Here is a 72,089-nt window from a genome sequence, read left to right on the forward strand (position 1 = left end):
TGGCAGCAGGTATATTGCACCCATCAAACGGTATTTTGTGGAAGCAGGTATTTAAAACCCGTTAATCAGTATTTTGTGGAAGCAGGTATATTGCACCCCTTAATCATTTTTTTTGGGGGGGGGGGGCAACAGGTATATCACACCTGTTGCAAAAAGTTGTTCTAGTAACGTTTGTCCCTCTATATACCTGCGGTATCGCATCAGAACCGCACATAACTGCTGCACAATACAAATGCACTATAATATACTTTCTATGTTAGAAAGTATATTATAGGTATATCACATCCCTCAATCAGTTTTTTGGGGGGCAACAGGTATATCACACCAGTTGCAATTAGTTATTCCAATAGCGTTTGTCTCTCTATATAGCTGCGGTATCTCAGCAGAACTGCACACAACTGCTGCACAATACAAATGCACTATAATATACTTTCTATGTTAGAAAGTATATTATAAGTATATTACACCCCTCAGTATATCACACCTATCGATAGCACACTTATTCCAGTACTTAAAAGGACTTTTGTGGCCCTATTAGCTAGCTTTTGGTGTCCCTAACAGTCTGTCCCTGCTCCACAAAGCAACCTCTCCCTGCACTGGCAAAACACAGAATGTAAAATAGCTGCCAGATCGGGTTCTGTTATAGGGTGGGGGTGTGTCCATGTGCTGAAACGTCTCAATTGGCTTTCCTGTCCCACCTGATGGATGTGTCATTGGTCAAAGTTCGGCTCAATGCAAAAGAATATGGCGCATGCGAACATTGCCATAAATTTTTTACTTTGTGCAAAGTACAGTATCCCTACACATAAAAAGCAAACATTTCTTTAAAAAACAACACATTAAACAATTAAAAAACAGCCTTGTGTGTCACAATAGAAACATTATTTTGGTAGCCCAAAAAATAAAAAAGTATGCACAATCGCTAAAAAGTATCTGGCCATTTAGGACAAAAACCCTCCGGTCATTAAGGGTAAAATTGCCTTTGTATATACAGTTTCTTTAATCCATATGGATTTTTACCGCTTTTTGTTCACATTTGTTCAGTTTTATTGTTTTTACAACAATCATTCTTATTTTTGGTGGTGTGCATGGAACCCTTTGAAACATAAAGGCTAAAGAAGAAGGAGATTTGGTGGACATTTAGTGTCATCTTTTTTTTTTTATCCTATGCGTTGGTCCATATTGTTATAAGCTGATTTTCAATAGAACATATACTGAAAGGCACGGCACATTCATTCTTTTATAGCTTTTCAATTTGTACACAATATTATGTTGGATTCAAAGGACTGTGTTCTTTAGATTGTATTCACACTGTAATATGGTGATAAAAGAGCAAGATCTTTATTTTTCTGTTCTATTATGTTGTGTTTGAAGTGGAAATAGATTCATCCTCCTTTATGTGATGCACTTGCAGAAGCAAGATCATTTTCTGTAAACAGTACCTAGCTGAACTGTGGATTACCCTGTGTGACTAGGAATGTACGGCAACCATAAAATTAAGTTAATTGACTTTTCAGTCTGTCCTGTGTATGATAATTGGGTAATCCAGTAAAGCATAGTGTATTTATGGTCTATCAGATCTTAACCATTTCAGGACCTCCGCTAAACATGTACGGTAGAAGTCCGGTCTTTAAAGATGGTTCTCGCTCGTGCCTGATTTAAGCATCAGAGGCCCAGGGCTAATATAGTATCTGTGATCACAGTAATGCAGATTGCGTACATTTAACACCTCAGATGGCGTGGTCAAATGTGACCATGGCATCTGGGAACGTTAAAACTTGGAGCTGCATGCTTCCCCCTTTCTATAGAATAAAAAAAAAAATTATCAACATGGACATCGCCATGTCTAAAAACTCCCATACTATTAAAATATTGAAATATTTATCCCATATGACGAATGGCATAATGGAAAAAAAATCTAAATGGTCAATTAGCCTTTTTTTTGTCACTTCACATCCGAATAAATGGAATAAAAAGAGGTCAAAAAGTTGTTCACATAATCCAAGACAGTATTGTATACAGTATTAAAACTCAAGAAAAACTATATGAATGTGGTATCACCGTAATTGTACTGTCCTGGAGAATGAAGGTAACTGGTCAGTTTTACCACTTTGGGAACATCGAAAAAACAAAACCCATAGAACTGTGGCAAAATGTTTTTTTTTTCCAATTGTAACCCGTTTGGAATTTTTTTTTCAGCTTCCCACTACATTGTATGCAATAGTAAATGGTGCCATTAAAAAGTACAACTTGTCCCGCAAAAAACACGCCCCCATATGGCTACACAAAAATAAAAATAAAAAAAGCTATGGCTCAGGGAAGGCAGGAAGTGAAAAAAGAAAATGTGAAAATGAAAAATCCCAGGGTCCTGAAGGGATAAAGGGTTTTTCTGAGACTTTTATACTGATGGCCTGTCTATAGGCTGATAGGCTATCGGTATCTGATCATTGGGGGTCTGACATCCAGGACCCCTACCAATTGGATTTTTAAGAAGGCAACAGCGCTCACAGTAGCACCGCGGCCTTCTTGCAGCTTAGCCTATGGCAGTGACATCAGGTTCATCGGTCACGCAGCCTAGTCGCAGCTCAACCCCATAGAAGTGGAAGTGGCTGAGCTGCGATACCAACCACAGTCGCTATCAAAGGGATGACGCTGTGCTTGGTGAGCTGAAAGAAGCTCGAGCACTAATGCTTCTCAAAGGTTTCTTAATCAGCGGAGGTCCCAGGTGTCAGACCCACACCAAACAGATACTGATCCAGAGGATAGGTCATCAATATAAAAGTCCTCTTTTTAAACCTTAAGGACCTTGCCATTTTTTACCTTAAGGATCAGGCCGTTTTTTGGAAACTTGACATGTGTCACTTTATGTGGTAATAACTTCAGAATGATTTTACTTAATTAGGAAAAATGAGCAATTTTCAAAATATTAATTTATCTGCTTTTAAGGCAGATACTGATACATCATAAAAGAGTTATTACTTTACATTTCCCATATGTCCTTTCATGTTTGCATCATTTTGTAAATGTAATTTTATTTTTTATGATCTTATAAGGCTTAGAATTAGAGTTGAGCGGACACCTGGATGTTCGGGCTCGACGGGTTCGGCCAAACTTCACAAAAAAGTCGAACTTGACCCAAACTTGACCCCGAACCCCATTGAAGTCAATGGGGACCCGAACTTTTGAGCACTAAAATGGCTGTAAAAAAGTCATGGAAAGGGCTAGAGGGCTGCAAACGGCAGCAAAATGTGTTTAAGAGCATGGCAAGTGCTCTGCAAACAAATGTGGATAGGGAAATTACTTAAAATAACATAAAATACGTAAAAATAAAAAATGATAATCTTGATCTTGAAGGACGAGGTCCATATGGAGTAGGAGTTTGAGGAGGCCGTGGATGTGGTGGTGTAGGTGGAAGCTGCGGAGGAGGATGAGGAGATAGCCTACACTGCTTTTTGGTTTAATTTTATTTTTTTAATATATTTTTTTGGTTTAAATTAGGGCACACCCCCAAAACATTGGGAAGTATAATCTGTTATAACCCCCTCCAGCCGTGCTAAACAAACGTTCAGACAATGCACTGGCTGCAGGGCAGGCCAGCACCTCCAAGGCGTAAAGGGCAAGCTCAGGCCATATGCCCAATTTGTAGACCCAGAAGTTGAAGGGGGCAGACCCATCAGTCAGTACGTGTAGGCGTGTGCGCACATATTGCTCCACCATGTCGCACATCCCTGTGATGTCCACGATCTAATTGGATATTTTCTCTATCAACTTTCGATGTTCTTTTCTGCGCCTACCATGTTGATTACGGTTAGCGGCGAATCAGAGTTCCACGCTGAAGAGGGAGCGTGAGAAAGGAAGACCACATCCAAGAGAGGTCAATGGCTGCAATGTGATCAAGCTGAAATGTGGGACAAATTATTGAAGCCGAAGCTTCCAAGTAAAGGAGGGGGCGCGCGGCAATTACCCACTCCCGAGTCGGGGAGCCAGTGACGATAAATAACAATACAGGACTCTTAAGATGCCCTGTTATTGGAATGATTATTAAAAAATTATAGGGAATGTCACTGGGGTATTTTGGATTTGGAAACGTTAGACAGGAGAGGCCCTGCTGCCACTTTGTTAACTCTAGATAATTTCTGCCTGATCGCACGTCCCCGTTACATCCACGATCCAATTGGATGTCTTCTCTATCAACTTTCGATGTTCTTTTCTGCGCCTACCATGTTGATCACGGCTAGTGGCGATTGCGGCAAATCAGGGCAAAAAAGTAGACATATGAGGTATCGCCGCGTCTGTATCGACCGGCTCTAAAAACATTTCACATGACCTGGGTTATGGGTTATGTTTTTTCAGATGAACACCGTAAAAAATAAAAAATAAAAACTGTGCTAAATAAACAATTTTTTTGTCACCTTACATCACAAAAGGTACAACAGTAAGCGATCAAAAAGGCGTATGCCCACCAAAATATTACCAATCTAACCATCACCTCATCCCGCAAAAATTTAGCCCCTTCCTAAGACAATCGCCCAAAAAATAAAAAAACTATGGTTTAGAATATGGCTTTTAAAAAAGCTGTTATTGTGTAAAACTTAAGTAAATTTAAAAAAAAGTATACATATTAGGTTTTTCCGCGTCCGTATCGACCGGCTCTATAAAAATACTACATGACCTAACCCCTCAGGTGAACACCGTAATTTTTTTAAAATAGAAACGGTGTAAAAAAAGCTATTTTTTGTTACCTTACATCACAAAAAGTGTAATAGCAGGCGATCAAAAAGTCATATGCACCCCAAAATAGTGCCATTCAAACCGTCATCTCATCCTGCAAAAAATGAGATCCTATCTAAGATAATCGCCCAAAAACTGAAAAAAAACTATGGCTCTCAGACTATGGAGACACTAAAACATGATTTTTTTTGTTTCATAAATAAAATCATTGTGTAAAACCTACATAAATAAAAAAAAAGTATACATATTAGGTATCACTGCGTCCGTATCGACCGGCTGTATAAAATATCACATGACCTAACCCCTCAGATGAACACCATAAAAAAAAATTAAAAATAAACTGCGTAAAAAAAGCCATTTTTTTCACCTTACATCACAAAAAGTGTAATAGCAAGCGATCAAAAAGTCATATGCACCCCAAAATAGTGGCAATCAAACCGTCATCTCATCCTGCAAAAAATGAGACTCTACCTAAGATAATCGCCCAAAAACTGAAAAAACTATGGCTCTCAGACAATGGAGACACTAAAACATGATTTTTTTTTTGTTTTAAAAATGATATTATTGTGCAAAACTTACATAAATAAAAAAAGTATACATATTAGGTATCGCCGCGTCCGTGACAACCTGCTCTATAAATATATCACATGATCTAACCTTTCAGATGAATGTTGTAAATAATAAAAAAAACTGTGCCCAAACAGCTATTTCTTGTTACCTTGCCTCACAAAAAGTGTAATATAGAGCAACCAAAAATCATATGTACCCTAAACTAGTACCAACTAAACTTCCAGCCTATCCCGTAGTTTCTAAAACGTGGTCAATTTTTGGAGTTTCTACTCTAGGGGTGCATCAGGGGGGCTTCAAATGAGACATTGTGTCAAAAAAACAGTCCAGCAAAATCTGCCTTCCAAAAACCGTATGGCATTCCTTTCCTTCGGCGCCCTGCCGTGTGCCCGTACAGCAGTTTACGGCCACATATGGGGTGTTTCTGTAAACTACAGAATCAGGGCTAAAAATATTGAATTTTGTTTGGCTGTTAACCCTTGCTTTGTAACTGGAAAAAATTGATTAAAATGGAAAATTTGACAAAAGATTTAAATTCTGAAATTTCATCTCCATTTGCCAATAACTCTTGTGAAGCACCTAAAGAGTTAAGGACGTTTGTAAAATCAGTTTTGAATACCTTGATGGGTGTAGTTTCTTAGATGGGGTCACTTTTATGGAGTTTCTACTCTAGGGGTGCATCAGGGGGGCTTCAAATGGGACATGGTGTAAAAAAAAACTGTCCAGCAAAATCTGCCTTCCAAAAACCGTATGGCATTCCTTTCCTTCTGCTCCCTGCCGTGTGCCCGTAGAGCAGTTTACAACCACATATGGGGTGTTTCTGTAAACTACAGAATCAGGGCCATAAATACTGAGTTTTGTTTGGCTGTTAACCCTTGCTTTGCAACTGGAAAAAAATATTAAAATGGAAAATCTGCCAAAAAAGTGAAATTTTGAAATTGTATCTCTATTTTCCATTATTCTTGCGGAACACCTAAAGGGTTAATGATGTTTGTAAAATCAGTTTTGAATACCTTGAGGGGTGTAGTTTCTAGAATGGGGTCATTTTTGGGTGGTTTCTATTATGTAAGCCTCACAAAGTGACTTCAGACCTGAACTGGTCCTTAAAAAGTTTTTTTTTTTTTATTTCTGAGAAATTTCAAGATTTACTTCTAAACTTCTAAGCCTTGTAACGTCCCCAAAAAATAAAATGTCATTCCCAAAATGATCCTAACATGAAGTAGACATATGGGAAATGTAAAGTAATAACTATTTTTGTAGGTATTAATATGTATTATAGAAGTAGAGAAATTGAAACTTGGAAATTTGCTAATTTTCACAATTTTTGGCAAATTTGGTATTTTTTTTATAAATAAAAATGTTTTTTTTTTTACTCCATTTTACCAGTGTCATGAAGTACAATATGTGACGAAAAAACAATCTCAGAATGGCCTGAATAAGTCAAAGCGTTTTAAAGTTATCACCACTTAAAGTGACACTGGTCAGATTTGCAAAAAATGGCCTGGTCCTTAAGGTGAAATAAGGCTGTGTCCTTAAGGAGTTAATCCATTTTTTTCTTTAACACATCGAGGGTTAAGAGCCAATGTTTTAATGTGACCATGTTCTGAGAGCTATAGTTTTTTTATTTTTTGAGCCATTTTCTTATGTAGGGGCTCATATTTTGCAGGATGAGGTGACGGTTTTATTGGTAACATTTTGTGGGACATACACCTTTTTAATTACTTGGTGTTGAACTTTTTGTATGGTGACAAAAATAAAAAATGTTTACACAGTTTTTATTTTATTTTTTATGGTGTTTATTGGACTGGGTGGAACATGTGATGTATTTATAGAGCCGACTGTCATGAACGCGGCAATACCAAATATGTCTATTTTTTAATTTTTTTTTTTAATTATTTTTTTTTTAATTCCTTACTTAACCACCTCAGCCCCCAGTGCTTAAACACCCTGAAAGACCAGGCCACTTTTTACACTTCTGACCTACACTACTTTCACCGTTTATTGCTCGGTCATGCAACTTACCACCCAAATGAATTTTACCTCCTTTTCTTCTCACTAATAGAGCTTTCATTTGGTGGTATTTCATTGCTGCTGACATTTTTACTTTTTTTGTTATTAATCGAAATTTAACGATTTTTTTGCAAAAAAATGACATTTTTCACTTTCAGTTGTAAAATTTTGCAAAAAAAACGACATCCATATAGAAATTTTGCTCTAAATTTATAGTTCTACATGTCTTTGATAAAAAAAAAATGTTTGGGTAAAAAAAAAATGGTTTGGGTAAAAGTTATAGCGTTTACAAACTATGGTACAAAAATGTGAATTTCCGCTTTTTGAAGCAGCTCTGACTTTCTGAGCACCTGTCATGTTTCCTGAGGTTCTACAATGCCCAGACAGTACAAACACCCCACAAATGACCCCATTTCTGAAAGTACACACCCTAAGGTATTCGCTGATGGGCATAGTGAGTTCATAGAACTTTTTATTTTTTGTCACAAGTTAGCGGAAAATGATGATTTTTTTTTTTTTTTTTTTTTTTTCCTTACAAAGTCTCATATTCCACTAACTTGTGACAAAAAATAAAAACTTCTATGAACTCACTATGCCCATCAGCGAATACCTTGGGGTCTCTTCTTTCCAAAATGGGGTCACTTGTGGGGTAGTTATACTGCCCTGGCATTCTAGGGGCCCAAATGTGTGGTAAGGAGTTTGAAATCAAATTCTGTAAAAAATGACCTGTGAAATCCGAAAGGTGCTCTTTGGAATATGGGCCCCTTTGCCCACCTAGGCTGCAAAAAAGTGTCACACATCTGGTATCTCCGTACTCAGGAGAAGGTGGGGAATGTGTTTTGGGGTGTCATTTTATATATACCCATGCTGGGTGAGAGAAATATCTTGGCAAAAGACAACTTTTCCCATTTTTTTATACAAAGTTGTCATTTGACCAAGATATTTATCTCACCCAGCATGGGTATATGTAAAAAGACACCCCAAAACACATTCCTCAACTTCTCCTGAGTACGGGGATACCAGATGTGTGACACTTTTTTGCAGCCTAGGTGGGCAAAGGGGCCCATATTCCAAAGAGCACCTTTCGGATTTCACTCCTCATTTTTTCCTGAATTTGATTTCAAACTCCTTACCACACATTTGGGCCCCTAGAATACCAGGGCAGTATAACTACCCCACAAGTGACCCCATTTTGGAAAGAAGACACCCCAAGGTATTCCGTGAGGGGCATGGCGAGTTCCTAGAATTTTTTATTTTTTGTCACAAGTTAGTGGAAAATGATGATTTTTTTTTTTTTTTTTTTTTTTCATACAAAGTCTCATATTCCACAAACTTGTGACAAAAAATAAAAACTTCCATGAACTCACTATGCCCATCAGCGAATACCTTGGGGTCTCTTCTTTCCAAAATGGGGTCACTTGTGTGGTAGTTATACTGCCCTGGCATTCTAGGGGCCCAAATGTGTGGTAAGTAGGTAAATGACCTGTGAAATCCGAAAGGTGCTCTTTGGAATGTGGGCCCCTTTGCCCACCTAGGCTGCAAAAAAGTGTCACACATCTGGTATCCCCGTATTCAGGAGAAGTTGAGGAATGTGTTTTGGGGTGTCTTTTTACATATACCCATGCTGGGTGAGATAAATATCTTGGTCAAATGCCAACTTTGTATAAAAAAATGGGAAAAGTTGTCTTTTGCCAAGATATTTCTCTCACCCAGCATGGGTATATGTAAAATGACACCCCAAAACACATTCCCCAACTTCTCCCGATTACGGAGATACCAGATGTGTGACACTTTTTTGCAGCCGAGGTGGGCAAAGGGGCCCATATTCAAAAGAGCACCTTTCGGATTTCACAGGTCATTTTTTACAGAATTTGATTTCAAACTCCTTACCACACATTTGGGCCCCTAGAATGCCAGGGCAGTATAACTACCCCACAAGTGACCCCATTTTGGAAAGAAGAGACCCCAAGGTATTCGCTGATGGGCAAAGTGAGTTCATGGAAGTTTTTATTTTTTGTCACAAGTTAGTGGAATATGAGACTTTGTATGAAAAAAAAAAAAAAAAAAAAAATAAGCATTTTCCACTAACTTGTGACAAAAAATAAAAAATTCTAGGAACTCGCCATGCCCCTCACAGAATACCTTGGGGTGTCTTCTTTCCAAAATGGGGTCACTTGTGGGGTAGTTATACTGCCCTGGCATTTTCCAGGGGCCCTAATGTGTGGTAAGTAGGTAAATGACCTGTGAAATCCTAAAGGTGCTCTTTGGAATATGGGCCCCTTTGCCCACCTAGGCTGCAAAAAAGTGTCACACATCTGGTATCGCCGTATTCAGGAGAAGTTGGGGAATGTGTTTTGGGGTGTCATTTTACATATACCCATGCTGGGTGAGAGAAATATCTTGGCAAAAGACAACTTTTCCCATTTTTTTATACAAAGTTGGCATTTGACCAAGATATTTCTCTCACCCAGCATGGGTATATGTAAAATGACACCCCAAAACACATTCCCCAACTTCTCCTGAGTACGGCGATACCAGATGTGTGACACTTTTTTGCAGCCTAGATGCGCAAAGGTGCCCAAATTCCTTTTAGGAGGGCATTTTTAGACATTTGGATACCAGACTTCTTCTCACGCTTTGGGGCCCCTAGAATGCCAGGGCAGTATAAATACCCCACATGTGACCCCATTTTGGAAAGAAGACACCCCAAGGTATTCAATGAGGGGCATGGCGAGTTCATAGAAATTTTTTTTTTTTGGCACAAGTTAGCGGAAATTGATATTTTTAATTTTTTTCTCACAAAGTCTCCCGTTCCGCTAACTTGGGACAAAAATTTCAATCTTTCATGGACTCAATATGCCCCTCACGGAATACCTGGGGGTGTCTTCTTTCCAAAATGGGGTCACATGTGGGGTATTTATACTGCCCTGGCATTCTAGGGGCCCTAAAGCGTGAGAAGAAGTCTGGAATATAAATGTCTAAAAAATTTTACGCATTTGGATTCCGTGAGGGGTATGGTGAGTTCATGTGAGATTTTATTTTTTGACACAAGTTAGTGGAATATGAGACTTTGTAAGAAAAAAAAAATAAAATTCTGCTAACTTGGGCCAAAAAAATATCTGAATGGAGCCTTACAGAGGGGTGCTAAATGACAGGGGGGTGATAAATGACAGGGGGGTGATCAATGACAGGGGGGTGATCAATGACAGGGGGGTGATCAATGACAGGGGGGTGATCAATGACAGGGGGGTGATCAGGGAGTCTATATGGGGTGATAACCACAGTCATTGATCACGCCCGTGTAAGGCTTCATTCAGACGTCCGGATGCGTTTTGCGGATCCGATCCATCTATCTATCAGTGCATCCGTAAAAATCATGCGGACATCTGAATGGAGCTTTACAGGGGGGTAATCAATGACAGGGGGGTGATCAGGGAGTCTATATGGGGTGATCACCACAGTCATTGATCATGCCCCTGTAAGGCTTCATTCAGACGTCCGGATGCGTTTTGCGGATCGGATCCATCTATCAGTGCATCCGTAAAAATCATGCGGACATCTGAATGGAGCTTTACAGGGGGGTAATCAATGACAGGGGGGTAATCAATGACAGGGGGGTGATCAGGGAGTCTATATGGGGTGATCACCACAGTCATTGATCATGCCCCTGTAAGGCTTCATTCAGACGTCCGGATGCGTTTTGCGGATCCGATCCATCTATCAGTGCATCCGTAAAAATCATGCGGACATCTGAATGGAACTTTACAGGGGGGTAATCAATGACAGGGGGGTGATCACCACAGTCATTGATCATGCCCCTGTAAGGCTTCATTCAGACGACCGGATGCGTTTTGCGGATCCGATCCATGTATCAGTGCATCCGTAAAAATCATGCGGACATCTGAATGGAGCTTTACAGGGGGGTAATCAATGACAGGGGGGTAATCAATGACAGGGGGGTGATCAGGGAGTCTATATGGGGTGATCACCACAGTCATTGATCATGCCCCTGTAAGGCTTCATTCAGACGTCCGGATGCGTTTTGCGGATCCGATCCATCTATCAGTGCATCCGTAAAAATCATGCGGACATCTGAATGGAGCTTTACAGGGGGGTAATCAATGACAGGGGGGTAATCAATGACAGGGGGGTGATCAGGGAGTCTATATGGGGTGATCACCACAGTCATTGATCATGCCCCTGTAAGGCTTCATTCAGACGTCCGGATGCGTTTTGCGGATCCGATCCATCTATCAGTGCATCCGTAAAAATCATGCGGACATCTGAATGGAGCTTTACAGGGGGGTAATCAATGACAGGGGGGTGATCACCACAGTCATTGATCATGCCCCTGTAAGGCTTCATTCAGACGACCGGATGCGTTTTGCGGATCCGATCCATGTATCAGTGCATCCGTAAAAATCATGCGGACATCTGAATGGAGCTTTACAGGGGGGTAATCAATGACAGGGGGGTAATCAATGACAGGGGGGTGATCAGGGAGTCTATATGGGGTGATCACCACAGTCATTGATCATGCCCCTGTAAGGCTTCATTCAGACGTCCGGATGCGTTTTGCGGATCCGATCCATCTATCAGTGGATCCGTAAAAATCATGCGGACGTCTGAATGGAGCTTTACAGGGGGTTGATCAATGACAGGGGGGTAATCAATGACAGGGGGGTGATCAGGGAGTCTATATGGGGTGATCAGGGGTGATTAGGGGTGATCAGGGGCTAATAAGGGGTTAATAAGTGATGGGGGGGGGGTGTAGTGTAGTGTAGTGGTGCTTGGTGCTACTTTACTGAGCTACCTGTGTCCTCTGGTGGTCGATCCAAACAAAGGGGACCACCAGAGGACCAGGTAGCAGGTATATTAGACGCTGTTATCAAAACAGCGTCTAATATACCTGTTAGGGGTTAAAAAAAACACATCTCCAGCCTGCCAGCGAACGATCGCCGCTGGCAGGCTGGAGATCAACTCTCTTACCTTCCGTTCCTGTGAGCGCGCGCGCCTGTGTGCGCGCGTTCACAGGAAATCTCGCGTCTCGCGAGATGACGCGTATATGCGTGACTGTGCGCAGCGCTGCCACCTCCGGAACGCGATCCTGCGTTAGGCGGTCCGGAGGTGGTTAAAACCTTTTTTTATTTTTTTATTTTAACACTTTATTTTTTATTTTTTTATTTTACACTTTGCGTCCCCCCCATAAGGTCATACAAGACGTCTGGGGGACATTTAACTTCACTTTTTTTTTTTTTTCCACTATTCATTTCTCCTGTAACTGGGGCTGACATAGTAGCCCCAGTTACAGGGGAAATACACCCCCCAGAGAGGCTGTACAGCGGTATACTGCGCTGTACAGCCTCAGTGCAGGGCTGATCGAGGTCTGTAGAAGACCCGACAGCTCCTGCACTCTTCCGGCCCCAGCGGTCACATGACCGCCGGGACGGTACAGGAAGCGCATATAGTTTCCTGATATGTATACACAGCACTCATTGAGCGCTGTGTATACAGCCATTTAGAAGGCAGGAACACCAGGAAACTGTCCCTGCCTTCTCTCTGGGTTGCCCTGCTGTCACTGACAGCGGGCAACCCGCTCTGTAGCTGCACGATTAGCATGCAGCTGCGATCTTTGAATGGACGTTCAGAAACGTCCATTCAGAGATAGAGATCCACCTTCCGGACGTTTATAGTCAACGAGCGGACGGGAGGTGGTTAAGGACCACTTCAATTCTAAAATCACTTTGTGGGGCTTACATAGTGGAAACCACCCATAAATGACCCCATTGTAGAAACTACACCACTCAAGTTATTCAAAACTGATTTTAAAAACTTTGTTAACCCTTTAGGTGTTCCACAAGAATTAACCCTTTCAAGACCAAGCCATTTTTCACCTTTGTGACCAGGCAAAATTTTGCAAATCTGACATGTGTCACTTTATGTTCTAATAACTTTGGAATACTTTTATTTATCCAAGCCATTCTGAGATTGTTTTCTCGTGACATCTCATAATTAATGTTAGGGGTAAATTTGGGTCAATAAGTTTTACCTTTATATTATTAAAAATCCAAAATTTACTGAAAATGTAAAAAAAATAAAATAACCAATCAGCGCGATCGCCGGCAAGGGACCTCTCTAATTGGTCCCTTGCCGGCATTACTGGACTCTACACAGTCCATAACATCGGCAGTGCAGGGGCAGAAGCTTTAATCCAAGCGCTTTGCAGCCCGCCTCCCCTTGAATAATCGTTGGCGTCTACTGGGTATACCAGGGTGTCAGCACATTGCTGACACCCTGGTATAAACGGCTGACATCTGTGATGCGATGTCAGCCATTTAACCCTTTCCATACCGCGGTCCGTACGGACCGCGGTATGGTAAAGCACAGGTTAACAGTCGGGAGCTCCCTCCCTCTCCCATCGGGGGGCTGCTGTGCCTTTGCAGCCCCCCGACAGGATGGGGTGACAGAGGGAGGGAGCCCCAGTCCTTACCCTTCCCCGTCTGCGCAGTTGTGGCCACAACTGATCAGACGGGGAAGGTTCCCATGGCAACAGGACGCCTTCTCAGGCATCCTGCTGTCCATGGTGCTGAACAGATCTGTGCTAAAGGCATAGATGTGTTCAGACAAAGTGTAAGTAAAATACAGTACAAAACACTATATAGTGTACTGTACTGTATTATACAGACATCAGACCCACTGGATCTTCAAGAACCAAGTGGGTCTGGGTTAAAAAAAAGTAAAAAAAAAGTGAAAAAGAAGTAAAAATCAAAAAACATATTTATCACTGATTAAAAATGAAAAAAATTAAATTCCCTACACATGTTTGGTATCGCCGCGTCCGTAGCGACCTGATATACAAAACGGTCATGTTACTTTACCCGAATGGTGAACGCCATAAAAATAAAAAATTAAAAACTATGATGAAATAGAAATTTTGCCCACCTTACTTCCCAAAAAAGGTAATAAAAGTGATCAAAAAAGTCGCATGTACGCCAAAATTGTAACAATAAAACCGTCATCTCATCCTGCAAAAATCATACCCTACCCAAGATAATCGCCCAAAAACTGAAAAAACTATGGCTCTTAGACTATGGAAACACTAAAACATGATTTTTTTTGTTTCAAAAATGAAATCATTGTGTAAAACTTATATAAATAAAAAAAATATATACATATTAGGTATCTCCGCATCCGTATCGACCAGCTCTATAAAAATATCACATGAGCTAACCCCTCAGGTGACCACCGTAAAAAAATTAAAATAAAAACGGTGTAAAAAAAGCAATTTTTTGTCATCTTACGTCACAAAAAGTGTAATAGCAAGCGATCAAAAAGTCATATGCACCCCAAAATAGTGCCAATCAAACCGTCATCTCCTCCCGCAAAAAATGAGACCCTACTTAAGATAATCGCCCAAAAACTGAAAAAAATATGGCTCTTAGACTATGGAGACACTAAAACTTTTTTTTGTTTTAAAAATTAAATCATTGTGTAAAACTTACATAAATAAAAAAAATTGTATACATATTAGGTATCGCCACGTCCGTGACAACGTGCTCTATAAAATTACCACATGATCTAACCTGTCAGATGAATGTTGTAAATAACAAAAAAAAAAAAAACGCTGCCAAAAAAGCTATTTCTTGTTACCTTGCCGCACAAAAAGTGTAATATAGAGCAACCAAAAATCATATGTACCCTAAACTAGTACCAGCAAAACTGCCACCCTATCCCGTAGTTTCTAAAATGGGGTCACTTTTTTGGAGTTTCTACTCTAGGGGTGCATCAGGGGGGCTTCAAATGGGACATGGTGTAAAAAAAAACAGTCCAGCAAAATCTGCCTTCCAAAAACCGTATGGCATTCCTTTCCTTCTGTGCCCTGCCGTGTGCCCGTACAGCAGTTTACGACCACATATGGAGTATTTCTGTAAACTACAGAATCAGGGCCATAAATATTGAGTTTTATTTGGCTGTTAACCCTTGCTTTGTAACTGAAAAAAAAATATTAAAATGGAAAATCTGCCAAAAATGTGAAATTTTGAAATTGTATCTCTATTTTCTATTAAATCTTGTGCAACACCTAAAGGGTTAACAAAGTTTGTCAAATCAGTTTTGAATACCTTGAGGGGTGTAGTTTCTTAGATGGGGTCACTTTTATGGAGTTTCTACTCTAGGGGTGCATCAGGGGGGCTTCAAATAGGACATGGTGTAAATAAACCAGTCCAGAAAAAATCTGCCTTCTAAAAACCAAACGGCGCACCTTTCACTCTACGCCTCGCTGTGTGGCCGTACAGTAGTTTACGGCCACATATGGGGTGTTTCTGTAAACGGCAGAGTCAGGGCAATAAAGATACAGTCTTTTTTGGCTGTTAACCCTTGCTTTGTTAGTGGAAAAAATGGGTTAAAATGGAAAATTAGGCAAAAAAATGAAATTCTCAAATTTCAATCCCATATGCCAATAACTCTTGTGCAACACCTAAAGGGTTAACGAAGTTTGTAAAATCAGTTTTGAATATCTTGAGGGGTGTAGTTTCTAGAATGGGGTCATTTTTGGGTGGTTTTTATTATGTAAGCCTTGCAAAGTGACTTCAGAGCTGTAGTGGTCCCTAAAAATTGGGTTTTTGTAAATTTCTGAAAAATTTCAAGATTTGCTTCTAAACTTCTAAGCCTTGTAACATCCCCAAAAAATAAAATATCATTCCCAAAATAATTCAAACATGAAGTAGACATATGGGGAATGTAAAGTCATCACAATTTTTGGGGGTATTACTATGTATTACAGAAGTAGAGAAACTGAAACTTTGAAATTTGCAAATTTTTCTAAATTTTGGTAAATTAGGCATTTTTTTATGCAAAAAATAAATACATTTTTTACTTCATTTTACCAGTGTCATGAAGTACAATATGTGACGAAAAAAACCATCTCAGAATGGCCTGGATAAGTCAAAGCGTTTTAAAGTTATCAGCACTTAAAGTGACACTGGTCAGATTTTCAAAAAATGGCCAAGTCCTTAAGGTGAAATAGGGCTGAGTCCTTAAGGGGTTAAGTGACAATATATCCCAATCTTAAGCCTCATGCACACGACAGTGAATAACTACACTACGGGGGAGATTATTTTAGCGGGGGGCCTACATGGGGGTATTATTAAAGCTGGGGGCACTGTAAAAAATTTATTTACACCTTGGAAGACATTATTTTAGCTGGGGCCAAAATCGGGGGCATTATTAAAGCTGGGGGCAGTAAAAAAAAAATCTTACACTATGGGGAAATAATTTTAGCTGGGGGCTTACATGGGGGAATTATTAAAGCTGCGGGCAGCAACAAAAAAAAAATCACTATGGGGGACATTATTTTAGATGGGAGCCTATCATTTTGTGGGTGTTCTCAGAAGGGTGGGTCTAGAAATAACTGCCAATCGCTCCTGCCAGCGCTCCCATCCTCTTCGCATGCCATACTGCCATACAGCCATATCCGGAAGAAAACATATATTTGGACTTATTTCTTTTAGATACAGTCCTGCTTTTGGAGACTTTATGCCTATATTTCTCCATTGTTAGCATGCGTTCCACCCTGGAACGCATCCCATTTCCGGTTTCCGGATGTGATTTCCGGTGCCCGGGATATTTACTGTAAGTGAGTTTCACTCCATAAGGGCTAGCATATACATAGGTGTGTATACACCATTTTCAAGCTCGTTTTTCTACATGCACCTTCTCCCATTTAGTTATCTGGCAGCTTCGTCAGTTCAACCCCTCATGGGGGCACCCGGTACCTCTTTCTAATCAGTTATTTATTTTATTTTACTTTATTTACTTGTCATGTTTAACCTTACATTTTCAGTGCAGTTTAAGGCCTATATTTCTATATGTCCTTGACTATTCCAGATAGCTATATAAACCTACATACATTGTCTTACTTTTGGATTGTGTATTTTACTCCTCACGTTTGCCTTGTTCAGCTAACCTTATATTTTGCTCCTAAGCTGTTCATTCTGGGCAGATCATGAGCTCTGTGCATTCAGTTATTATTGCTTTTGTATTTTTCACATGTCTAGTTAATATGTTTTTTGACATGAATCCAATGTCTAGAATATGAAGTATTCAGACCTGTTAACCCCTATGATGCAAATTGAGCATTTATTTTCTTTAAACATGTTCACGCTTGATGTCATTCTATTTTGACTACTTTATATTATTTATATTGTCTCTCAGTGTCTGAAAAAGGTCATTTTTGACCGAAACGTCACTTGAATGTGAAGTTGCCTTATGAATAAAGATTGAATTCTACATACAATTGAAGTGCTGTTGTTTATATCTATGCCAATCAAATTCTTCCATTTTACATGTCCGTTTTTAACGGACATGAAAAACTGATACAAAACGGACATTAAAAACGGACACGCGGCCAGAAAATAAATGCACACACTGATGCAAAATGGCCAAAAAGTAAGTACTAGCAGTAAGTATTCCTATACAGCAGAAGTCTCATATTATTTTTAAGTAACTGGCCTTGAAGCTCTATAGTGTAGTGGTTAACATTCTGGGCTGTAATGTAGAAGGTTGTGAGTTTGAATCCCATCTGAAACTTTTCAGAAATAGAGGCTAAATTAAATTTATATATTTTATATTTTTTTGTAATTGTAAAAAATGATAAGATAAAATCATACTTCGGATATATATTAATACATAATATGTGGGAAACTACTACTGATGTGTTAGCCATAATATATTTACATATATTATAATATGTTATATATTCTAAGTATATAATAATATATGTAAATATATTATGGCTAAAAACTTATATATATATATATATATATATATATATTTATTTATTTAAATAAAAATTTGCCTCTTCTGAAGGGATTCAAACTCACAACCTTCTACATTACAGCCCAGAATGGTAACCACTACACTATAGAGCTGCATATCCAGTTGCACCCCGCACCCCACACCCCACCCCAAAAAATAAAAAAATAAAAGAATCTTCCGTTTTTTTTTTTTAAAGTAGTTGGCCATGCAGCTCTATAGTGTAGTGGTTAACATTCTAGGCTGTAATGTAGAAGGTTGTGAGTTCAAATCCCATCAGAAATGTTTTGGAAATAGAGGCTGAATTAAATTTATATTTTTTATATTTTTTTAGTAATTGTAAAAAATGTGTAATTACTAAAAAAATATTATATATATATATATAGATAGATAGATATAGATAGATAGAATCATACTTCTAAATATTGCATAATATGTGGGAAACTACTACTGATGTTTTAGCTATAATAATTTACATATATTATAATATATTATATATTCAAAATATATAATATTATACCGTATGTAAATATATTATGGCTAAAAAATTATATATATATATATATATATATATATATAAACTTATAAATATACAGTACAGACCAAAAGTTTGGACACACCTTCTCATTCAAAGAGTTTTCTTTATTTTCATGACTATAAAGGCATCAAAACTATGAATTAACACATGTGGAATTATATACATAACAAACAAGTGTGAAACAACTGAAAATATGTCATATTCTAGGTTCTTCAAAGTAGCCACCTTTTGCTTTGATTACTGCTTTGCACACTCTTGGCATTCTCTTGATGAGCTTCAAGAGGTAGTCCCCTGAAATGGTCTTCCAACAGTCTTGAAGGAGTCCCCAGAGATGCTTAGCACTTGTTGGCCCTTTTGCCTTCACTCTGCGGTCCAGCTCACCCCAAACCATCTCGATTGGGTTCAGGTCCGGTGACTGTGGAGGCCAGGTCATCTGGCACAGACCCCATCACTCACCTTCATGGTCAAATAGCCCTTACTTTCAAAGTTTTCCCAATTTTTCGGCTGACTGACTGACCTTCATTTCTTAAAGTAATGATGGCCACTCGTTTTTCTTTACTTAGCTGCTTTTTTCTTGCCATAATACAAATTCTAACAGTCTATTCAGTAGGACTATCAGCTGTGTATCCACCTGACTTCTCCTCAACGCAACTGATGGTCCCAACCCCATTTATAAGGCAAGAAATCCCACTTATTAAACCTGACAGGGCACACCTGTGAAGTGAAAACCATTTCAGGGGACTACCTCTTGAAGCTCATCAAGAGAATGCCAAGAGTGTGCAAAGCAGTAATCAAAGCAAAAGGTGGTTACTTTGAAGAACCTAGAATATGACATATTTTCAGTTGTTTCACACTTGTTTGTTATGAATATAATTCCACATGTGTTAATTCATAGTTTTGATGCCTTCAGTGTGAATCTACAATTTTCATAGTCATGAAAATAAAGAAAACTCTTTGAATGAGAAGGTGTGTCCAAACTTTTGGTCTGTACTGTATATATATATAAATTAAATGTAGCCTCTATTTCAGATGGGATTCGAACTCATAACCTTCTATATTACAGCCTAGAATGTTAACCACTACACTATAAAGCTGCATAACCAATTACTTAAAAAAGAAAAAAAACGAACCCCAACATTTCAGTAAAAGTTCGGGTTCGAGTTTGGTGTTCTGCGATTTAATGGCGCGTGTTGAAAAGCTGCAAGGCAGCCAATCAACAAGCGTTTAACTCTTGTGCACATAGAAGCCATCACAGCCATGCCTACTAATGGCTAGAGATGTCGCGAACATAAAATTTTCCGTTCGCGAACGGCAAACGCGAATTTCCTCAAATGTTCGCGAACGGGCGAACCGGGCGAACCGCCATAGACTTCAATAAGCAGGCGAATTTTAAAACCCACAGGGACTCTTTTTAGCCACAGTAGTGATGGAAAAGTTGTTTCAAGGGGACTAACACCTGGACTGTGGCATGCCGGAGAGGGATCCATGGCAAAACTCCCTTTGAAAATTACATAGTTGGGTTTTAATCCATAAAGGGCATAAATCACCTAACAATCCTAATTTTTTTTGAACAACGTGGTTTAAAACATCCAGTGTGTGTATACGATCAGGTATGATGTTGTATCGATCAGGTAGTGTAAGGGTTACGCCCGCTTCACAGACATTGACAGACCAAACTCCCCTTCTAATGCACCGCAAACAACCGCAAACAGTCCATTTGCCCAACCGCAAACTCCCCATTTGCACAAGTTTGGATATCAAGCTAACCATGTCCCGTTGATGTCATTGAAGGTTTCTTCCTCCACCCAGTCACGTACAACACCAAGGGTCCCCGAAAGGTGAATTTAATAGATTTTTCGAACGGGGAGATGGTTAAAAAAATGCTGGCTCCCTCCCCTTTTTTTGAATCCACGGTCACTGCGTCTGCGCCGTGCAATTTACTCTCACACCCGATATGAGTGTTATTTTCTGTAGTTCTCTTCTCATCAGTTTAATCCCTGTTACGTCCCCAATCTGGGGTCCATTTATTGAATTGATTTTTCGAACAGGGAGATGGTTAAAAAAACGCTGGCTCCCTCCCCTTTGTTTGAATCCACGGTCACTGCGTCTGCGTCGTGCAATTTACTCTCACACCCGATATGAGTGGTATTTTCTGTAGTTCTCTTCTCATCAGTTTAATCCCTGTTACGTCCCCAATCTGGGGTCCATTTATTGAATTGATTTTTCGAACGGGGAGATGGTTAAAAAAACGCTGGCTCCCTCCCCTTTGTTTTAATCCACAGTCACTGCGTCTGCGAGGTGCAATTTACTGTCCCACCCGATATGAGTGGTATTTTCTGTAGTACTATTCTCATCAGTTTAATCCCTGTTACATCCCCTATCAGGACGTGTATTGAATGGATTTTAGACAACCGCAAACAGTTGTCAAACTCCTTGCAGAAATGTGATTTATCTGTGTGCGTCCTTCTTGTTACTTCCAATTTGGGGCACTGCGCGTGCGCCGTGCAATGTACTCTGCCACACAGTATGAGTGGTGTGTTAACTATTCTTATCAGTTTAATCCCTGTTACGTCCCCTATCCGGGGACTTGTGTTGAATTGATTTTAGGAACCGGGAGATGGAAAAAGCAGCTTGGTCGGTCCTCTTACTCCCAAGTTGGGGCATTGCGCGTGCACAGAGCAATGTGCTGTGACACCCTATATGAGTGGTGTCTTAACTAGTACTATTCCTATCAGTTTAATCCCTGTTACGTCCGATATCAGGGATTGCCTTTTGTGAAAAAAAATTTAGGCCGAGTACCTTCGACTGCCTTCACAGTGACAGACCAAACTCTGATACACCAAACTGAATTGATTTTAGGAACCGGGAGATGGAAAAAGCAGCTTGGTCGGTCCTCTTACTCCCAAGTTGGGGCACTGCGCGTGCACGGAGCAATGTGCTGTGACACCCTATATGAGTGGTGTCTTAACTAGTACTATTCCTATCAGTTTAATCCCTGTTACGTCTATTGCGACACCCTGTAACAGTATGAGTGGTGGCCTGGCCAGTGGCCACAGTACAGTCTGTGTAGGCCAGACACTCACTGGCTTGCAACTGCGATTATATTTATTACAGAGAAAAAATAAATTTACTTTAGTTTTATCTGCAAGGTATTGTGACACCCTGTAACGGTATGAGTGGTGGCCTGGCCAGTGGCCACAGTACAGTCTGTGTGGGCCAGACACTCACTGGCTTGCAACTGCGATTATATTTATTACAGAGAATTTTTTTTATTGACTTTAGTTTTATCTGCAAGGTATTGTGACACCCTGTAACGGTATGAGTGGTGGCCTGGCCAGTGGCCACAGTACAGTCTGTGGGCCAGACACTCACTGGCTTGCAACTGCGATTATATTTATTACAGAGAAAAAATTAATTGACTTTAGTTTTATCTGCAAGGTATTGTGACACCCTGTATGAATGGTGTGCACACAGCACAGTCTGTGAGCCTGCAGCCTCTCACTGTCTGGCAACTGCGATTATATAAAAAAATATATAATAAATTGTCTTTTTTTATCTGCAAGGTACTGTCTGTGACACCCTATATGAGTGGTGTGCACACAGTACAGTCTGTGGGCCTGCAGCCTCTCACACACGGGCAGGCAACTGCAATATATATATATATATATATATATATATATAAAAGCAGACTGATGTACCAGCCCTAAAAAGGTGGACACAGAACACTGCCCTAGCTAACGCTTTCCCTATTAAATTTGCAGCAGCAGCAGCACTGTCCCTCTTCTCACTAAGAATGCAACTTCCGAATGAATCTAAAATGGATGCTGTCCAGGAGGAGGGAGGGTCTTCTGCTGATTGGCTGGAATGTGTCTGCTGACTGTGAGGTACAGGGTCAAAGTTTGCTCAATGATGATGTATAGGGGGCAGACCGAACATCGCATATGTTCGCCCGATGCGGCGAACGCGAACAAGCCATGTTCCTGTGAGCTGTTCGCCGGCGAATATTTTGGGACATCACTACTAATGGCATTGCTGTGATTGGCCAGTGCAGCATGTGACCCAGCCTCTATATAAGCTGGAGTCACGTAGCGTTGCACGTCACATCAGCTCTTACTAGTGTAGGGAGAGGATTCTGCAGCTGTGAGGGAGAGATTAGGAAACAATTCTGGTGTTCTTGGTGTTAAATCGGCAAACTACAGCAATTATTTTTGTGGGTACTATGCTACATTTTTGTGCCCATGAGCCCAGTGCCACAGAGAAATAAGCTTTAATCAGTCTGTTTGTTAGGTGGGCGTCGGCAACCATTTTTGCAAGTGAAGTGCACTTGCAACTGCATGTGTGCCAGGGACGTTAATTGAATTCTGTTCTGGTAGCTCAGTGGGCGACATCTAGGCATTTTTTAAGGACACCTGCACTGCATATGTGCCAGGGGAAGGGAAAATAATTGAGGTAATCCATCTGTGACTTCAGGGCCCCAGGGGGGACATATTCACATTTTCTTCTGTGAAGTACTGCTGTGCTGAATATCGGATAGGGAAAATCTATTCATTAAATCCATCTGTTAGATTCCAGGGGGACAAATTCCATTTTTTTGGCGGTCAAGTACCACTGCGACATGCAGTGCATACCTGCCAGTGAAAATAATTCAATTACATTAGTCTGTCACATATTTGTGTGACCTAAAGCGATTTTTTCTCTTTTTGACACCGGCACTGCATATCTGACAGTCAAATAAAACCAGTAAATACTGCTGTTACATTGTCGGTTGACAAATTCCCATTTTTTGTGCTAGAAAGTACATTTTTTGGCCTGCGCTGCATTTCTGGCAGTCCAATAAAACCAGTAAATACTGCTGTTATACTGTTGGTTGAAAAAAATCACACTTTTTGTGCTAGATAGTACATTTGCGGCCTGCGCTGCATTTCTGACAGTCCACTAAAACTGTTAAATACTGCTGTTACATTGTTGGTTGAAAAAAGTACACATTTTGTGCTAGATAGTATATTTGCGGCCTGCGCTGGATTTCTGACAGTCCAAGAAAACCGTTAAATACTGCTGTTACATTGTTCGTTGAAAAAAAGCACACTTTTTGTGCTAGATTGTACATTTGCAGCCTGCTCTGCATTTCTGACAGTCCACTAAAGCCGTTAAATACTGCTGTTATATTGTTTTTGGAAAAAAAACACCCTTTTTGTGCTAGATAGTACATTTGCGGCCTGTGCTGCATTTCTGACAGTCCAATAAAACCATTAAATACTGCTGTTACATTGCTAGTTGAATAAAGCAGACTTTTTGTGTTAGATAGTACATTTGCGGCCTGCGCTTAATTTCTGACAGTCCAATAAAACAGTTAAATACTGCTGTTACATTGTTGGTTGAAAAAAAGCACACTTTTTGTGCTAGATTGTACATTTGCGGCCTGCGCTGCATTTCTGACAGTCCACTAAAACCGTTAAATACTGCTGTTATATTGTTGTTTGAAAAAAACACCCTTTTTGTGCTAGATACTACATTTGCGGCCTGCACTGCATTTCTGACAGTCCAATAAAACCGTTAAATACTGCTGTTACATTGTCGGTTGAAAAAAAGCACAATTTTTGTGCTAGATTGAACATTTGCAGCCTGCGCTGCATTTCTGACAGTCCAATAAAACCGTTAAATACTGCTGTTACATTGTTGGTTGAAAAAAGCACACTTTATGTGCTAGATAGTACATTTGCAGCCTGCGCTGCATTTCTGGCAGTCCAATAAAACCGTTAAATACTGCTGTTACATGGTTGGTTGAAAAAACACACTTTTTGTGCTAGATAGTACATTCGTGACCTGCACTGCATTTCTAAAAGTCCACTAAAACTGTTAAATACTGCTGTTATATTGTTTAAAAAAAACACCCTTTTTGTCCTAGATAGTACATTTGCGGCCTGCACTGCATTTCTGACAGTCCAATAAAACCGTTAAATGCTGCTGTTACGTTGTCGGTTGAAAAAAACTAACTTTTTGTGCTAGATAGTACATTTGCGGCCTGCGCTGCATTTCTGACAGTCCAGTAAAACCAGTCAATACTGCTGTTACATTGTTGGTTGAAAAAAGCACACTTTTTGTGCTAGATAGTACATTTGCGGCCTGCGCTGCATTTCTGACAGTCCACTAATACCATTAAATACTGGTGTTATATTGTTGCTTGAAATAAAACACCCTTTTTGTGCTAGAAAGTACATTTGAGGCCTGAACTGCTTTTCTGACAGTCCAATAAAACCGTTAAATACTGCTGTTGCATTGTCGGTTCAAAAAAAGCACACTTTTTGTGCTAGATAGTACATTTGCGGCCTGCGCTGCATTTCTGACAGTCCAATAAAACCAATCAATACTGCTGTTACATTGTTAGTTGACAAATTCACATTTTTTGTGACCACGAAGTAATTGTATTAAATTCGCCTGTCACACTGTTGTGTGACCTCAAGAAATTTTTTCTCTTTATGACACCGGCACAGCCTTACTGATGCCCAACCACTTATGTTTCAGGATGAGTACATGGGGACCACCGCAGCACATCTTGGATGATGACGAAACACAGGTGCCAACTGCTGTGGCTTTCTGCAGTGTGCAGACCGACAAGGAGGGCAGGGGTGAAGACTGGGTGGAAGATGATGTGGAGGACGATGAGATTCTCGACCCCACATGGAATCAAGGTCATGCGAGTGACCTGTGTAGTTTGGAGGAAGAGGCGGTGGTCGCACAGAGCCACCAGAACAGCAAAAGTGGGAGCAGGGTGCTAAAGCGAAGCAGCTGTTCCCTAGACAGTACGCCTGCTACTGCCCACTGCACCAATGGACCGAGCACACCAAAGCCAGCTCCAAGGTATTCCCTGGCATGGCAGTTCTTCAGACAATGTGCTGACTACAAGACACGAGTGGTTTGCACGCTGTGCAATCAGAGCCTGAAGCGAGGCATAAACGTTCTAAACCTGAGCACAACCTGCATGACCAGGCATCTAAGTGCAAAGCACGAGCTGCAGTGGAGTAGACACCTAAAAAACCAAGAAAGGTCTCTGGCTCCTCCTGCTTCCTCTTCTGCTGTAGTCTCGTCCTCTTGATCCCCCTCTGGAGTGACAGTGGCACCTGCCACCCCGCAAACAGAGGATGTGCCAGCAACGCCACCTCGGTCACCAAGCATCTCCACAATGTCCCATGAAAGCATTCAGCTCTCTATCTCCCAAACACTAAAGCGAAAGAGGAAGTATCCCCCTACTCACCTGTGATCCCTGGCCTTGAATGTCAGCATTTCCAAATTCCTAGTCTTTGAAATGCTGTCATTCCGTCTGGTGAACATTGACAGTTTTAAGAATCTGATGGCAGTGGCTGTCCCACAGTACATTGTGCCCAACCACCACTACTTTTCCAGGCGAGCCATCCTTTCCCTGCACAACCAAGTGGGGGACAAAATCACTTGTGTACTGCGCAACGCCATCTGTGGCAAAGTCCACCTAACTACGGATACGTGGACCAGTAAGCACGATCAGGGACGTTATATCTCCCCAACAGCACACTGGGTAAATGATGTGGTGCCTGGGCCTGAGGCAGATAGCAGTTTGGCGCATGTCCTTCCACCACCGAGGATTGCAGGGCATTTCACTTTGCTTCCTGTTGCTTCCTCCTCCTACTCCGTTTCCTCATGCTCTACCGCCTCCAGCATAACACCTTCACCACCAACTTTAGCACAGTCAGGGGTAAACAACAGCAGGCAGTTTTGAAACTATCTGTTTGGGGGACAAACCCCACACCGCGCAGGAGCTGTGGACGGGCATGGAACAACAGACCGATGAGTGGTTGGTGCCAGTGAGCATCAAGCCCGATCTGATGGTATGCGATAATAGGCAAAATCTCGTAGCAGCTCTGGGCCTTGCTGGTTTGACGCACATCCCTTGCCTGGAGCATGTGCTGAATTTAGTTTAATAACTTGACCCACCCTCTCTACCCAATCAGATTTCAGCCATTGACCTCCCTTGGATGTGGTATCCCTTTCTCAGGCTCCCTCTCCAGCATGGAACCCTGATTCCACGTTACCCGTGATCACTATGGTAGGCGCATAAAAGAACATTGAAAGTTGATAGGGAAGATATCCAATTTGATCATGGACATCACGGGAGGTGCGATCAGGTAGAAGTTATCTAGAGTCAACAAAGTGGCAGCAGGGCCTCTCCTGTATAATGTTTCCTAAACCAAAATACCTCAGTGACATTCCCTGTAATTTTATATTACTCATTCCAATAACAGGGCATCTTAGGAGTCCTGTATTGTTATTTATCTTCACTACCTCCCCGATTCGGGACTGGGTAATTGCCACGTGCCTCCTGCCTTCCTTCGATTTTTCTGCTTTAATAACTTGTCCCACATCTCCACCCAATCAGATTTCAGCCTCTGACCTCCCTTGGATGTGGTATCCCTTTCTCAGGCTCCCTCTCCAGCATGGAACCCTGATTCCACATTACCCGTGATCACCATGGTAGGCGCATAAAAGAACATCGAAAGTTGATAGGGAAAATATCCAATTGGATCGTGGATGTCACGGGGACGTGCGACATGGTGGAGCAGTATGTGTGCACACGCCTACACGTACTGACTGATGGGTCTGCCCCCTTCAACTTCTGGGTCTCCAAATTGGGCACATGGCCTGAGATTGCCTTTTACGCCTTGGAGGTGCTGGCCTGTCCTTTAGCCAGTGTATTGTCTGAACGTTTGTTTAGCACAGCTGGAGGGTGTTATTACAGACAAGCGCAGCCGCCTGTCCACAGCCAATGTGGACAAGCTCACGTTCATTAAAATGAACCAGGCAGGGATCCCACAGGACTTGTCTGTACCTTGTGCAGAATAGACATGTATACTGGTCTCACCCAGCCATTGTTGTACTCCAGCGCACTTTCACTTTGTTTTATTTTTTATATTTCTCAATGTTTTGGGGTCTACCCAAATTGAAACAAAAAAAAAAAACAGTGTTGGCGACTGTGGCAATGTGAACATTGAGATGGTGTTTCCCCAGGTTCCAGTCCGGGACTTAGGGCATGCTCATGTCCAGGGATTCTATTTATTCCTGCTACTGGATCTTGGGTGTGGCTCACTCTGGAGAGTGTGTAGACAGAGGCCTGGTGAGGCTCTGTCAGTGTGGTCTTAGCTAGGCAAGGCTGAGGGGACACGAGGCTAGGCAATAGCCTGGACTTTGGGGGACTTGCACACAGAAGGCTGGAGTGGCTCTGTGTGGTCTGAGCCAGGAGGGCTGAGAGACCACTATCCCACAAGAGACACTGGTGTGGGAGCAGCCTGGAGGCTGCTGGAGGTTGGGCTGGGAAAGCCGCATCTCATCACGGGTGTGAACTGTGGTACGCTTTAGGTGAGTCAGGGAAACCTATGTGTTTAGATAGGGCCCAGATGGGCAAGGTATTTTATTTTGGCTTTGTGTGTTTTTCTTTATGCCGTGTGCCACAATAAAGCACAGTTTGGCCCCTAAATCATGGTGTCTGTGAAGAAGTGTGTGATTGCAACCACCGGAAAAAAGCTAATCCCCCACAGCGACCTTCTCCACCGCCGCTTCCACCTACACCGCCACATCTACCGCCTGCTCAACCTCATACTCCATATGGACCTCCTCCTCCTAGATCAAGATTATTATTTATTATTTGTATGTATTTTATGTTATTTCCCTATCCACATTTGTTTGCAGAGCACTTGCCATGCTCTTAACCACATTTTGCTGCCTTTTGCAGCCCTTTAGCCCTTTCCATGACTTTTTTAGAGCCATTTTAGTGCTCCAAAGTTCGGATCCCCATTGACTTCAATGGGGTTCGGGTTTGGGGTCAAGTTCGGGTCCCGAACTTCCAGGTGTCCGCTCAACTCTACTTACTACTGGTAAGTATTCCTATATAGCAGAAGTATCATATATACACTGCTCAAAAAAATTAAGGGAACACAAAAATAACACATCCTAGATCGGAATTCATTAAATATTCTTCTGAAATACTTTGTTCTTTACATAGTTGAATGTGCTGACAACAAAATCCCACAAAAATAAAAAAATGGAAATCAAATTTTTCAACCCATGGAGGTCTGGGTTTGGAGTCACACTCAAAATTTAAGTGGAAAAACACACTACAGGCTGATCCAACTTTGATGTAATGTCCTTAAAACAAGTCAAAATGAGGCTCAGTAGTGTGTGCGCTCTACGTGCCTGTATCACCTCCCTACAACGCCTGTGCATGCTCCTGATGAGGTGGCGGACGGTCTCCTGAGGGATCTCCTCCCAGACCTGGACTAAAACATCTGCCAACTCCTGGACAGTCTGTGGTGCAACATGACGTTGGTGGATAGAGCGAGACATGATGTCCCAGATGTGCTCAATTGGATTCAGGTCTGGGGAACGGGCGGGCCAGACCAGAGCATCAATGCCTTCGTCTTGCAGGAACTGCTGACACACTCCAGCCACATGAGGTCTAGCATTGTCTTGCATTAGGAGGAACCCAGGGCCAACCGCACCAGCATATGGTCTCACAAGGGGTCTGAGGATCTCATCTCGGTACCTAATGGCAGTCAGGCTACCTCTGGCGAGCACATGGAGGGCTGTGCGGCCCTCCAAAGAAATGTTACTCCACACCATTACTGACCCAATGCCAAACCAGTCATGCTGGAGGATGTTGCAGGCAGCAGAACGTTATCCACAGTGTCTCAAGACTCTGTCACAGCTGTCACATGTGCTCAGTGTGAACCTGCTTTCATCTGTGAAGAGCACAGGGCGCCAGTGGCGAATTTGCCAATCTTGGTGTTCTCTGGCAAATGCCAAACGTCCTGCACGGTGTTGGGCTGTAAGCACAACCCCCACCTGTGGACGTCGGGCCCTCATATCACCCTCATGGAGTCTGTTTCTGACTGTTTGAGCAGACACATGCACATTTGTGGCCTGCTGGAGGTCATTTTGCAGGGCTCTGGCAGTGTTCCTCCTGTTCCTCCTTGCACAAAGGCGGAGGTAGCGGTCCTGCTGCTGGGTTGTTGCCCTCCTACGGCCTCCTCCACGTCTCCTGATGTACTGGCCTGTCTCCTGGTAGCGCCCCCATGCTCTGGACACTACGCTGACAGACACAGCAAACCTTCTTGCCACAGCTCGCATTGATATGCCATCCTGGATAAGCTGCACTACCTGAGCCACTTGTGTGGGTTGTAGACTCCGTCTCATGCTACCACTAGAGTGAAAGCACCGCCAGCATTCAAAAGTGACCAAAACATCAGCCAGGAAGCATAGGAACTGAGAAGTGATCTGTGGTCACCACCTGCAGAACCACTCCTTTATTGGGGGTGTCCCATTTGCACAACAGCATGTGAAATTGATTGTCACTCAGTGTTGCTTCCTAAGTGGACAGTTTGATTTCACAGAAGTGTGATTGACTTGGAGTTACATTGTGTTGTTTAAGTGTTCCCTTTATTTTTTTGAGCAGTGTATATATATATATATATATATATATCCATGAAGAAAATCTGGCAGCACTCCCTTCAAAACTGATATGGGGTGCCCGCGGTGGTCCCTCGATTCAGGACAGAAGACAATGAAGAAAATCCGCAGCACTCCTTGCTGTATATAATGTATATATTATTCTTTTTAAAAAAAATTTATTTAAATTTTTTTATTTATATATTTTTTTTCTTTCTTTCTTTCTTTATTTTAATTGGTCATGCAGCTCTATAGTGTAGTGGTTAAGATTCTTGGCTGTCATGTAGAAGGTTGTGAGTTTGAATACCGCCATAAACTTTTCAGAAATAGAGGCTAAATTAGATTTAAATTCACTGGGTGTCCCCAAGCAATGACTCCATATATGGACATAGCTATATATGGAATCAGAGCAAGGACTCCTAATCCGAACTAGAGTCCCGACACCCTCGCCTCTTTAGAGCAGGGGGTGCCTGGTTTAATGCTCGGGTTCTCACATTGACTTCCATTGTGCTCGAGTGCTCTGTAGAGCACCCGAGCATCGGGAAGTGTTGTACTCGAGCACACGAGCACTTTGGTGCTCGACCAACACTATTAGATACCCATTGCAACCTATGAGATTCCACCTTTCCTTTTTCAGATCTTCTTTGAAAAATGAAAGGTGGAATGTTGGTGACAACCAACTATACACTTCATCCCTTGACATCACCCCTGCTTTACTCCGAAACACCAGTGATTGTCTGGCAGATGTCTCTAACATCATGTCCTCTCTGTATTTAAATGTATTCTTAAAAAAATTTAACTTCTTGTCTTTCCCTCATCTACTAACTCACCTAAACTTGATATTTCAATTTCAGTCTGCGGCACCATCATAACTCCTGAGCAGCATGCCCGCTGTCTTGGGGTCATGTTTGACTCAGATCTTTCCTTTGCTCTCCATATCCAATCAATTGCACTCTCTTGTCGTCTGCACCTCAAGAACATCTCCAGAATTCACCCTTTTCTTACGGTGGAAACAGCCAAAACTCTTGTTGTTGCCTTGATTCATTCTCGTCTTGACTATTGTAATTCAATACTAATCACATCTTTTCAGGCAGGCTTATAATGCTTCCTAAACTGACTGTTCCCCAAGTAACCCCTCCCACATCCCCCAACTCTTTAGACCTGAACTCAATCTACTAACAGTCCCACACCCTAAGCAGGTGGGCCTACACCACCGCTTTCAGTACGAAAGTGGCTCAATTACTACATATCACAATCAACTACCTTTTGTGTCACCCCATTTCCTCATAGATTGTAAGCTCTTGCGAGCGGGGCCCTCACTCCTAGTGTTTCAGTTGTATATTAGCCAGTAACTTTGTGATGTCTTTTGTTTTGTATATGAATCCTCTGAATTGTAAAGCGCTGCAGAATATGGTGACGCTATATAAATAAACATTATTATTAATCTGATTGGTTGCTATGGGCAACTAAACCAGTTCTACTTTACACCAGTTTAATAAATCTCCTCCAATGTCCCCTGAAATGCTTCAACATAGTTTTGGCATCTTCAAGGGTATGTGGCAGTGCATAGTTTTTCTCCCACAGTCCAAAAACACACAGGTTAATTGTCTTCCTATTAAATTGTCTCTAAAGTGATTGTTTGCAGATAATAAAAAAAATATTTTATTTAAATGTGATTTTATTGTGAAAAAGTATTAAAATGGATTCTACTTAATGATGTTAGTTCCCCTTTAAGAAATAAAACAGAGATAACACTGAGAGCTGATGTTGTCATAGCAACCAGTCTGTTCTCTTCTATTCTGTATTAGGTTCTAGAACATGGATACCTAGTACATATGTGAATTCCATGCAGGTTTTCCTCACACTTCATACATTGGGGTGAAGTGAACACTTACCTACTGTGTGATTACTGCTAAATTACACAAAAGGAATTTACGAAAACAGATCTCCAGAGCTGAAAAAGTAAAGTATAGTAAGTGTAATATGTCATAATATGTAATCAGATATTGGGGTAAATTTACTAAGACCTATGTGTCGTACGTTTGTATTAATGTGTAATTTAATGCCAAATTTATTAAGAGGTATGTCTCTTTGGAGCATCTCTCTGGCAGTCCATGGGACAGAAATCAAAGCTATGCTGGCTATGAGCTGAAACAGACATGTGCTATATCTTTGGAGGCCATGCCACCTAAGCCCCACCCACAATGTTAATGGATAAGAGCGTAAAAGTAGGAAAATTTGCAGATTTTTAGTGAAATGCCACTTGTTCAGAGCTACCCTGTAAGCCAGTGTCCTGAATGGCAGGTATACATATTTATCCATCTACAATTCAATTTGCATACAGTATCCCCCCCTAGTGGTGACTACGTTTGGGGAGCTTGCTTGCTTTTCCCTATTTTGGATGACTCTTGGACAGTCAAGGACTGCAGGCAAATATGATGAGGTCTTAGACAAAACTATATTATTACGGTGCATTAATATCGGCACACTATGTTGTTGATGTGGTAGTCGCTGTGACTGATGAATTACATGAGTTACATAGCTGCAAACATAATTTGGGACATATAAACTCTGCCACTCCCAGAAAACTCCCACAAACGGTTCACTTTGGGGCAAATTTTGAAAAGCCCTGCCCTCTGTCACTGACCCCACCCCTTTCCTGTGCATTTTCTGGAACTTATAGCAGCTATATTGTTACATGAAAGTAATATTTACTTTCACTAAACCTTTAGTAGTTTCTGGATAGCACCTATATTACATCATTGAAAATTCACTATTTAAAAACCATGGATAAAATCCCCATTTGATTATACAGGAAAGGTAGTGTTACCACGACAACCAGACAGCTCACTATTGTTTTCTATGAGGTTTTAGAACTAGCTGGTTTACACTTCTGTGGTAATGTAGAGTTAAATGCTTCAATATACCTTCTATATCAATTTCTTGCATTCTTAAGATCTATTTTTGCTGTCGTTCAATAGAAGTTCTATTGTTTATTTCTAGTTCTAGTTAGTTCTAGATAAAAATCTGACCCGGTCATGTGATGGACACGCGGCTATATTACATGTGTATGTATCACATAACTAGGACAGGTTTTATTCCCTGGAAGTAAACCATGAGTGACTATTAACACAAAGCAACTGACTTAACACCTACACCTTGAGAGCCAGGCCTCATCAAGAGTTGGGCTGCATTTGTAGCTCTTTTATTGGAGATCCAATAATAGCTGCCTGCTCATTTAGCTAATTTCAGAACTCCCATAGAAGTGAATGGGGAGAGCCTTACACGTACAGTACAGACCAAAAGTTTGGACACACCTTCTCATTCAAAGAGTTTTCTTTGAAAAAAGAAAACGAATTCCAGCTCTTCACAATAAAAGGCTTCTTTATTCCACTTCTTTAAAAACAGACATCAAAAGCAGAGTAGTATGCTGTGACGCGTTTCGGGCTGTTATATCTTAGCCCTTCATCAAGACTTTATTTTCATGACTATGAAAATTGTAGATTCACACTGAAGGCATCAAAACTATGAATTAACACATGTGGAATTATATACATAACAAACAAGTGTGAAACAACTGAAAATATGTCATATTCTAGGTTCTTCAAAGTAGCCACCTTTTGCTTTGATTACTGCTTTGCACACTCTTGGCATTCTCTTGATGAGCTTCAAGAGGTAGTCCCCTGAAATGGTTTTCACTTCACAGGTGTGCCCTGTCAGGTTTAATAAGTGGGATTTCTTGCCTTATAAATGGGGTTGGACCATCAGTTGCGTTGAGGAGAAGTCAGGTGGATACACAGCTAATAGTCCTACTGAATAGACTGTTAGAATTTGTATTATGGCAAGAAAAAAGCAGCTAAGTAAAGAAAAATGAGTGGCCATCATTACTTTAAGAAATGAAGGTCAGTCAGTCAGCCGAAAAATTGGGAAAACTTTTAAAATAAGGACTATTTGACCATGAAGGAGAGTGATGGGCTGCTGCGCCAGATGACCTGGCCTCCACAGTCACCGGACCTGAACCCAATCGAGATGGTTTGGGGTGAGCTGGACCGCAGAGTGAAGGCAAAAGGGCCAACAAGTGCTAAGCATCTCTGGGAACTCCTTCAAGACTGTTGGAAGACCATTTCAGGGGACTACCTCTTGAAGCTCATCAAGAGAATGCCAAGAGTGTGCAAAGCAGTAATCAAAGCAAAAGGTGGCTACTTTGAAAAACCTAGAATATGACATATATTCAGTTGTTTCACACTTGTTTGTTATGTATATAATTCCACATGTGTTAATTCATAGTTTTAATGCCTTCATAGTCATGAAAATAAAGAAAACTCTTTGAATGAGAAGGTGTGTCCAAACTTTTGGTCTGTACTGTATGTCCATGTCTACATTCACTGTGGCTGTGACTGTGGTGAGAGCTGAACAGGCTTGTGAAGGTTATATTTAGAGATGATCGAATCGAATCGCACAAGATGGAATTCGATCCAAATTTCAGGATAAATTCTATTTGCCTAGAAGCTGAATTTCCTCGTGCTTCGTGTCAGCATTTCGATTTAACCTGAAAATGTAAAAAAAAAGAAAATTCTAACTTACAACCTCAATTTGTTCACGATCGGCTGCCAGCCTCCATCTTGCTTAAAGGTCTCGGCCGCACTGGATTTCAGCCAAGATCTTCAAGCAAGATGGCGACGGCCGGCCTGTCGCAAGCAAATGGAGGTGGTAAGTTTGATTTTGTAAGTTTGAATTGTTGTTCTAAGGGGTACATTGACGGGGGCAGCGCTATTGCAGGTCCCTGTCATTGCACCTGCTACTTACAATAAGTAATTCATCACAAAGTGAATTTTTTTTTAAAATTCCGCAAAGCAGCCAAATCGAATTTTCAATCATTTTTTTTGTCTTTGAAGGGAGTGAGCTGCTATATAACAATGGCAGACAATCAACCTATGAAGTCCAGGAAGAGACGCCACTGCTGCATGACTTACCAGCCAAGCGGCGTCTGCTTGACCCTCCACAGTCATCTCAGAGGCGTCTTGTGCTCTACACCCCATCCAGTGAGCTCCTGAGGTGCCTCGGACGCTTTCTACAAAAAAGATGTTATAAGCTGGATCTTTCTGCTACACTGCCTATAGGATGGCTGAGAAACATTGACAATTTTCTCCTTTATAACCGTTACCAACCCGAAAGTTTCCTAAGCTCAGGTAGCGTTGTATTTCTCTATATGCTATGCCGAGACCTCATCTCCCCTGAGGCAGACAGCATACGACAGCTTCAAGTCTCGTTTCTCACATGTTACTATATCTCCCACTGCTACATCGGCAATGAGCTTGGGTACCCAGAAACACCATTCCTGGTGGGCAGCTCAAGGACAGCCTTTTGGGACAGATGCTTATCATATATCTCAATTATGAGTTCCAAGATGATGGAGATCAATGACAACCGCCAGGTTTATAGCGAGACACTTGCTGAGCTAAAAGCTGTAGGAAGATAAAATACAATCTATGACCTGCAAGGAGAGAAAATGCATTGGATAATTAGTGTCCAGAATGTGAAATCTTAAAAGGAACCATATTTTAGGAAGGTATCAACATCTGAGACCTCCATGTTACTATATACAGTATGTCCTACCAGTAATGGTTCCTGGAGATTTAACATCAAGATGTGAAGGGGTTGCATGGCTGATTACATGCAACACTATTTTTGGAATTGCTATCTCTTAGAGATTGTAATGATACTGTATGGCTCTCAGAGCAGACATAGACTTATCAGATTGCTGCACTATAGTGCAATTATATAAGTCGTCAGACTTGACTTTACAAATGAACAAATGATTTTTACTTGGCTCAGGGCATTTCTTTATCAGTGACAGCTGGAGAACTACAGGGACCAAGCTAGTAACTTTGTAATTAACTGAAATTACAAAATTGGCCCCTGTTCCGAGCATTCAGTCGCACACCCCTGGAAGCACTGTTGTGATCCAATAGTGATGATGTTTTGTCCATTGGTCATATGTCTTCCAGGCTCCTAATCCACGCCCTGTTGACAGCACATCACCAATGATGTCCCTTTATGGACTAGTGCTTTGTGCTGTGTGCAAGGCGCATGCACTAACCCAGCATACAATAGCATGCGCAGAGAAAAGAAGAGCACTTGCCCTCTTCTACAATAAAAGATAATAGAGAGCAAAAGAAAGGTTGCGCGTGATACCCAGCACGGAATTCTCCAGCGCATACCAGAAATAAAAATGTTCCTCTACTGACCCGATCTACAACTTCAGTGCCTGGATATCAACAAACATTGCAGGACAAAGAGGTGGATAGCAGTGGAAACATCAATTTCCATAAGTGAAGAACCACTGAAGATCAAGACAAAGTCTACTGAACAGAAGAAGACAGTATCTAGAAGCTTTGATATGATTTAAACTGTGTCCTATAACACTGAATGGACTTAAGCTACTTTGGTAACTTCTGAAGCCTGATGAATTGTCTTTATTAAACTTAAACAGAACTTTACCATTTTATTTTTTTCCATTATTTAGAACTTTAGGGCTTCCAAGTAATAAAAAGCTAAAAAACCCACAAACAAAGAATATGATAACTCATACATATAAAGTGCAATCTATTTAATAAATGATAAAGAAGTGTTCACAACAAGACAACAACCCGTACTCACAGTGCAGCTATTGCCCATTGGTCAGCTGTCTGAGGTGTACAGAGAACAGTGTTAAGCGCACAGTGAATGGTGAGCTTTAGGTAGGAGAAAGTGTAGTAAAAATTGAAAATTTATTAATAAAGTATATTAGAGATAGTTTTATTAGGGCATTAGGGAGAACATATTAAAAGTTTATATAAAGGTTTAGTTATTCTTTAACTCTTGTGGGTCTGATTATATTACCAGGGTTGCTCGGATTGATCACCTTCCCTGAAGGAGGCGATGTAGTATTATTTGATAACAAAGGGAATGGATTGTCATGACATAGTTGGAGTCTGACAGAACAGTTATGAGAAGATCCATGAAAAAAAGTTAATTCTTTAAAGAAGGGGAATTAATTGAAGGCTGTATGAACTGGTGTACAAAAGTTGTTCAAGCAGTATTTTTCAGAAAAACGTAGTGACTGGTGTATGAAATGCCGTCTTAATATATTCATTCCAACTTATTTTGGTGTCCCATGCATATCAGGTAAATTGTGCCCCACACAAACAATTTAAAACTATCTACTTGCTAATAAAGAGATTTAAACACATTTTAGAAGAATATAGCCTTCTTTCCACACCCCCTCACCACTTCCTGAGATATGTAACATAGTAACATTGTAACATAGTACATAAGGCCGAAAAAAGACATTTGTCCATCCAGTTCGGCCTGTTATCCTGCAAGTTGATCCAGAGGAAGGCAAAAGCCAATTTTCCCCACTTTAAGGGAATAAAAAATTCCTTCCCGACTCCAATCAGGCAATCAGAATAACTCCCTGGATCAACGACCCCTCTCTAGTAGCTATAGCCTGTAATATTATTACGCTCCAGAAATACATCCAGGCCCCTCTTGAATTCCTTTATTGTACTCACCATCACCACCTCCTCAGGCAGAGAGTTCCATAGTCTTACTGCTCTTACCGTAAAGAATCCTTTTCTATGTTTGTGTACAAACCTTCTTTCCTCCAGATGCAGAGGATGTCCCCTCGTCACAGTCACAGTCCTGGGGATAAATAGATGATGGGATAGATCTCTGTACTGACCCCTGATATATTTATACATATTAATTAGATCTCCCCTCGGTCATCTTTTTTCTAAAGTGAATAACCCTAATTTTGATAATCTTTCAGGGTACTGTAGTTGCCCCTTTCCAGTTATTACTTTAGTTGCCCTCCTCTGGACCTTCTCCAGTTCTGTTATGTCTGCCTTGTTTACAGGAGCCCAGAACTGTACACAGAACTCCATGTGTGGTCTGACTAGCGATTTGTAAAGTGGTAGGACTATGTTCTTATCACTGGCATCTACTCCCCTTCTGATGCAACCTATTATCTTATTGGCCTTGGCAGCAGCTGCCTGACACTGGTTTTTGCAGCTTAGTTTGCTCTTTATTAAAATTCCTAGATCCTTTTCCATGTCAGTGTTACCGAGTGTTTTATCATTTAGTATGTACGGGTGACTTGCATTATTCCTTCCCATGTGCATAACTTTACATTTGTCAGTGTTAAACCTCATCTGCCACTTATCTGCCCAAGCCTCCAATCTATCCAGATCCCTCTGTAGTAGTATACTGTCCTCTTCAGTGTAAATTACTTTACACAGTTTAGTGTCATCTGCGAAAATTGATACTTTACTATGCAAGCCTTCTACAAGATCATTAATAAATATATTGAAGAGAATAGGGCCCAATACTGACCCCTGAGGTACCCCACTAGTGACAGTGACCCAATCTGAGTGTGTACCGTTAATAACCACCCTTTGTTTTCTATCATTGAGCCAGTTACTTACCCACATACAGACGTTTTCTCCCAGTCCGAGCATTCTCATTTTATATACTAACCTTTTATGTGGTACAGTGTCAAATGCTTTGGAGAAGTCCAGATATACGACATCCATTGATTCGCCGCTGTCAAGTCTAGAACTTACCTCCTCATAGAAACTGATTAAATTAGTTTGGCATGACCGATCCCTCACGAAGCCATGCTGATATGGCGTTATTTGCTTATTTCCATTGAGATGCTCTAAGATAGCATCTCTCAGAAAACCTTCAAACAGTTTACCCACAACAGATGTTAAACTTACCGGCCTATAGTTTCCATGCTCTGTTTTTGGACCCTTTTTGTATATTGGCACCACATTTGCCATGCGCCAATCCTGTGGGACATTCCCTGTCAGTATAGAGTCCGCAAATATCAGAAATAAGGGTCTGGCTATGACATTACTTAATTCTCTTAGGATACGGGGGTGTATGCCATCCGGTCCTGGCGATTTGTCTATTTTAATCATCTGACAGTTTATTTTCCTCAGTGAATACATTGGAGAAAAAAATATTTAACAGCTTTGCTTTCTCCTCGTCGCTCTCTGCGACTCCCCCCTCATTACTCTTTAAAGGGCCGACACCTTCAGATTTATACTTTTTAACATTTATATAATTGAAGAACATTTTAGGGTTAGTTTTAGTCTCTTTGGCAATTAATCTCTCGGTCTCTAGTTTGGCCACTTTTATTTGTTTTTTATATGTTCTATTTTTTTCCTTATAGTTTTTCAGTGCTTCCGTGCTACCCTCCTGTTTTAGTGATTTATATGCTTTCTTTTTGTCATTTATTGCTTTCTTTACAGTTCTATTTATCCACATTGGTTTCTTTCACAATGAGATTTTAGGATGTTTTTAATGATATCCCATTTTGTGGCTGTATTTTTATTTTTGAGGACTTTGTCCCAGTTAGTTAGGCCTATGGCCTCTCTTAGTTGGCTAAATTTAGCTTTTTTGAAGTTTGGTACTTTTGTTCCTCCCTGTAGAAACACTCTTTTGAATGATAATTGGAAGGTTATTACTTTATGGTCACTATTTCCCAGGTGTCCACCAACCTGCACGTCTGTTGTTCTGTCAGGCCTATTGGTTAATACTTAGTCCAGTATGGCCGTCCCTCTAGTCGGGTCCTGAACCAGTTGGGAGAGGTAATTGTCTTTGGTTATTGCCAAGAACCTGTTTCCCTTATGAGATATACAAGTTTCCGTTTCCCAGTCTATATCTGGGTAGTTGAAGTCCCCCATAATAACCACCTCATTATGATTTGCCGCCTGGTCTATCTCGTTTAGTAGTAGATTTTCTGTGGACTCTGGTATATTAGGTGGTTTATAGTAAACTCCTATTAGTAATTTATTGTTGTTTTTAGCTCCATGTATCTCTACCCACAGTGACTCCACATGTTCATGTCCCTCACTTATATATTCCTGGAGTATGGGCTTTAGACAGGACTTTACATTTTACATAAAGGCAAACCCCTCCCCCTCTCCGGTTTTGACGATCCTTTCTAAACAGACTGTAACCTTGTACATTAACTGCCCAGTCATTGCTATCATCCAGCCATGTCTAAGTTATTCCCACTATGTCATAGTCCTCCTCACACATCACTAATTCCAGCTCCCCAGTTTTATTAGTCAGGCTTCTGGCATTAGTATACATACATTTGAGAGGTTTATGTATATTTTTTACCCTACACCTTTCCTTCTGAAATGTTCTAGTCCCTCCTTCCATTCCTCCCACAGTCCCACTACCTTGCCCACGGTCTCTATCTGCACTATCTTCCCCTCCTATAGTGTAATTTCCCTCCCCCCCAGTCCCTAGTTTAAACACTCCTCCAACCTTCTAGCCATCTTTCTCCCCAGCACAGCTGCCTCTTCCCCATTGAGGTGCAGCCCGTCCCTACGATAGAGCTCGTAGCCGATAGAGAAGTCGGCCCAGTTCTCCAAGAACCCAAACCCCTCCTTCCTACACCAGTTCTTGAGACACTTGTTAATCTCCCTAATCTCCCACTGCCTTTCTTGTGTGGCTCGTGGTACAGGCAGTATTTCGGAAAATACTACCTTGAGATCCTTGCCCTAAGCTTTTGACCTAAATCCCTGAAATCATTTTTAAGGACTCTCCACCTACCTCTAACTTTGTCATTGGTTCCGATATGGACCATGACCGCTAGATCTTCTCCAGCCCCTCCCAGTAATCTGTCAACCCGATCCGCGATGTGTCAAACTCTAGCGCCATTAAGACAGCACACTGTTCGGCGATCACGGTCTTTGTGACAGATCTGTTCCCCTAATAATGGAGTCTTGATTTAGGAAGGGGGCGTGGCCTGACCGGCATGGAGTGAAGACGCAGGTCGCTTCAGCTCCGGCTTTATCCTGTCCATATCCTGACCATCCGCTCTGGTGGACCCTGATTTTCTATCTAAAGACCCTCAGTGAGTCTCTGTGACTGTCCCCCCTAAGTTTTGTCCGACCCTGTGACCTGCGGCGGCTGACGGACATTATCCTGGGGCCGGGCCTACATACCAGACGGCATCTCTGCCTGCTGGCCGGATCCATCGGTGGGGGACCTGGTGAAAAGGGATTCCCTGCCACACTTATCTGCTCCGGAGGTTGAGAGGAGCCGGGAGGCTTAATCCGGTGGGTTCCCTGGCTTCTTCCCTGGCTGGACGGTGACCCGGCGTATCCGGCACTTTTGGCGCGGCGGGCGCCATCTTGGCCGCAGCGCTGAAGAGGACGACACCTCTCCTTCTGTAGCCAGCGTTCCAGGTAGAGAATCTTCGCTGCTCCTGTACCACCATAGAGACTTACCTGGGGTGGTGTGACGCCGGTTGGGGTCACTGGGCCCACGCTATCCTCAGCGCAGAGAGGTACAACCTTTATACTAGGCCACAGGCGCTGTTTGCTGGAGTGCTGCTTCCTTCCCCCCCCCTTTTTATAATATCAAGCGAGGGGTGTGTTGAAGATTTTATGGGCCGCAAAACGGGCACCTCAGGGCCTGCTATCCCTCCTAAGTTGATGCTCGACAATATGAGCCAAACAGATAGCCAGGATGCTGGGGCTTCGTCTGAACGTCCGGAGGTGGATCTTGCAAAAGTCATGGCGGCCATTACTAACTGCCAAACGACACTCACGGTCAAAATTGACCATGTACAGGCCGACCGCTCTCTTCAGGCATGATATCGATAAGATCCGTGAGAGAACAACTGAGGTGAAGAGAAGGCTGGGAGAGGTGGAAGATACGGTGCAACGTGAAGATTCGGTGGTCCGTGCCTTGCAGAATCAAGTTAAAACCCTAGCGGCAAAAGTGGAAGACGCTGAAAATCGAAACAGGAGGAATAATATTAGGATTATGGGCTTACCGGAGAGGGCAGAGGGTCCGTCCCCTGAGGAATTTACGGAGCGCCTTATCAAACAAATCCTGAACCCAATCACCTTATCGGGGACTTTTGCAGTGGAACGGGCGCACAGGATGCCTACTCGTCCTTTGCCCCCTGGAGCCCCGTCACGTCCTTTTATCTTTAAAGTGCTAAATTATAGAGATCGGGACGCTATTCTGGCTACGGCCCGTCGTATGAAGGACATTCATTTTGATAACGTTCGGATTTCCTTCTACCCGGACTTCTCTACAGAGGTGCAGAAACAACGCAGGCAATTCACAGCTGTGAGAGTTCGGCTGAGGGAGAAAGGCCTTGTCTACGCCATGATGTATCCAGCACGTCTCAGAGTCCAGGATGGAGAAGTGGTGAAATTTTTTGCCACCCCAGAGGAGGCGTCTGATTGGCTCGACCGCAGGGGCTGAGTATAATGGGACTTAATTACTGAGAGTCTTATCTTATGTTTAGGATGGTCACTTTATAGGTGGGAGCTGAATGTGCTAAATTGTGTTGCCCTACTGCCTAGGTTCAGTTCTTGGGTTTACCTAGAAGGGTGGGTGGCAGCACGGGCCTCCCCGTCCTGATCTACTAAAGAGGAGATTGTTCATGGGATATTCAAGCTTGGATAGGTTGGGGTTATCTGGGCAGGGTGGGGGGTTTTGTCCACTGTTCTGGGCATGTTGGGATGTTTATACTGCATTCTTGATGTATGGGTGTGACTGTGTGTATGTATGGCTTGGGTGGTGCATTTTCCTCGTATGGTATAACTACGACACTCCGCCGTAATGGCTATCTGTCGGTTTGTCTCCTGGAATGTCAGGGGGCTGAATGATAACATTAAAAGATCTCTTGTCTTCAATTTTATAAGGAAACATAACCCGGACATGTTGATATTGCAGGAGACACATCTGCAGGGGCGGAAACTGCTAGCGTTGAAGAGACCTTGGGTGGGAGCAGCCTATCATTCGGTGTATAGTTCCAGAGCGAGAGGTGTGTCAATTCTAGTGGCGAAGTCCCTTCCCTTTCGATCTTATTCTGTTCAGACTGACATGATGGGGCGTTTTGTGATCCTTCACGCTGCAATCAGAGGCATCGATTATCTCGTGATAGGAGTATATGTCCCCCCCCTTTTCAGAGGAATGTGTTGGATGAAATTATGAAACGAGTTGCAACGCTGCCTCCGGTGCCTCTGATTGTGCTTGGGGATTATAATGCGGTGCTGGACCGGTCAATGGATAGGCTTCGCCCTAGGGGGTCACATACTGAAGCATTGAACTCTTGGGCAGAGGTATTTGCTCTAACAGAGGGATGGAGATATATGCACCCTGATATTCGGCAGTACTCTTGTTATTCGGCTTCATATGCAGCTCTCTCCCGTATAGATTTAGTATTTCTCGGTAAGGAACTGCTGCCTTTACTAGTGGCTGCGGAATACTTGCCGAGAGGCATTTCTGATCATGCCCCCCTGTTGGTGGTTCTGAGACAACCGCTTGCACCTGCCGAAAGGCAATGGAGATTAAATAGTAAATGGCTTGAGGTGCTACCGGTGGCTTGGACTGCGCAACAGGGGATGAAAGACTATTGGGAACTTAATGAGGGCTCTACTAATCCTCTGGTGGAGTGGGACGCATTTAAAGTTGTCCTACGTGGTACGTTGATTCAGGCAATTGCATCATACAGGAAGGAACTGAGTACTACCAGAACTAAACTAGAAGATGAGGTAGTAGGGAGGGAACAGGCTTTCATCTCAAATCCCAATGATGTGAACCGTGGTTTATGGGATGAGGCACAGAGGAATCTTACCCTGCATCTCACTGAGTATACCCAAAAGAGGTTACTGTTCCAGAGGCGCCTGGTCTTTGCAGACGGTGACAAAAATTGGAGTGCCTTGGCTTTCCTGGCTAGGACTGAGGCACCGCAGACGGTAGTTCCGCACATTACCTGTGGGGATGGCTTGAAGGTATATCGGCCGGCGGATATTTGTGAACAGTTTGTTCAGTTCTATACTGACCTGTACGGTTCCAAATCCACGTCCTCCTCAGATGGGATCCGTTCATTCCTTCAATCCATCCCACTTACTCCTTTAGCTGCGGCGGATAGTAGATATCTAGGGAGACCTATTGATGATGGGGAGATCAGGGCAGCAATCGAGGACATGGCTCCTGGGAAATCACCTGGTCCGGACGGCTTCCCGGTTGAATGGTACAGGTTAGACGTTGATTTACATTCTGCACGTTTACTCAGGCTTTTTGACTATGCTTGTGAGTCCGGGAAGTTGCCTTCTTCCTTTGGGGAGGCGACCATCGTGGTAATTCACAAAGTCGGGAAGCCTTCGGATCAGTGTGCGTCATACAGGCCGATTTCCCTTCTAAACACGGACGCGAAAATCTTAGCCAAAGTCCTGGCTAGGCGCCTTAACGGGGTGATACTGTCCATTATTGACCCAGATCAATCTGGTTTTATGCCCGGGAAGACGACTGACATAAATCTTAGGAGATTATTTACCAACTTACAGGTCAGGCATGATAATGCGGGTTCAAGAGTCTTAGCGTCCCTGGATAATGAGAAGGCCTTCGACTCGGTGGAGTGGCATTTTATTTGGGAGACAATGTTCCGTCTTGGTTTCCCTTCCTCCTTTATCAAGTGGGTCCAATTGTTGTATCAGACACCTATAGCACGGATTAGAGTGAATGGAGTTATATCCCGTCCCTTCAGGTTGTATAGAGGCACTAGACAAGGGTGTCCTTTATCCCCATTGTTGTTCGCCCTGATAATGGAACCGTTGACACAACTGATCAATAACAGCTCTCTGATAGAGGGGTGGACGGTGGCAGGGATTCAGGAGAAAGTATCACTATACGCGGATGACCTGTTAGTCTATTTGGCTGACCCTGGCCCCTCTCTAGAAACCTTGCTGGATGTCGTGAATGGTTATGGGAAGCACTCGGGATTACGGGTAAACTGGGCGAAGTCTAGTTTATGTCTAATAGATGTAGATGAAGCTGTAGATATTTCCCCGGTATCCCCCCTGAGAGTAGTGGATAGCTTTCTTTACCTAGGGATACATATTCACAGGGACCCTAGACAGTTTTGTCATTTGAACTTGAGGCCTACCATGGAATACGTCACGCGTAAGCTGGAGGCCTGGGAAAATCTTCCGCTGACCCTGGTGGGAAGAATTAACATTGTTAAGATGGTGTTGCTACCCAAACTTCTGTATATTTATAGAGCGGCACCAGTAAGGGTCCCTAAGTCCCACTTTGATATTTTGGATAGAGCCCTGTCCCGTTTCTTGTGGCTCCATCGGTCCCCTAGACTTGCGAGAAAGACGCTGAAGGCCTCCTACACACAGGGGGGTTTGCAGCTTCCAGATATGTATATTTATTATATAGCTACGCGCCTAATGTACGCATCTTGGTGTATTAGGGCAGATGCCAATAACCCTGCAGTGGTATTAGAGGCGGCGCTGGTCGGATCATATGAAGCTTTAACTAATCTGGTATACAGGAGGGGAAGACCCATAGGTCCTGGGATTTATACAGACTCTATGATGACAGTTAGCGAGGCTTGGGTGAGGTTTGTGGAGATACATACGGAAAGTTTAGAGGGGGATACCTGGTCCCCTTATATTCCACTATGGCGTAACAAGCTCCTTCCAGAGCTCTTGCACCTTTCCGATTTTGAATTCTGGCCTAGGAAGGGCCTTAAATATCTAACACAGTTGTTTCATGAAGGGAGCTTCCGCTCCTTTGAGAGCCTACGAGCGGAATTCCAGCTGCCCCAGACGAGCTTTTACCGCTTCCTCCAACTGAGACATGCCTGCGAGAAACAATTTAAAACCCTATCCTTAAATTTACAATGCGGCCCACTAGAGTCAGTAGCCAGGAGGAAAATCCCATATAAGCCTATTTCTTCCTTCTATGCTGAAATTGTTAAAATGCAAGAATCTCCGATTAGGCGTTCTTTTGTTAAATGGGCTGAGGATATCCCCGAGTTGGAAGATTCTCATTTGGAGGAGTGGCGTCTGAGATGGAAAACGTTGGTTATAAGTGCTAGAGATCAGCTTATTCAAGTAAAATGGATGCACAGAGTGTACTTGACCCCACTGCGTCTCTATCAGATGCGGCAGATACCGAATCCAGGTTGTGACAGGTGTGGGGAGGTGAGGGGCTCTTTCTTCCATATGGTGTGGCTCTGCCCGGTGATGAAGACATATTGGAAAGGAATTTGTAACTTTATTAATGTTAAGTTGGGGCTTCCAGGGATCTGTAATCCAGTAATATGCTTACTAGGGTTAGTTTCTGAAGCTACTCCTTCCAAATATAATAGAATACTGTTAAGATTATTGATGTTCTACGGGAGGAAGAATATACTCTTGAACTGGAAACCGCCCAAGTGTCCTACAGTGAGCCAATGGATACTCCTTATAAATAATGACCTGCAAATGTATAAATTGACATACGAGGCAAGGGGTTTGACTGATCGATTTGATAATATCTGGGGCCTTTGGGTCCAAGCGGAGGGTACGACTTGAGTCATTAACGGTGGCGAATGTATCACCCATTGTATGTATATGAGAGTGTGTGTGTATGAGCGAGTTCTAGAAAAATCTTAGTGACAACAGCGACACCTTGTATTAAAGTCATTTATATGTCTTTTATGGTCAAGATATATGTTAATAATGGACTTGCTGATGTGAGTGCATGTTTCATGGAGGATTGTTCTTCCTTGTTCTCCCTCTGGGAGTGTTGTATTAATTGCAAAAAATGGTAAATAAACACTATTAAAAAAAAAAATAATGGAGTCTTGCAATGTATTTACAAAGTGGCTCCATCGTTTAGGTAGATGATATATATGTAAACATCTTTTTTTTCCCTGCCAGCAGGACTCGGTATGGGAGTCTGGTGCTGTATTTGGGAGCTTTTAGGTTATCATCACAGTAGAAGTTGCTGTGACTTTATTGAAAGTTTCCAGGTTGATCTGTTCAGGGCCGGGGAGCTGGAAATCTGTTGTAAAGTCAGGTTACAAAGTCTTTCCGAACATGCTTCAGGCATTTGTCTGCTTTTCCTGTTTACTATAGAGACTGCACATGCATGACAGACACCTCTGTGCTGGAAGAGGGACCCGGAATGTAGTGCTCGGCCCTCCGCTAGGGGCTGCATCCGAGGCCCCCATCCTACGATGCGCTGACCACCACTGCTTTAGACCGAGCTCCCAGTAGGCAGTGGGACAGTTACTATCTTAGTTGCTGGAACGGATCGCACACTCCCTTTACCTCCGTCTTATAGAATAAAGTGATACCCCATTATAATGGAGGTGACAGTGAACAGAGCGCTCACGTCTCTCACAATATTATAATGGGCACCATGTAATTATTCAGTGCCAGCGGCCTCTGTGATTACTGAACCCCTTTATATATTTGGATATTTTAGATATTCTACCAGAGGCACTGGATATGGTGCATTTCAGAGAACCTCTTGTATAACGCACTATTAGGACTTTTTGAGGTAACATTAAGGGAGCCCCCAACTAGAACCACCAGAATGTCTCCCTCTGGGGTACTTGACCCTCCCATGGGATCAGTGGGCACAAGGGAAATGAACATTGAGTTCCTGCATGGTTAGATCTGCTGGCCGGGGACCCCCACAACAAGTGAAGTGAAAAGGCCCCAGTCTACAGTCAGTGGCTAAAGATGAACTGACGGGCTTCCGGTTCCGGCGCCAACGTGATGAGAGGTGCGCGCTAAGAGCTCCGCTCCGACAGGCATCGAAAACCGTAAAAATCCCTAACAAACGACCGATTTAGTGGCACAACTCGGGCGATCGAGTGACTGCTTGTATACAGAGTCGGTTGATGGACCGATACGTGACGCAAATGGAGAGCAAATCGAAGAAAACGGCAGCTAAGCCTGGAAAGGCGCCAACTGATGTTAAAATGGCGCAGCCACCAGAGGAAGGAGCTCCGGATTTGTCACAATCAGAGCAGAGCAATGATGCGGGTGGCCTGACTACTTCTAGCGACGAGAGGCTAGCCATCGACTATAAATTCTTAGCGGTGGAGGTGGCGACGCAAATCTTACCTGACCTGCCTGAAGCCTTGTCATCCACAGTGGTGATTTCTTTTAATGAGCTGAAGGCAGAGGTCACACAGCATGACACGCGACTAGAGACGCTGGAGACAAGAATGGAGGAGATGGAGGGTAAATATGAGGAGGTACGCAGACACCTCAAAAGGGCTCTAACGGAGAACGCCAGATTATGGGATAAAGTGGATGATCTAGAGAATCGCTCTCGTAGGAGCAATTTGAGAATAATAGGCCTCCCTGAAGCAGTAATGGCAAAGGATTTAGAAATAATCTGCGCCAGAGAAATACCAGAGGCACTGGGCCTAGATGTTACCTGCAAAATTGAGAGGGATCACAGAGTCGGCCCGTACAGCGCACAAGTGGGGCAAGAAAGAGGCGCCAAAGATGCAAACTCAACAAAAGCCAGAAGCAGGGCGCGTCAAGTAATTGCCAAATATCTGAACTACGCAGATAAAGCACTCATATTAAGAGCGTTCAAACAAAGCGGCAAGGCCATTGAGATAAGAGGACACCGGGTCCTAATTTTTGGAGACTTTTCAGCTGAGGTGTCCAAGCGAAGGAGGGCCTTTGCTCCATTATGTTCCGCATTGTTCAAAAATCAAATAAGATTTTCTCTATTTTACCCTGCGGCGCTGAGGGTATTTTTCCCCAACAACAAAATGGAGTCGTACACGGATCCAGAGGAGGCAGAAAACGCATTGCAAGGTGTGCTTACAAAAAGACGAGGAATACCAGCGATCGCTTACAAGACCTCAGAGCGCTCATCCCCACAAGGAAACAGGGAGGACTCCTGGTGTGGTACCGGGTCAGTGAGAAGATCGCCTCGGGAGGATACAGTCACAGACTGATTAAAAGTCTATGTACATATCGAAGGGACTGATAAGTATTCCAAAAGTTTTCAGTTTTCAGTTGTGTTCGAATTCCTAACATGTCAGTAGGACTTTGCTGGTCATACCGGTATATGTTGAGATGTTTGCTGCAGGAGTTTTCATCTAGGTAACCTGCCATATCTTTTTCATTAAGCAGGAAAGATGATGTAAATGGAGAAATGAGTAATATGTTATTAGTAATGGTGATATATGCTACCTATGTTCTTCTATTCTTCTGCTGATAGTTATTTAACATGCAAAGATGTCTAGGTCGGAAGAGGTTGAGAAACGTAGTAGTTTTTCTCTAGCGTTGGAAAAAAGTGAAGCCTAAACTTAAACTTAAATGTGTTTTAGAGGTATAATGCAATGGATAGTTAGAGGGTACAGTTTGCCCCGGGTTACTCCATTGTTAAACCATCTTGAGGGTGTAGTTTTGCGTAGGGGAAGGTTGGGGGGTGGGAGGTTTTCAGTTTTTCACTAAAGGTCTGCAGAGACATTTAATAGTTAGGAGAAAGTCTAATGGATAGTCACATTAAAATCGTCTCCTGGAACGTCAAAGGGCTGAGGTCTCCAAGAAAGCGTAGGTTAGTCCTGAAATATCTTAGAAAAATGGGAGCGGATATTGCCCTCTTGCAAGAAACTCATCTCCCAGCGGAGGAATTTAGAAGAATGAAAACGCTATGGGTAGGAGAAGTTTATGGTTCAGGAGCTATAGGAAAGAAAGCAGGAGTGTTAAAGAAAGGGCTACCATACAAAGTGATAGGTCACACACATTACTTGCAAGGTAGAATCTCCAGACTACATCTCACAGAGGGGGGGAAAGCTATCAGTATTCTTAATGTTTATGGACCTAACGATCGTGACAGACCCTTCTTCAATGCACTCACCAGGGACATATCTGCAGAACCAACGGGATTGAAAATAATAGCTGGGGATATGAATGCGGTGTTAGATGAGAAGGAGGATAGAAGACGAGACCCAGGAAAGGGAGGAAAAAAAGGGCCTACTGATACTAGATTAGCACAACTCATAGCTGACACAAACTTGGTGGACTTGTGGAGGACCCGAAACCCGGAAGAACGGGAATTTACACACTATTAGCATGCCCACAAGTCGTGGTCGCGACTGGATTATATTCTGTGTGATAAATCAGACTCAGGCCGTTTCTCAGAACCGCACATAGAGGACATGATAATCTCGGATCACTCTCCGGTATCTGTCATCTTGAGGAGGGAGACTCCCCGGGGTGCTGACTTCTTATGGCGGTTTCCAGCCGCATTATACAAAAATGAGGAATTTGCAAATTTTTTGAGAGGTTGGTGGTTAGAATATGAGCAAGAGAACAAGGGCATAGACAACCACCAATTACTCTGGGATGCGGGGAAGTCAGTACTTCGGGGACGAATCATGGCATATATGTTTGGTAAGCGCAGAGTAATAAAGGAAAAGCTGAGTCAGCTGAGTAGTGATCTTAGAAAGGCGTATACCTTCTTTCAGGCCGTCCCCACAAATGATTCCCGTATAAGTTGGCAAAACGCTAAAAAAAATAGAATATGAGGCCTGGCTTAAGAAATGGGATATTTTTGCTACCACAAGATGGGAAGCACACCTATACCGCTATGGTAACAAGGCAGGCAGATTATTGGCAAGACTGGCGAAAGGACAAAGAGGGATATCTACTATTCATTCCCTTAAAGGGAAAAACGGGAAAGTGACTTCGCACCCAGGGAAAATCAACAAAATATTGGGAGATTTCTACGAAGATTTATATGCAGCAAACCCCTCTCAGAATAAAGATGGTAGTAGATGGTTAGCGGGAGTTCAGATGCCTAAATTATCGGCGGAGGACAGGGAGACATTGAATTCCCCGGTCTCCACGGAAACAGTAATTACATATATTAAAAACCTGACCTTGGACTAATAGCCCATGATATAGCGCCGACTCTTTCTCAGATATATTCAGGATATATGAAGGGTGACCCAATACCGTCATTGACCAATACAGCCCACATTAAAGTTCTACCGAAACCCGGGAGGGATCCCACAGATCCAGCCTCATATCGTCCAATTTCCCTCATTAATGTGGATCTCAAAATAATTTCTAAGATACTAGCTGATAGACTCTCAAACCTGCTACCTAAATTGATTTCATCGGCCCAGGTGGGATTTGTGCAAGGTAGGTCGGCAGTGACGAATATTAGAAAAGTTTTGCTGGCATTAGATGAGGTAAAGCTGAGACCCTCTTCCCATTCATTCCCAGCCATCATATCTATTGATGCGGAAAAAGCGTTTGATAACGTGGACTGGGGATGGATGGGAGAGGTATTAGACAGTATGGGCTTCGTGGGACCATTCAGAAAATTTCTGAATGGAGTTTATTCGGATCCTCAGGCTAGAGTAGCCACGCCAGGATTTTTATCTAGATCTATACACTTAGGCAAAGGGACGAGGCAGGGTTGTCCGCTTTCTCCACTCCTCTTCAATCTGGCACTGGAGCCTTTGTCTAGACAGATTGAGAGGGATACCAAACTAGAAGGGATTAAAATTGGCAAGTCCGGGAAAAAGGTAGTAAAACATGCGCTCTTTGCCGACGATTTGCTAGTATTTTTGGAGAAACCACATAGAGACATAGGGCACTTGATAGAATTATTGGAGACGTTTGGAGCATTTTCGGGATTCAAGGTGAATACAGATAAGTTGGAGCTATTGTTTATAGGACCTCAGGCCAGGAAAGCCCAAAAAAGATTACTAGGATTTCCCTTACAGTTAGCCAATCATTCGATTAAGTACCTAGGTATACATGTGGGAAGTGCGCCTGATTCATTGTATTCATTAAATTACCCACCACTAATCAAAAAAATTCTAGCAGATATAGGGAGGTGGTCGTCCTTGCCAATATCCCTGGGGGGAGGTGTCAACTTTTAAAAATGATGAGTATAGCCCAACTCCTGTACCCCATACAAACAATCCCCATCCTACTTAAACATAAGGACATAGAAACCCTGGAAAAGGCATTTAGGTCACTTCTGTGGAGGGGGAAAAAATGTCGCATCTCACTGGCAAAACTGCAACTGCCAAAAATCTTAGGGGGACTTAATTTCCCGGACATAAGAGCGTACAATTTAGCTGGTCTCCTAAGACATAGCATAGACTGGATATATGGAACACAATTCTACACGGATACCAAGTTAGAGGAACAATTGGTGGCGCCTTGGTCACTGACAGCGTTGCTTCACACTAGATATGGGGCCATGCCTCCTGAGGCCAAGGGTAGTCTTTTGATAAAAGATACAGTGGCAGGCTGGAAGGCGGTACGCAAGATGTTTTCATTGCCTTTCAGTTTGTCTAAGCACATGAGTATCTGGGGTCACCCAGAATTCCCAGCAGGGAGTGAAGCTAAACATTTTCAGAAATGGAAAGATTTGGGGATAGGTAAGGTAAGGGATCTTTGGGATGCACAGACAGGGAGTTACCTTAAGTACGATGAATTCATTGTGAGATTTCCTGTATTACGCAACCAACATCCGCTAGCATTTTCACAAATTAAAGATTTTTTAACTAAACGGGTAATAAACCTAACCAGAGAAATGGGGCTGAAAGATTTTGATTTGCTTACAGGTCAGGGACTCAGGAAGAAGTCACTCTCAGAGTTATACGGGGGTTTGAGGGAGAAGAACCAAAGGCAGATAGCCGAAAGCCTATTCTCAAAATGGAAGAAAGAATTTCCACTTATAGACAGACAACAAATTATACTGAGAGGATGGGAGACAATTAGAAAGGTGACACCAAACGAAGGATGGAGAGAGACATACTTCAGGATGATGCACAGAGCTATTTACGGCTTCCACTTTGCCCCTCGGTTGCTCCAAACGGATAGAATCATTAAGTGTCCAAAATGTCAAGAGATCGGTACGGACTTATATCATGGTATATGGTCCTGTCCAGAAACGGAGAAGTTCTGGAAACAGATCATTTTTCAAATTAAAAATCACTTGAAAGTGGAAATTTCGCTTGCTCCGGAGCTTCTGATATTCCAGGTAGCATCCGAGGGACAAAGAATAACCCCGTTGGTGCATTTACTGCTACTAGCTGCCAAGAGGTGTATACTCAGGGAATGGCTTCAACCTAACACACCCTCAATGGAAGAAGTTTTCTTACTTACTAAGTCGTGTTTCCTGCTTGAAAGAGCAGAGGCAGAACAATTTAAAGGAAAGAGGGTCAATGTTTTCTTTAGCAGATGGGAGCCTTTCATAAGGGTAGGCCTAAGCAATACTGAATTGTTGGAATCTATGCAACCATTCACAGGTTCAGAGTGGTATCTGAAAAGAAAATTAACAAATACCTTAGGGACGTTGCAGGTAGATTCAACACTAGAAAATATCCTAGCTTTTAGCACATGAGTGAAGGTATCGAAACATATAGTAGACCTGTGGTGAAAGGGGGGAGTGAGGAAGGGTCAGTTGGGGTCTGTTGCAATAAAGTTGGGGGTTAAAGTTATATAAAAAATAAAAGTGGATAGTCATGAAACCGAAAAAGAAAAAAGGTTTGGCGTAACGAGGTGAATCATGAAGTCATTTGATAACTGTACTATGAAGGATAAATAGTATGTGTACCACTGCATGAGTATACAGGACTTCAAGATGTATACAGATAGTAATGTAATGACTATGACAAAATATGTATAATGCTGGACTGATGTCACTGTAACTGTTTATGCGATATGATATCACAAAGATGTAATTGAATCTGACTTATCTGCTTCAATAAAAAGGATATTTAAAAAAAAAAAAGATGAACTGACCTTAAAGGGTTAATACAAGGACGGGACATGTCCATCAGACATCAGCCTCACTCTCTGCCGACAGCACCTCCCCCGGCTCCTGCTCCTCCTTCACATTTGTATAGATGTTCAGGAAATAGTCCTTGATCCTGCTCAGGAACTCATCCGAGAACACCGTGCAGGCCGAACTCACCAGCGTCCTCCTCAGACACGACAGGAGCTTTTGTAAACACGTTAGACCACTGTCTTGTCGAAAGCGCCAGGTCATCGGGACGCTGTTGTGGGAATGCCGATACTTCTCAATGATCCATCTCGTCTTCTCAAACACAAGTTCCCAGTGAGGTTCTCCGGGCAAGTGTGTAAGTCACATTATCACAAGAAAAAGAATAAAACAGGTATGGGTCCTAGAGGGTAGAATGTAAAAAACAAACAGGAAAAAAAACTGGAAATAGCTGTGTCAAGAACTGGTTATAGATCCATTTACACATGCCAATTATATCAATAGTTTGCTACTTTCTGAGCAATCATGACAATAATTGGTTAGTGATAAAGGGATTGTGCCACCATTAAATGAGTATATAATTCTGCATGAAAAATTAATACATTTTTTGTTTACTTTCTAATACAAAAATGCTCTAGTTGTAAAATATATTCTCTGTATTTCAGTATAATGACATCTCCTCGAGTTTAAGCAGTTTAGTATTATACGGTATACGTCCACATACTGAGGTGGTCGCACATGCTCAGTGCCATCCTTCATCTTCCACCAGCAACATCTACCATTAGAAGATCTGCCAGTTACAGGGAGAGCAATACATATAATTGCAAACTAAATTACAAACTTCTCCAACTGCTCACGATCTCATAGTTATCTTTGGAATTTTTCCATTTATTAATTCTTATTGTTGCAATATTGACATATCCTGATTGTCACGGCTGAGGATGGGGAAAACCCTCAGCCGTGCGATGCCAGAAGATGTTTGGTCGCTGCTCGGCCAGGACCACAGGATCAGGTCACCACCTATCGCGTCCCTAATACTGACCCTGACTCCTAGCCGTATGAGCCAACCCTGATGGTGGGAGGGCTCATACACCGGAAACCTTGGGGTCCCTACTAGCCCTCAGGGTGGCCCTGAACTAGGAGCAGGGTAAGACGACCTGTTCCTCCAGGAACTGGCCAAGCTGCAAGGAAGGGGAAACACATACAGACATATGGATATGGCAGGTGAACAACACTAGTTCCAAACCTACCTGCCACAGCCTTGCTGACTGGAACCCATGCACCAGCATTGCTGTCCACACAAACACCTGTGAGACAGCACATCACAAAACACACAGGTAACCAGGACATCCATAGCTGTAATAAACACGGAAAGGATAACACATCAACTTGACATCATACATTGGTTTTATGACCACAAGGGTGGCCCTCACTGGAAGATGGTATATACAGTTGCAAGAAAAATTATGTGAACCCTTTGGAATGAATTGGATTTCTGCACAAATTGGTCATAAAATGTGATCTGATCTTCATCTAAGTCACAACAATAGACAATCACAGTCTGCTTAAACTAATAACACACAAAGAATTAAATGTTACCATGTTTTTATTGAACACACCATGTAAACCTTCACAGTGCAGGTGGAAAAAGTATGTGAACCCCTAGACTAATGACATCCCAAGAGCTAATTGGAGTGAGGTGTCAGCCAACTGGAGTCCAATCAATGAGATGAGATTGGAGGTGTTGGTTACAGCTGCCCTGCCCTATAAAAACACTCACCAGTTCCGGGTTTGCTTTTCACAAGAAGCATTGCCTGATGTGAATGATGCCTCGCACAAAAGAGCTCTCAGAAGACCTACGATTAAGAATTGTTGACTTGCATAAAGCTGGAAAGGGTTATAAAAGTATCTCCAAAAGCCTTGCTGTTCATCAGTCCACGGTAAGACAAATTGTCTATAAATGGACAAAGTTCAGCACTGCTCCTCTCCCTAGGAGTGGCCGTCCTGTAAAGATGACTGCAAGAGCACAGCGCAGGCTGCTCAATGAGGTGAAGAAGAATCCTAGAGTGTCAGCTAAAGACTTACAAAAGTTTATGGCATATGCTAACATCCATGTTAGCGAATCTACGATACGTAAAACACTAAACAAGAATGGATTTCATGGGAGGATAACACAGAGGAAGCCACTGCTGTCCAAAAAAAACATTGCTGCACGTTTACAGTTTGCACAAGAGCACCTGGATGTTCCACAGCAGCACTGGCAAAATATTCTGTGGACAGATGAAACCAAAGTTGAGTTGTTTGGAAGAAACACACAACACTTTGTGTGGAGAAAAAGAGGCACAGCACACCAACATCAAAACATCATCCCAACTGTGAAGTATGGTGGTGGGGGCATCATGGTTTGGGGCTGCTTTGCTGCGTCAGGGCCTGGACGGATTGCTATCATCGAAGGAAAAATGAATTCCCAAGTTTATCAAGACATTTTGCAGGAGAGCTTAAGGCCATCTGTCCACCAGCTAAAGCTCAGCAGAAGATGGGTGTTGCAACAGGACAATGACCAAAAGCATAGAAGTAAATCAACAACAGAATGGCGTAAACAGAAGAAAATATGCCTTCTGGAGTGGCCCAGTCAGAGTCCTGACCTCAACCCGATTGAGATGCTGTGGCATGACCTCAAGAAAGTGATTCACACCAGACATCCCAAGAATATTGCTGAACTGAAACAGTTCTGTAAAAATGAATGGTCAAGAATTACTCCTGACCCTTGTGCACATCTGATCTGCAACTACAGGAAACGTTTGGTTGAAGTTATTGCTGCCAAAGAAAGTTCAACCAGTTATTAAATCCAAGGGTTCACATACTTTTTCCACCTGCACTGTGAATGTTTACATGGTGTGTTCAATAAAAACATGGTAACATTTAATTCTTTGTTTCTTATTAGTTTAAGCAGACTGTGACTGTCTATTGTTGTGACTTAGATGAAAATTAGATCACATTTTATGACCAATTTGTGCAGAAATCCATATTATTCCAAAGGGTTCAAATACTTTGTCTTGCAACTGTAACCAGGAGGATGACTTCAGCTAACCATGGCTGAAGTACCCCTCAGAGTCTGGCATCCAGCAGGAGCTAAATAGCCCCAAGTGGCCACACCCACACAGACACACACTGGAGAGGGAATTAACCCTTCCAACACCAACCAGGGAGTGAAACCACTTAAAGAGGAATACACACACAATAATCACACTGCAGCTGTTACCGCTGGAAACGACATGTGTGGAAACCATGTCCTGGGGAACAGCCAGAAGGCCGAGACACTGCCACCACATGTACACAAAACCAGACGTTGCCACGGACAACCGCAAGTGAAGGAAAGACTCACAATACAGACATACAACAACCTCGTGCACAACAAACAAGGAAAGTGCACACATACAAGGGGAGGTTGTCCTGTGCTACCGCATGCCCTTCACAGCAAGCTGCCTAGCAAAAGCTCAGGCTGCTATACTGCGAACACAAACATGTTGCCAGCGGCAACCACATGTGAGGCAACATACCAGCAGTCCTCACCATGTGGTTGACAACAGACCAAACAGCAGGCAACTGCATGAACTGCATGAACATGGTCGTGAACATGGTCGTGACACTGATCTGCACAAACACTGAGGTTTTTCAATCCTGGAACACCTCAAAGCATGACATTTGCGGAGGACACCCCCTTCCCCTTCATTGTGGATGATAACATGGACTAACACAAGTATTATATGCCTTAAACACAGCAATTACACTGAGCAAAAATATAAACGCAACACTTTCGGTTTTTCTCCCATTTTGCATGAGCTGAACGCAAAGATCTGAAACATTTTCTACATAAACAAAAGACCCATTACTCTCAAATATAGTTCACAAATCTGTTTAAATCTGTGTTAGTGAGCACTTCTCCTTTGCCAAGATAATCCATCCCACCTCACAGGTGTGGCATATCAAGGTGCTGATTAGACAGGTGTGCCTTAGACTGCCCACAATAAAAGGCAGTTTTGCTTTACTGCGGGGAAGTCAGAAAACCAGTCAGTATCTGGTGTGGCCACCATTTGCCTCACGCAGTGCAACACATCTCTGTCGCATAGAGTTGATCAGGTTGTTGATTGTGGCCTGTGGAATGTTGGTCCACTCCTCTTCAATAGCTGTGCGAAGTTGCAGAATATTGGCAGGAACTGGAACACGCTGTCGTATACGCCGATCCAGAGCATCCCAAACATACTCAATGGGTGACATGTCTGGTGAGTATGCTGGCCATGCAAGAACTGGGATGCTTTCAGCTTCCAGGAATTGACAGTCCACTAAAACTGTTAAATACTGCTGTTATATTGTTGTTTAAAAAAAACACCCCTTTTGTGCTAGATAGTACATTTGCGGCCTGCTCTGCATTTCTGACAGTCCAATAAAACCGTTAATTACTGCTGCTACATTGTCGGTTGAAAAGAAATCACTTTTTGCGCTAGATAGTACATTTGCGGCCTGCGCTGCATTTCTGACAGGCAGATAAAACCGTTAAATACTGCTGTTATATGGAACACCTTTTTTGTGCTAGATAGTACATTTGCGGCCTGCACTGCATTTCTGACAGTCCAATAAAACCGTTAAATACTGCTGTTACATTGTCGGTTGAATAAAACTCTCTTTTTGTGCTAGATAGTACATTTGCGGCCTGCGCTGCATTTCTGTCAATCTAATAAAACCAGTCAATACTGCTGTTACATTGTTGGTTGACAGTTTTAGGAATCTGATAGCGGTGGCTGTCCCACAGTACGTTGTGCCCAGCCGCCACTACTTTTCCAGGCGAGCCATCCTTTCCCTGCACAACCAAGTGGGGGACAAAATCAGGTGTGCACTGCGCAACGCCATCTGTGGCAAGGTCCACCTAACTACGGATACGTGGACCAGTAAGCATGGTCAGAGACGATATATCTCCCTAACAGCACACTGGGTAAATGCAGTGGTGGCTGGGGTGCAGTGGTGGCCTGAGGCAGATAGCAGTTTGGCGCATGTCCTTCCACCACCGAGGATTGCAGGGCGTTTCTCTTTGCCTCCTGTTGCTTCCTCCTCCTACTCCGCTACCTCATCCTCTACCGCCTCCTCATCTGGTCAGCATAACACCTTCACCACCAACTTTAGCACAGCCAGGGGTAAACGACAGCAGGCAGTTTTGAAACTTATCTGTTTGGGGAACAAACCCCACACCGCGCAGGAGCTGTAGACGGGCATGGAACAACAGCCCGATGAGTGGCTGGTGCCAGTGAGCCTCAAGTACGGCCTGGTGGTGTGCGATAATGGGCGAAATCTCGTAGCATCTCTGGGCCTAGCCAGTTTGACACACATCCCTTGCCTGGCGCATGTGTTGAATTTAATTTAATAACTTGACCCACCCTCTCCACCCAATCAGATTTCAGCCATTGACCTTCCTTGGATGTGGTATCCCTTTCTCAGGCTCCCTCTCCGGCATGGAACTCTGAATCCACGTTACCCGTGATCACCATGGTAGGCGCATAAAAGAACAAAAAAAGTAGATTGTCCAGCTTCACCTCGCAGTCCCTGTTTTATTAGGAAACGTACTTAAAAACCAAACATCAGGCTCATTTCATCAACATGTTTCGGATCAACATATACACTGCTCAAAAAAATAAAGGGAACACTTAAACAACACAATGTAAGTCAATCACACTTCTGTGAAATCAAACTGTCCACTTAGGAAGCAACACTGAGTGACAATCAATTTTACATGCTGTTGTGCAAATGGCATAGACAACAGGTGGAAATTATAGGCAATTAGCAAGTCACCCCCAATAAAGGAGTGGTTCTGCAGGTGGTGACCACAGATCACTTCTCAGTTCCTATGCTTCCTGGCTGATGTTTTGGTCACTTTTGAATGCTGGTGGTGCTTTCACTCTAGTGGTAGCATGAGACGGAGTCTACAACCCACACAAGTGGCTCAGGTAGTGCAGCTTATCCAGGATGGCACATCAATACGAGCTGTGGCAAGAAGGTTTGCTGTGTCTGTCAGCGTAGTGTCCAGAGCATGGAGGTGCTACCAGGAGACAGGCCAGTACATCAAGAGACGTGGAGGAGGCCGTAGGAGGGAAACAGCCCAGCAGCAGGACCGCTACCTCCGCCTTTGAGCAAGGAGGAACAGGAGGAGCACTGCCAGAGCCCTGCAAAATGACCTCCAGCAGGCCACAAATGTGCATGTGTCTGCTCAAACGGTCAGAAACAGACTCCATGAGGGTGATATGAGGGCCCGACGTCCACAGGTGGGGGTTGTGCTTACAGCCTAACACCGTGCAGGACGTTTGGCATTTGCCAGAGAACACCAAGTTTGGCAAATTTGCCACTGGCGCCCTGTGCTGTTCACAGATGAAAGCAGGTTCACAATGAGCACATGTGACAGACGTGACAGAGTCTGGAGACGCCGTAGAGAACGTTCTGCTGCCTGCAACATCCTCCAGCATGACCGGTTTGGCATTGGGTTAGTAATGGAGTGGGGTGGCATTTCTTTGGAGGGCCGCACAGCCCTCCATGTGCTCGCCAGAGGTAGCCTGACTGCCATTAGGTACCGAGATGAGATCCTCAGACCCCTTGTGAGACCATATGCTGGTGCGGTTGGCCCTGGGTTCCTCCTAATGCAAGACAATGCTAGACCTCATGTGGCTGGAGTGGGTCAGCAGTTCCTGCAAGACGAAGGCATGGCCCGCCCGTTCCCCAGACCTGAATCCAATTGAGCACATCTGGGACATCATGTCTCGCTCTATCCACCAACGTCACGTTGCACCACAGACTGTCCAGGTCTGGGAGGAGATCCCTCAGGAGACCGTCCGCCACCTCATCAGGAGCATGCACAGGCGTTGTAGGGAGGTCATACAGGCACGTGGAGGCCACACACACTACTGAGCCTCATTTTGACTTGTTTTAAGGACATTACATCAAAGTTGAATCAGCCTGTAGTGTGTTTTTCCACTTTAATTTTGAGTGTGACTCCAAATCCAGACCTCCATGGGTTGAAAAATTTGATTTCCATTCTTTTATTTTTGTGTGATTTTGTTGTCAGCACATTCAACTATGTAAAGGACAAAGTAATTCAGAAGAATATTTAATTAACTCAGATCTAGGATGTGTTATTTTTGTGTTCCCTTTATTTTTTTGAGCAGTGTATTACAGATCCATCCTCATGAGGAAGGATCTGTAATACATGTTGATCCGAAACATGTTGATGAAATGAGCCTGATGTTTGGTTTTTAAGCACGTTTCCTAATAAAACACGCACTGCGAGGTGAAGCTGGACAATCTACTTTTTTTGCTACTTCTCAGCCTTGGTTTCGGTTCTGTGTCCGTGCTCCTCGGTGGTGTATGGTGAGGTGAGCTCCAACTTGGTGTTTTTGCGCATAAAAGAACATCGAAAGTTGATAGGGAAGATATCCCATTGGATCGTGGTCGTCACGGGGACGTGCGATCAGGCAGAAATTATCTAGAGTCAACAAAGTGGCAGCAGGGCCTCTCCTGTATAACGTCTCCTCATCCAAAATACCGCAGTGACATTCCCTGTAATTTTTTATTACTCATTCCAATAATAGGGCATCTTAAGAGTCCTGTATTGTTATTTATCGTCACTACCTCCCCGAGTAAGGAGTCGGTAATTGCCGCGCCCTCCTGCCTTCCTTCGATTTTTCTGCTTTAATAACTTTTCCCACATCTCCACCCAATCAGATTTCAGCCATTGACCTTCCTTGGATGTGGTATCCCTTTCTCAGGCTCCCTCTCCAGCATGGAACCCTGATTCCCCATTACCCGTGATCACCATGGTAGGCGCATAAAAGAACATCCAAAGTTGATAGAGAAAACATCCAATTGGATCGTGTGCATAGGCCCTCTCTCCTTCTGTACCAGTTTGTAACTTGTCTTGTTTATGATTAGTGCAATTGTCTGTATTATGTATGTGCACCGCTTATCATATGTACAGCGCTATGGAATGAATGGCGCTTTAATAATAAATAATAATAATAATAATAGACCTACACGTACTGACTGTTGGGTTTGTCCCCTTCAACTTCTGGGTCTCCAAATTGGAGACATTGCTTGAGCTTGCCCTTTACGCCTTGAAGGTGCTGGCCTGCCCTTCAGCCAGTGTATTGTCTGAACATTTGTTTAGCACAGCAGGAGGGGGTTATCACAGACAAGCGCAGCCGCCTGTCCGCAGCCAATGTGGACAAGCTCACGTTCATTAAATTGAACCAGGCAGGGATCCCACAGGACTTGTCCGTACCTTGTGCAGAATAGACATGTATACCGGCCTCACCCAGCCATTGTTGTACTCCAGCGCACTTTCTCTATGTTTTATTTTTTACATTTCACAATGTTTTGGGGTCTACCCAAATTGAAACAAAGAATAAAATAAAATAAAAAACAAAACCGAAAATGACCTCCACCGCCGCTTCCACCTACACCGCCAGATTTACAGCTTCCTCAACCTCCTACTCCATATGGACCTCCTCCTCCTAGATCAAGATTTCTTTTTTTAAGTATTTTATATTATTTTAAGTCATTTCCCTATCCTCATTTGTTTGCAGAGCACTTGCCATGCTCTTAACCACATTTTGCTGCCTTTTGCAGCCCTCTAGCCTTTTCCATGACTTTTTTAGAGCCATTTTAGTGCTCCAAAGTTCAGGTCCCCATTGACTATAATGGGGTTCTGGTTTGGGGTCAAGTTCGGGTCCAGAACTTCCAGGTGTTCGCTCAACTCTACTTACTACTGGTAAGTATTTCTATATAGCAGAAGTCTCATATACATATATATATATATATATATTTTTTTTTTTTTATTTTTTTTTTTTTTTTTTTTTCCCCCTCAAGTAACTGGCCATGCAGCTCTATAGTGTAGTGGTTAAGATTCTTGGCTGTAATGTAGAAGGTTGTGAGTTTGAAACCTGCCAGAAACTTTTCAGAAATAGAGGCTAAATTAGATTAAAATTCACTGGGTGTCCCCAAGCACTGATTTCATATATGGACATAGCTATATTTGGAGTCAGAACATGGACTCCTAAGCCGAACTAGAGTCCCGACACCCTTGCCTCTTCAGAGCAGGGGTGCCTGGTTTAATGCTCGGGTTCTCCCATTGACTTCCATTGTGCTCGGGTGCTCTGTAGAGCACCCGAGCATTGGGAAGTGTTGTACACAAGCTTTTTGGTGCTCGACCAAGACTATTAGATACCCATTGCAACCCATCAGATTCCACCTTTTCTTTTTAAAATGCTTTATTTTTCTGTTTTCAGAAGGAAAGAAAAACACATCAAATATGGGAGAACAGCCCCCATAACAAGGTATAAACCTCAACTATCACATTCAAATTGACAGGCAAAACAATAGGATTACATATAGATGATGTATCTTCAAGTGTACATGTCATTAATACAGTTCTCATCAGTGGCAAAGCAGAGTTGTTTCATTATAGCCTGTCCCCATTCACACACCCATTCATACTGGCAGTGACCTAATCATCTCTTAACTCTCCCAGCTCAATTACACTGTAACCAAGTTCACACCCAGCCAAATATCCCAGATCTTCCCAAATTTTTCCGGTATGCCCCTGGCCTCATAGGTTAACCACCTCAGCCCCTATGGCTTAAACACCCTGAAAGACCAGGCCACTTTTTACACTTCTGCACTACACTACTTTCACCGTTTATTGCTCGGTCATGCAACTTACCACCCAAATGAATTTTACCTCCTTTTCTCCTCACTAATAGAGATTTCATTTGGTGGTATTTCATTGCTGCTGACATTTTTATTTTTTTTGTTATTAATCGAAATTTAATGATTTTTTTGCAAAAAAATGACATTTTTCACTTTCAGTTGTAAAATTTTGCAAAAAAAAACGACATCCATATATAAATTTTGCTCTAAATTTATTGTTCTACATGTCTTTGATAAAAAAAAAAATGTTTGGGTAAAAAAAAAAATGGTTTGGGTAAAAGTTATAGCATTTACAAACTATGGTACAAAAATGTGAATTTCCGCTTTTTGAAGCAGCTCTGACTTTCTGAGCACCTGTCATGTTTCCTGAGGTTCTACAATGCCCAGACAGTACAAACACCCCACAAATGACCCCATTTCGGAAAGTAGACACCATAAGGTATTCACTGATGGGCATAGTGAGTTCATAGAACTTTTTATTTTTTGTCACACAAGTTAGCGGAAAATGATGATTTTTTTTTTTTTCTTACAAAGTCTCATATTCCACTAACTTGTGACAAAAAATAAAAACTTCCATGAACTCACTATGCCCATCAGCGAATACCTTGGGGTGTCTTATTTCCAAAATGGGGTCACTTGTGGGGTAGTTATACTGCCCTGGCATTCTAGGGGCCCAAATGTGTGGTAAGGAGTTTGAAATCAAATTCTGTAAAAAATGGCTGGTGAAATCCGAAAGGTGCTCTTTGGAATGTGGGCCCCTTTGCCCACCTAAGCTGCAAAAAAGTGTCACACATGTGGTATCTCCGTATTCAGGAGAAGTTGGGGAATGTGTTTTGGGGTGTCATTTTACATATACCCATGTTGAGTGAGAGAAATATCTTGGCAAAAGACAACTTTTACCATTTTTTTTATACAAAGTTGGCATTTGACCAAGATATTTATTTCACCCAGCATGGGTATATGTAAAATGACACCCCAAAACACATTGCCCAACTTCTCCTGAATACGGAGATACCACATGTGTGACACTTTTTTGCAGCCTAGGTGGGCAAAGGGGCCCACATTCCAAAGAGCACCTTTCGGATTTCACTGGCCATTTATTACAGAATTTGATTTCAAACTCCTTACCACACATTTGGGCCCCTAGAATGCCAGGGCAGTATAACTACCCCACAAGTGACCCCATTTAGGAAAGAAGACACCCCAAGGTATTCCGTGAGGGGCATGGCGAGTTCCTAGAATTTTTTATTTTTTGTCACAAGTTAGTGGAAAATGATGTTTTTTTTTTTTTTTTTCTTACAAAGTCTCATATTCCACTAACTTGTGACAAAAAATAAAAACTTCCATGAACTCACTATGCCCATCAGCGAATACCTTGGGGTGTCTTCTTTCCAAAATGGGGTCACTTGTGGGGTAGTTATACTGCCCTGGCATTCTAGGGGCCCAAATGTGTGGTAAGGAGTTTGAAATCAAATTCTGTAAAAAATGGCTGGTGAAATCCGAAAGGTGCTCTTTGGAATGTGGGCCCCTTTGCCCACCTAAGCTGCAAAAAAGTGTCACACATGTGGTATCTCCATATTCAGGAGAAGTTGGGGAATGTGTTTTGGGGTGTCATTTTACATATACCCATGTTGAGTGAGAGAAATATCTTGGCAAAAGACAACTTTTACCATTTTTTTTATACAAAGTTGGCATTTGACCAAGATATTTATTTCACCCACATTTCAAACTTCTTACCACACATTTGGGCCCCTAGAATGCCAGGGCAGTATAACTACCCCACAAGTGACCCCATTTTGGAAAGAAGACACCCCCAGGTATTTCGTGATGGGCATAGTGAGCTCATGGAAGTTTTTATTTTTTGTCACAAGTAAGGCCTCTTTCACACTTGCGTTGTCCGGATCCGGCGTGTACTCCACTTGCCGGAATTACACTCCGGATCCGGAAAAACGCAAGTGTACTGAAAGCATTTGAAGACGGAACCGTCTTCCAAATGCGTTCAGTGTTACTATGGCACCCAGGACGCTATTAAAGTCCTGGTTGCCATAGTAGTAGTGGGGAGCGGGGGAGCAGTATACTTACAGTCCGTGCGGCTCCCCGGGCGCTCCAGAATGACGTCAGAGCGCCCCATGCGCATGGATGACGTGATCCATGTGATCACATGATCCATGCGCTTGGGGCGCCCTGACGTCACTCTGGAGCGCCCGGGGAGCCGCACGGACGGTAAGTACACTGCTCCCCGCTCCCCACTACACTTTACCATGGCTGCCAGGACTTTAGCGTCCCGGCAGCCATGGTAACCACTCTGAAAAAGCTAAATGTCGGATGCGGCAATGCGCCGAAACGACGTTTAGCTTAAGGCCGGATCCGGATCAATGCCTTTCAATGGGCATTAATTCCGGATCCGGCCTTGCGGCAAGTGTTCCGGATTTTTGGCCGGAGCAAAAAGCGCAGCATGCTGCGGTATTTTCTCCGGCCAAAAAACGTTCCGTTCCGGAACTGAAGACATCCTGATGCATCCTGAACGGATTTCTCTCCATTCAGAATGCATTAGGATAATCCTGATCAGGATTCTTCCGGCATAGAGCCCCGACGACGGAACTCTATGCCGGAAGACAACAACGCAGGTGTGAAAGAGCCCTTAGTGGAATATGAGACTTTGTAAGGAAAAAAAAAAAAAAATCATCATTTTCCGCTAACTTGTGACAAAAAATATAAAATTCTAGGAACTCGCCATGCCCCTCACGGAATACCTTGGGGTGTCTTCTTTCCAAAATGGGGTCACTTGTGGGGTAGTTATACTGCCCTGGCATTTTCCAGGGGCCCTAATGTGTGGTAAGTAGGTAAATGACCTGTGAAATCCGAAAGGTGCCCTTTGCCCACCTAGGCTGCAAAAAAGTGTCACACATGTGGTATCGCCGTATTCAGGAGAATTTGAGCAATGTGTTTTGGGGTGTCTTTTTACATATACTCATGCTGGGTGAGAGAAATATCTCGGCAAAAGACAACTTTTCCCATTTTTTTATACAAAGTTGGCATTTGACCAAGATATTTATCTTACCCAGCATGGGTATATGTAAAATGACACCCCAAAACACATTGCCCAACTTCTCCTGAGTATGGCGATACCAGATGTGTGACACTTTTTTGCAGCCTAGATGCGCAAAGGGGCCCACATTCCTTTTATGAGGGCATTTTTAGACATTTGGATCCCAGACTTCTTCTCACGCTTTAGGGCCCCTAGAATGCCAGGGCAGTATAAATACCCCACATGTGACCCCATTTTGGAAAGAAGACACCCAAGGTATTCAATGAGGGGCATGGCGAGTTCATAGAATTTTTTTTTTTTTTGCACAAGTTAGCGGAAATTGATTTTATTTATTTTTTTCTCACAAAGTCTCCCTTTCCGCTAACTTGGGACAAACATTTCAATCTTTCATGGACTCAATATGCCCTTCACAGAATACCTTGGGGTGTCTTCTTTCCGAAATGGGGTCACATGCGGGGTATTTATACTGCCCTGGCATTCTAGGGGCCCTAAAGCGTGAGAAGAAGTCTGGAATATAAATCTCTAAAAATTTTTACGCATTTGGATTCCGTGAGGGGTATGGTGAGTTCATGTGAGATTTTATTTTTTGACACAAGTTAGTGGAATATGAGACTTTGTAAGAAAAAAATAATAATTTCCGCTAACTTGGGCCAAAAAAATGTCTGAATGGAGCCTTACAGGGGGGTGATCAATGACAGGGGGGTGATCAGGGAGTCTATATGGGGTGATCACCCCCCTGTCATTGATCACCCCCCTATAAGGCTCCATTCAGATGTCCGTATGTGTTTTGCGGATCCGATCCATGTATCCGTGGATCCGTAAAAATCATACGGACATCTGAATGCAGCCTGACAGGGGGGGGGGGTGATCAATGACAGGCGGGGTGATCAATGACAGGGGGGGTGATCAATGACAGGAGGGTGATCAATGACAGGGGGTGATCAGGGAGTCTATATGGGGTGATCACCCCCCCTGTAAGGCTCCATTCAGACGTCCATATGTGTTTTGCGGATCCGATCCATCTATCAGTGGATCCGTAAAAATCATGCGGACGTCTGAATGGAGCTTTACAGGGGGGTGATCAATGACAGGGGGGTAATCAATGACAGGGGGGTGATCAGGGAGTCTATATGGGGTGATCACCACAGTCATTGATCACGCCCCTGTAAGGCTCCATTCAGACGTCCGTATGCGTTTTGCGGATCCGATCCATCTATCAGTGGATCCGTAAAAATCATGCGGACATCTGAATGGAGCTTTACAGGGGGGTAATCAATGACAGGGGGGTAATCAATGACAGGGGGGTGATCAGGGAGTCTATATGGGGTGATCACCACAGTCATTGATCACGCCCCTGTAAGGCTCCATTCAGACGTCCGTATGCGTTTTGCGGATCCGATCCATCTATCAGTGGATCCGTAAAAATCATGCGGACGTCTGAATAGAGCTTTACAGGGGGGTAATCAATGACAGGGGGTAATCAATGACAGGGGGGTGATCAGGGAGTCTATATGGGGTGATCAGGGGTGATTAAGGGTGAATAAGGGGTTAATAAGTGACAGGGGGGGGTGTAGTGTAGTGGTGCTTGGTGCAACATATTACTGAGCTACCTGTGTCCTCTGGTGGTCGATCCAAACAAAGGGGACCACCAGAGGACCAGGTAGCAGGTATATTAGACGCTGTTATCAAAACAGCGTCTAATATACCTGTTAGGGGTTAAAAAAATCACATCTCCAGCCTGCCAGCGAACGATCTCCGCTTGGAGGCTGGAGATCCACTCGCTTACCTTCCGATCCTGTGAACGCGCGCGCCTGTGTGCGCGCATTCACAGGAAATCTCGCGTCTCGCGAGATGACGTGTATATGCGTGACTGTGCGCAGCGCTGCCACCTCCGGAACACGAATCTGCGTTAGGCGGTCCGGAGGTGGTTAACTTATATACTGATAATGTAGCATTAATAAGCTGGATCCAATGAGATAGTGTTGGTTTTTTAGGGGGTTTCCAATTCAGCAAAATGGACTTTCTCCAATAAAACATCAGTAGCCTATAAAGGATTTTGGTATGTTTAGTTGGAATAATATCATTAACAAGGCCCAGTAAACTAACTTCAGGTGTTACAACTGCTGGGAGCCCCAAATGAGTATTAATGTACTTATGCACCTGTAACCAGAATTCATCAATAAACGGACACTCCCATATCATGTGTAATACGGTTCCCTTATCATTATTACATCTTGTATATGTGTCTGAATCAAGTCTATGCATGTGTACCAATCTTACTGCGGTAAAGTAGACTTTGTGTAACCATTTTGCCTGAATCAGCTGATCCCGTGCACAAATCACTGTCCCCCTCCAGGAGGCAGACAGCTCATTCTCATGATAATCTTCCAATGCAGGAATATCAGCCTTCCATTTAAGAAAAGCCCTTGTCGTCGGCGAAGGTCGGGAAGATACAAGGAAACCGTAAAAAGATGACACCATCTTGGTATGATTTGCCCGTCTGGCGATTTTCTCCATTTCACTATATTCTAGCCTCAAAGGACCAGCCCCAAACTGGGACTCGCAAGCATGTCTCAGTTGAAAAACTCTGAAGAGAGATAAAAGACACAAATAAATTTTCTGTGCGATATCAGGAGCGGTTAAAGCAGCAGTCCTAAAAAAAAGGAGTAAGTCCCTTCTCCAGAAAGACAACCAAAGTACATGTAGATGGGTCCACGCTAGGTTTCCACAGGCAGGAGTTTCACTCACAGGAAGATTCTATGGAGATTCCACGATATCACCAGTGCATCTCCAATATCCCGATACCGACCAGCAAAAATTTTTCTCTCCTTCAGGAGAAACAGAACATAATGCAATACCCAGGGTGTTTAATATTCAGTAAGATTTATTGTACTTACAAACATCCATTGGTAAAAAGCGTATATAGATGCCCGACCCGGGTTTCGCCTTAGCTTCATCTGGGGCGTTACAAACTAATCAGCCGAAGCTGTGTTTTTATCCCTCCCAACTCTGATGTCATATCCGGTTTCCCGAATCAGGATTCATATATAATCGTATAAATTCATATCGATAAAACATTTGATTATTTAAAAATATCGATAAAATATTTGATTTAAAATCACCGATTTTTTTAAATCGACGATTTTTTAAAACAATTCTTAATCAGGATTCATATATAATCGTATAAAATTTATATCGATAAAACATTCGATTATTTATATCGATAAAACATTCGATTATTTAAAATCGCCTATTTTTTTTATAAAATCGCAGATTTTTTTAAATAATCGTATGTAGACATTGCACACATAAAAATCGCCAACACATTGCTACATTCATAAAATAGTGTCTGACTTCAATGCCAATACAAATGTGCGTGTTCTGGGATGAACATGGGCCGCCCATGTGATAAGGCGTCACTTTTCATTATCATTTGTACATATTGTATCCGATCGGAAGATTGTACTTATTACCCAAATACCTACATATATATAAACACACCTATGGTAAGGATACTATTAATCTACTAAGGACCACATAAAACCCCAATATGCTGGATCCTCTGTCAACCCACCCCACACCCAAACCACCTATTTTCCTACACATACCATACAGAAGCCACTAATGGACACTGAAATCTATCTAAGCTGGTGATTACATTCAATTCATGCTAACTGCCTTCATGTCCCATTCTATGTTGAGACCGTTAGGTTGTAGGGTGTTTAGTTCATATATCCATTTTGCTTCGATTTTATTAATCTGTTGTGCCGCATCTCCACCACTCCAATTTTTTTGTACAAGTTCGACTCCAACAAATCTTAAACCTGCAGGATTCTTTTGGTGGACTCGTTTGAAGTGAGCAGATACACTGTGTGTCTCAAGGCCTCTTTTTATATTACCTATGTGCTCACTAATCCTAGTTTTTAATTTTCTTAAGGTTCTGCCCACATATTGTAGCCTGCAGGGGCACTCTAAAACATAGATGACCCCTGCAGACTCACATGATAGTTGTCCTCTCATGCGTAATTCTTTTTGATTTGAGGAGGAGGATATGGTATTTTGAGTGCTGCGTTTTTTATCCATCATGGATCTGTTTTTACAGGCCGAACAGAAGCCGCACCACACAAAGTTATTTTTAGTGGACTTCTTGGTTTTTTCTTTTAGACATCCTCGTACTATTTTATTCTGTACAGTAGGTGCCCTTTTAAAAATGAAAGGTGGTTTATTTGGGATCAAAGGACCAATAACCTCGTCATTCTTCAATACTCTCCAGTTCTTCCTAATTACCTGCTTAATCTCAGGACATGATGCTGTATACATAGTTTTAAATGCCCACTTGAATCTTTCAGTGTTTTTCTCTCTAGCTGTTTTTATTCCGATATTATTTTCGCCAATTTCCCTTCTTTGATCTTGAAGTACCTCCTCATTGTAACCCTTTTCTTTAAACCTTTCAAGAATGATATTACTCTGTGTCTCATAGTCAGCCTGATGGGAGCAATTCCTTTTTATGCGTTGGAACTGACTCTTGGGGACCCCCTGTAACCATGGGCTATAATAACAGCGGATATATGAACTAAACACCCTACAACTAGGGATGAGCGAACCCGAACTGTATAGTTCGGGTTCGTACCGAATTTTGGGGTGTCCGTGACATGGACCCGAACCCGAACATTTTCGTAAAAGTCCGGGTTCGGTGTTCGGCGCTTTCTTGGCGCTTTTTGAAAGGCTGCAAAGCAGCCAATCAACAAGCGTCATACTACTTGCCCCAAGAGGCCATCACAGCCTTGCCTACTATTGGCATGGCTGTGATTGGCCAGTGCAGCATGTGACCCAGCCTCTATATAAGCTTGGGTCACGTAGCGCTGCACGTCACTCTGCTGATTCAAGCATAGGGAGAGGTTGCAGCTGCGACGTTAGGGCGAGATTAAGCAGATTAACTCCTCCAAAAGACTTCATTCTGTGATCGATCTGCAGCTGTGGATCATTGAAGTGCTATTATTGACTTGCTCACTTTTTTGAGGCTGCCCAGAGCGTTTTTAGATCACTTTTTTTCTGGGGTGATCGGCGGCCATTTTGTGACTTGTGGTGCGCCAGCACGAGCTATCACCAAGTGTATTTAACCATCGATAGTGTGGTTATTTTGTGCTATATCCTACATCAGCTGCAGGCTGAGCCTGTGTCACCGAAGTGCATTTAACCATCAACAGTCTGATTATTTTTTGGCCATATACTACATCAGCTGCAGGCTGAGCCTGTGTCACCCAAGTGCATTTAACCATCAACAGTGTGGTTATTTTTTGGCCATATATTACATCAGGGGCAAGTTGAGCCTGTCACCCAGCGCCTAAAAAATAGACCTGACATTTCTATTCAACCAAATCTGCACAGTTTTAGCTGGTCAAGTTATTTGTAGTGACCGTCAAAGCAGACTTTTTGTTCTGGGTTGAAAAAGCATTCCCAAATTTGCCATTCTGAAAATAACTAGTTTGTGGTATTTGAGGCCTACTTGAAATCTATCCCAAAAAGAAAATCTTACATTGAAGTTATTGATAGTGTCATTCAGAAAAACCTAAGACA

This window comes from Bufo bufo, chromosome 5 (genome assembly GCF_905171765.1).
Source record: "Bufo bufo chromosome 5, aBufBuf1.1, whole genome shotgun sequence".
NCBI lineage: Eukaryota > Metazoa > Chordata > Amphibia > Anura > Bufonidae > Bufo > Bufo bufo.